Consider the following 72,089-nt stretch of genomic DNA (forward strand, 5'->3'; position numbering starts at 1 on the left):
AGTCTGTAAGTTATTATTCTAGAAATGTCTTTACCTAGTTTTGGTACCAGAATTAGAATAATTTCCTAAAAGGAATTTGGAAGTTTGACATCTTCTTCTATATTCTGGAAATTTTTATGTAGAAATTGGTGTCAATTCTTCCCTGAATGCTTGGTAGAATCCACCATGAGGTATTTGCTAAATATAATAGTAGTATCACTAATCTAATCAATAATTTAGATTGTAAAGTAAAATTGGAAAAATAATATATATAAAAGGATTTTTACACCGTGTGGTCACACAGACTGGTGTGCTTCGTCCATGTGGGCTTTGTTGCTTCTGAACTAGATGGCTGCTTGTTTACTTGCAAGCCTTTAAGACCCTAGATACTACATCTTTTGATAACAAGGCACCATCAGCTTTCTTCACCATGTTTGCTTATGCACACATTTGTCTTCAGTGATCATTTCAGGAAGTTGTGCATCGTGAAATGCCAATTTAATAGAACAAAGTGGTCTTGCATTGAGTAAGTACTTGAGTGGAGGTCCAATGTCTATCTGTTGCCTTAAGACTAAACCTATAAATATATGCATGTAGATCTATTTCCCCACCATCCTATATAAATATATTTACATATGTACATGCCTGTATTTAGACCTCCATAAATACCCCTCACCTCCTAGTGACCATGAAGTGTAGAAGGGACCAGGTATCAGGCATCAAAGAACAAAAAATCATATCAGTGGATTCCCACCTTCCCGATATGATCACTGGAGACAAATGTGTCCTTAGCAAATGTGGTGAAGAAAATTGATGGGGCCTGGCTATCAAAAGGTATAGCATCTGGGGTCTTAAAGGCTTGAAGATAAACAAGAGGCCATCTAGCTCAGAAGCAACAAAGCCCACATGGAAGAAGCACACCAGCCTGTGTGATCATGAGGTGTTGAAGGAATTGGGTATCAGGCATCAAAAAACAAAAAATCATATCATTGTGAATGAGGGAGAGTGCAGAGTGGGGGCCCAAAGCCCATCTTTAGGCAACTGAACATCCCCTTACAGAAGGGTTATGGGGAGGAGAGGAGCCAGTCATGGTGCAGTGTAGCAACAATGAAACATATAACTTTCCTCTACTTTTTAAGTGCTTCCTCCTCCCACTATCATGATCCCAAGCCTACCTTACAAATCTGGCTAGACCAGAGGATGTGCACTGGTGCAGATGGGAACTGGAAACACAGGGAATCCAGGATAGATGATCCCTTCAGTACCAGTGGTGAGAGTGGCGATACCTGGAGGGTGGAGGGAAGGTAGGGGTAGAATGGGGGAACTAATTATAAGGATCTAATTATAACCTCCTCCGTGGGGGATGGACAGCAGAAAAGTGTGTGATGGGAGACATTGGACAGTGTACGATATGACAAAAAAAATTTATAAATTGTCAGGGGTTCATGAAGGAGAGGGGAGCAGGGAAGGAGGTAGAAAAATGAGGAGCTGATATCAAGGATTCAAATAGAAAGAAAATGTTTTGAGAATAATGATGACAACAAATGCACAAATGTGTTTGACCCAATGGATATATGGATGGATTGTGATAAGAATTGTATGAGTCCCAATAAAATGATTTTTAAATAAAAGAGGATTTTTGACTTAAATAAATGGGATGTTCACCTATACAAGTTAAAAACTTTAATAAGTGAATACTATTTTAGCATGGAATGAAAGTTAGATCTGAGGCAAAGATTTCAACAATGCTCATTTACTGGGATACAATTTGTCTGCAGGACTGTGATAGGTAGGTTATTTTTGTGCCAACCTGGACAACAGGAACAGGTAGGATTAATAAGGTCACAGTTTGATTGGAGGGCAAAAAAAATAAAAGGCTTTGCGAGCCCAGCCTATTTCTCTCTTGCTCTCTGGTGACTGGATCAGTGTGCAACTGTTAGTTCTCTGCCTCAACTTGTGATTTGCACACCCTGTGGGACTGCCAACCCTTGAATCATGTCGCTAGAGCTTGAGGTTCCTTCAAGATATGCTTTGCCACACTGCTGGTGTATCCATCACCTGAGCTTGGGTCTGTTGAATCCTGCCATCTTGCTGACTGTTGGTGACTCACCCTACTGTTTGCTGCCTGTGGCAGAACTGCCTACATTGTGCTATGGAAGACTCAGCTATCTGCTTCCTTGACCTTGGACCCAATGGCCCTGATGATTTAAGGACTGCCAGTATATTAACTGTTCCACAGAAGTGAGTTGAACTGAGCCCTCTGTACTTCTGTGTGGACTAATTAGCTGTTATACTCCTTCTTGCTGTATTTATCTATCCATATAATCACAAGTGTCCTGGTTTTGTTTCTCTATAGAACCCAAAAGAGAGTATGAAAATAGTCAATATATAATCATCTTAAATTGCTGCTTATTGGGCAACCTCAAAAGCAAGAGATTTGAACCCAAATCCACTGACTTCCAAATCCAATCTTGGGATAGCAGTGCTCTAGTTTCTCATAGTAGTGTGTTTCGGCTGTAAGTTCAAAGGAGTATTTTAGTTATTTTTATCGCAAAAGTTGTGCTAAAGATAAAGTCTAGGTCCCTTAGTGGGGTTTCCAAATCATATAATATTGAAAATACTCTTATGTTCTATGACTCAAAAGACAGACATATTCCCACTCCTCTTTATTCATGAGTTACTATTAAAATTGACTGCTCACAATAACAGGAGGGTCTGTCAATTTGGAGTAGCCATGGTAAATGCTGCATGGCAGGAGCTATTTGGTCTTGTTGCTCTAGTCACTAAACAGAAAATTTACCCCAGCTGAGGTTAGACAGTCTCAGAAGTATAGTTTTAAGGTAGACAAATAAGGGAGCAATAAATGAATCACAAGTATGAAATAGATCTACCACCACATTGCTTGGGAGACCAGATTGAAAGAGTATATGGCCTTAGAACAGGTTCCTGTCTTTGTCTAGATATGTGTCCTTATAATAACAGCTTTGTATGGTATTTGTCCTTTTGTGATTGACTGACTTCACTGAGCATAAGGGTCTCCCAGCACATGTATGTCACGAGGTGCTTAATAGTTTCATCAATGTTTTTAACCCTACATAGTACAGTGATACCTCATTTGTCAAACTCAATTCCTCCACAAATCATGTGTGAACACCAAAAAGTTCAATAACTGAACATAATTTTCCCATAAGAAATCATGGAAAACTAAATAATAGGTTCTGAGGCCAAAACATACACTTAAAAAGTAAATTCAGTTTTCCAGGACTTTAACACAAAGTTAATAGCCCCAGGTTGTAGAAACACCCTCTAAAACACTTAAACACCATAAATATAGTACATGAAATATCAAAATACAAAACAATAAATAAAAAGTTTTAAAATTTTTTGTGCCTTGCGACTTTACCTTCACGTGGAGGCTTCAAATAATATGGGAAGCTGCAGAGAAAATGGAAGAGAAGAAGTGTTATATTTTGGAAGACAAGTCTGATATTTGTTACATGGTTAAGGATATCACACCTTTCACTACGTTAGACTCTTTGCTCACAATTTTTCTCTCAAAAAATGTTGACATTGCTGACTTTGCCATGTTATATTCAGCCACCAAATCAGACAAGCGGCAACCTGCCTCAAATGTTGCAATCATTTCTTTAACTCCTAGAGTGGTTCTCAGTTTTCCTCTTAGCTTTATTGTTTGTATCCCTAACTTTCTTTGGAGCCATGATGATGACATTTTACACAAATAAAGCTCAAAAAAAAAAAGCACAATGACAAATGTCTCAAGAACTAACACGCGCACTGTGTGTCAGGGTGCAAGGGGCGCTTAGTCTAAATCGTCAACCTGTTGAGTCGGAGGTGAGATGCAATGTGTAAGTCACGCTCAGCCCATACACGTTTTCTCACGTCAGATTCTCAGTTCAACTAGTGAGCAAAAGTATGAGCATGAGCAGGAATTTTTTCAAACTTTGCTGTTGAGTAGTGGAAATTTTGAACTTTGAGCTGTTCCATAATCGAAATTCCATTGTGTGTATGTATCAAACTTTCCTACAAAAAAGGTTTGGAGCTGTTTCTAGCTTCTTGCTATTGAGAGCAGTGCTGCCATGAACATGGGATTGCATACGTCTCATCATGTTATGGCTCTTACTTCTTTAGGGGACATTCCCAGCAGGGGTGTTGCTGGATTGTGTAGGATTCAATTTCCAGTTGTTCTAGGTAGCTTCGATCACTGTACACATATTTGTGCAGATTTCCTGGCCCTCCAGCAGCATATGGAGGTTCCAATACCTCTGCACTCTCTCCAGGGTTTGTTGTTTGCTCTATTTTGGACTGAGCTGCCATTGTCAATGTGACATGATATCTCATGACTATTTCAATTTTCATCTCCTGGATCGATGGGGACAGTGAGCATTTTTTCCCACATGCTTGTTAATCATTTTAATGTAATTTTTGGAGAACTGTTTGTTTATATGCTTGCACTGCTTTTAATTGGATTATTATTTTTGTTGAGTTCTTGGAGTATTCTTTTTTTAATATTAGCATTTTAATTTAAATATTAAACATTACAACAGTATGACAATGATTTGTAATAACAAACGAGTGCTACTTTTAGACACACATAAGAACTCTTGTTATTGTAGTCTTATGATAAAGATTTTTAATGTATGGAGTGGTATTAATTAGATTTAAAAAATTTTTTAATTAATAAATCTTTTTATTGGGGCTCATACAACTCTTATCACAATCCGTACATACATCAATTGAGCAAAGCACCCTTATACATTCGCTGCACTCGTCATTCTCAAAATTCACCTTCCACTTGGGTTCCTGGAATCAGCTGTTTCCCTTTCTTTTCCCTTTTTCGCCCCTCCCTCTCTCTCCCTATAGATTTAAGAGACTCGTTCTGTGTCATTTTGTCATTGCGGAACTTTTTTTTCCCCAGACAGTGGACTCTGTTTTTACTCAACAGGTGCTTTCTTAAACAGGAACCTTTGAGACCCACATTGCTCCAGAGCAGATTTTAAGAAGACTCTCTCAAGGACACATTCAGGTAAGCCCCAGAGTGTGGACATCACTCTCCTGGGCTTGTATAGTCAGTCATAAGTCTGACTGCCTCAGAGAAGTCCTTAAACCAATATTGTAAGCTCCTCTAAGGTAACGTACAGGTCCCGACCACGGCCTCAGTTCTGCTTCAGGAGTCCCATGCATATGAGATCATTAACATATGGGAAACAAAGATTTCTTCCAAGTTGTCTCCCCCAAATATATACCAGACTTAGCTGCTTGTGACATATGGTATATGACTATACACTTGGAGGTCCACGAAAGTAGGTCAGAAGTTATTCTCCCTAAGGGTTATCAGCCATCTAGATCAATCATACTATATTGTCTGACCCACCATAGGTAGGGCCACTTCCTTCTGATAAGGATAGTAGATTGTTTCCCTGAAGGAGAGACCAGGGCGGTCAAGCCCACTCAAGGGTGACCAAGGTTAGGCCACCATCATGAGTCTAGGGTCCGCCCACTTATCACATATATACCCCTAGTCCTCCCCTTCCTATTATGTGTACACCCCTAGCTCATCCCTTCCAGTTACTCTTATGCCCATTGTATACTCCCCTCCTACTGCTTGTATTGCCTATTTTAGACCCGTTCCTGTGACGTATGTTTTTACCTGTACAGAGGGGGCATGCACACCCCTAAAGATATATAAGCCTTGGTGGGCAATAAATCTGTCTCTCCTGCCCTCTTCACCAGCGTTGGGCGTGGACCTGGCTGTTGAGATCATGGCCATGTAGGAGGTGAGCATGCTATCAGGAAATGCGTCTGACTTTATTTTACTCTCTCTCCCATTTCTCTATGACTTTACTATACTCTTTATATATCTTAAATGTACAATTGTGCTTACTGAACCCATGATAAGTTGTGGGAAGCTGGCTTCCCCCACATTGAAATACCCTGGCTTGCTTTTAAATGGACACTCTTGGCTTTCTAAGACTTTAAAGATATCTTTTTTTAATAATTTTATTGGGGGCTCATACAAATCTTATCACAATCCATCCATCCATCCATGTGTCAAGCACATTTGTACACCTGTTTCCATCATCATTCTCAAAGCATTTGCTTTCTGCTTGAGCCCTTGGTATCAGCTCCTCATTTTTCCCCTCCCTCCCCACTCCCCCTCCCTCATGAATCCTTAATCATTCATAAATTATTGTTATTTTGTCATATCTTACACCATCTGATGTCTCCCTTCACCCATTTCTCCACTATCCATCTCCTAGGGAGGAGGTTATATGTAGATCCTTGTAATCGGTTCCCCCTTTCTCCCTCACCTCCCTCCACCCTCCTGGTATCGCCACTCTCACTCACGGTCCTGAAAGGTTCATCTGTCCTGGATTCCCTGTGTTTCCAGTTCCCAACTGTACCAGTGTACATCCTCCGGTCTAGCAGGATTTGTAAGGTAGAATTGGCATCATGATAGTGGGGGGTAGGGAGGAAGCATTCAAGAACTATCGGAAAATTGTATGTTTCATCGTTGTTACACTGCAGCCTGACTGGCTTGTCTCCTCCCCGCAGCCTTTCTGCAAGGGGATGTCCAATTGCCCACAGATGGGCCCTGGGTACCCACTCTGCACTCCCCTCATTCACAATACTATGAATTTTTGGGGGGGGGGGGTCTTTGATGCCTTATACCTGATCCCTTAATGCAGCAGATTTGGCTGTGATTTCTTGGCAGCTGCTTTCATTGTGTTGATTATGCAACAAATAAATGAAATCCTTGTTAAATCTAACTGTCCCCTTTGCCATAATAGTGTCTGTTGCTATCCTTGTGAGGATTTTGTTTTTATTGTATTGATGTGTATGCCACAGTGAAGATTGCAGTCAAATTCTCTTCACCCTGAGCAATATTTTTTTCCTGACAATTCTTCCAAAGTTGATGCTGGATTTTTCTACATATAGTCCAACTTTTCTGATTATTTATCAGAGTGTATATTGAACAAATTATGGTGAAAGGAAATAACTTATCCACATCTTTCTGGATTTAAAACCACCTGATACCCCCTTGTTCTATTAGAGAATTTGCCTCTTGTTCTGTGCACAGGGTCTGCATGAAAACAAATATTCTGGAATTCTTACTCTGAATGCCACCCAGCTTCTTATGTTACAGAGTTTAATACCTTTGTGCAGAAAATAAAACACATCATACATCTTTCTGGTATTCTCTGCTTTCAGCCAAGAGTTAACTCATATCAGTAATGATATCCAGTGATCCATGTCATCTTCTGATCAGGACTTACATCCTGCGTGCTGCTAACTCACTCTCCATGTACTGCTGACACTAATTTCTACTTATCTCCAGCAAAATTTTGCTTTCATGTGATATTGATATTTTCCCATTATTTCCACATTCTTTTGGGTCACTTTTCTTTGGAATAGGTAAAACTGTAGATTTCTTCTAGTTGGTTGTCCAGGTAGTTGTCTTCCAAATTTCTTGAGAGACAAATGAGTGTCTCTGCTACTTCATTAATTTATTGAGACATGTCAAACGGAGTCTATAAATGACTAGAGCCCTATTTCTCATCAATGCTTTTAGCATAGCTTGGATTCCTCCTGCAGTACTCTTTTTTTGTCATATGATCTTAAAATAGTTAAATATAGATAAGTCCTTTTTGTTACAGTGACTATATATTATTTCCATTTTTATTTAATGCTTTCTGTATCATTCAATATTGTGCCCATATAATCCTTCAATATTGAAACTCACGGCTTTATTTTTTTCCCCTTATGCTCTCTCAACTTAAAAAAGCTGCATGCATTCTTCCTTTTTGAAGGTAGTACCGACGAAGAGCACAGCTTTCCCCCAGATCCTGGATGCTTCCTCCCCCCAACTACCATGATCCGAATTCTACCTTGCAGGGCTGAATAGGGCAGAGGTTGTACACTGGTACATATGAGGGCTGGAGGCACAGGGAATCCAGGGTGAATGATACCTTCAGGACCAAGGGTGTGAGGGGCGATGCTGGGAGAGTGGAGGGTGAGTGGTCTGGAAAGGGGGAACTGATTACAGGGATCCACATGTGACCTCCTCCCTGGGAGAGGGACAGCAGAGAAGGGGGGGGGGGGAGACTCCGGATAGAGCAAGATATGACAAAATAACGATGTATAAATTACCAAGGGCACATGAGGGAGTGGGGAGCGGGGAGGGAGGGGAAAAATAAGAGGACCTGATGCAAAGGGCTTAAGTGGAGAGCAAATGCTTTGAGAATGATTGGGTCGGGGAATGTATGGATGTGCTTTATACAATTGATGTATGTATATGCATGGACTGTGATAAGAGTTGTATGAGCCCCTAATAAAACGTTTAAAACAAAAAAATGCTTTCTTTTGTCGTCTTGAGTTAGCCTTTGGCATTTTCTATTCAACTCTCTCACCCATCCTTTCTCCCAGTGACTAGAGATTCTCAATATCTAGAGCAAGTTTCAAAGTCTCTTCTAACATCTACTTCGGTCTTTCCTTTTTTCTCGTCTTTTTAGGTCACTTTTATTTTCTTTATCTCTGATGCCTTTGATGTCATCCCACAACTTCTTTGGTCTTGGTAATTAAGATTAACTCTATGAAATTTATTCTTGAGAGGTTTTCTAAATAGAGATGAAAAGCCCTAAGTTCAAAATCTGACGCTCAAGAATTTGTTTTAGTTTTCTTCAGATTCACCTTGAACTTGCATCTGAGCAATTAATGTTCTCGTCACCAGCCTGCCCCATGCCTTATTTAGGTGATAATAGCTAGTTTCTCCATTCTCTTTCCACTGTGGCAGTCCATTTAATTGTTGTACATTCAATCTGATGAGGTCCCATGTGTAGGCTTTGTTTACATTTCTGGAGGAAAAAAAGTTATTTGCAATAAATAAAAAGCTAGTCATGAAAAAGTATATCATGCGATTTCCAGCATCACTTCTCTTACCAAGGCCATACTTTCCAATTACTGATCCTTACCCTTTTTTGCCAGCTTTCATGTTCTGAACACCAGTGACAATGTATCTTGATTGAGTATTTGATCAATTTTAGATTACAGAAAGGGCAAATGCCTCCAATTTCTTGATTATGGGCTCATGTGTTTGGCACACCATCTTGAACTATAATTGCGTTGCCGGGTTTACCTTGTATGCAGCTGTTCTTATTTTCACTTCGAGTGACGCCACCCCATCAGCAAACAGAGGCCTCAAAGGCTCTGCTCGATCCACATTCGTGTAGTCAACTTCACTCGGGAGGGAGCTCATCCACAGTCGCACTTTCAGTGGCTTCTATCCTAGAAATTCATCTTCATGCACTATCTTAGACATTGTTCACCTGTTATTCATGAGGTTTTCAGTTCCTAATTATTCCGAATTGCTCTGCCTGTTCCTTCTTCCTAGTCTGTCCTAGTCGGTGCACTCTATGAAGCCCCGTTCGTCATCGGCAACCCTGGAAGCCTTTGACATTCTGATGACATAGCCTCAAGCAGCCCAGCAGCACACAAGTCGCCACAGTACCACAAACTAGCATAAGAGTGGTGGAACTGACTACATATCACTATTGTTAGGACCCTTCAGTCAGTACTCTCTCATAGCAACCCTCTGTCCAGCAGAAGGACCATGCCTAGTCCTGTGCCATCCTCACTAGTGTAGGCTGGAGCTCACTGTTGCGGAAGGCCGTCCATCTGAGGAGGTGCCTCCTTTTCTTCAATGAGCTCCACTTTACCAACCTTGATGTCCTTCTTCAGAGACTGGTCTCTTCCAACAACATGTCCAAGTAGGAGACAAGAGTCTCACCATCCTCCATTCTAAGAGAATTCTGACTGTACACCTTTCTAGAAAGGTTTGTCTGGGCTTCTGAAAGTCCATGGTAATTTCAACGTCAACCCCATCACTCAAATGGATCCATTCTTCTAAGGTTTGCCTTATTCTTCAGGTGGTGGTTATCTACATACGAAGAAACAGAAGTAGCCTGGCTTGGGGCAGGTGCTCTATAACACTTAAAAAAATATCTTATGCAGCAGATTTGCCCTTTGCAAGACATCCTTTGATTTCTGCACTGCTATTTTCAGGAACTTTGGGGATCCAAGACAAAATAAATGCTTCGTAACTTCAATGTTTCCTTCCTATGTCATGATGTTGCCCAGTGGTCAAATTGTGAGGAAGTTCATCTTCTTACATTGAGTTGCAAGTCCTATTGAAGTGTGCACTCTGTTATTTTCAGCAGGCAGCGTTTCCACTCATCCGAGATTTCAGCAAGCAAGGAGTGGCGCTTGCATATCAGAGGTCATTAAGCTTCTTCAATCCTGTTGCCGCATTATTTGCTCACTATCCAGATGGAATAAATACGGTGAAGTGCTACAACTCTGATGCACATCTTTCCTGACTTTAAACTGCTCCGCATTCTCTTGTTCTGCTCACATCCCTGCTCCTGGGTCTGTAGATAACTTCCACATGAGCACAGGTAAGTGTTCTCAATTCCTGTTCTTCTCAATAATATCCATGTATCATGGTTTCATTATCTTGTGACTCTTGCTATTTGAACAACCAAATGGTTCATCTTGGCTTTGTCGCTCTAATCTTTTCCCTTGGCTCATACCTGGAAGAATTAGTAGATGAGTAGATGCATGATAGGATTTATAATAAACGTCCAAACTTCAAATGTTAACTAATTTACCGCTTCCAGCGGGAAGGCCCCTTCTCAAAGCTTGTTTGCCCCCACATCTTTATTTCAATAGTTTTATCAGAAATAGTTTAACTCTATATTTGTACCTCAAAGGGAACTAGAAGATGTTGTGGCACATGTCAAAGTTCTGACTAAATACACCCAGAATATTTTAAATAACTCTTCCAGGGACACCAAGAAAGAACACTGAATGACTGTGAGGAGCGAGAGGACTGGTCGGCAATGTCCTCCTCCTTCGCAGAGGCACCTCTGTCATTACAAAGACGGATCGTTGTGTCTCTGTCCCTGACAGTGGGGTGATCACTGCTCACCACGTTTCCCATATGCATTGTATAGTGCCGAATCTCAATAATACTGTTTTCACTTGAAATTATATTTTAAATAATTGCTTTATTTAGGGGTGGATAATTGAAGAAAATACTAATTTACTATTTCTTACTTATGATCTTTTCTTTTTTTCAGGGGAGAGCACAAGCGCAGTCCCCCACTACCACAAATTATGCAGTTGAGTTTCCCACATTTGGGGAAATCGCAAGGGTCAGCACATCTGAGTGCAATGGATAAGCCTCGACCTGGGAAAACCACCTTCGAGAGCATGGTATCTCCCCTGCCAGGTAAGTATATGATTATCTTTTTAATATATCTTTATAACTATAAAATATTTTTCCTAATTATTATATTTGTATGCAGTGTTGTGTACTCAAATTAATCACTCTGCAAATAAGCTGATATTAATCACTCATGCATGCCAATAATAATAAAGTACCGTGTAACTCTTTGACAGTTGATATACAGGTCTTCCAGCTTTCTAAAGCATTTCTAAAATTTAGCCTAAGCTTTCTATTAGTAAAACCCCAAATTTGTCATCCTAAAAATGAGCCATAAAATATGGCATGATAAAGAAAAGTAATATGAAGAAAATTACACTGGACTAGAGTAAACGAGCAGTCAACAATAAAAAGTCCTCACAAATGAAAAATTGTTTCATTTCTAGGTGATCAGAGTCTCTAAGTGAAGGCTTGATTAAAAGAGGAGGTTTGGGGGGCTAAATTCAAGTTGGAAGAGACTGGTAACTAATTTGGTTCCACAGGGCAAATTTTAAGATGATTAGTAACCTAATTTTTACAGTTTGTAATTAGCTTGTTTCTGTAGATGTGCGCTCATCAATAGCTCTTTGTCTTCAACTCCTGCATTTCAGAAGCAGAAACCTAGTTATCTGCCTCCACTGCACAGGCATAGACCTCAGACCCCTAAAGAACTACATCTGCTCTCTTAGCAAAATAGCAGCTCAGAGAAGAAAGTATTTCAAAGGTTATCTTAATGTACCTCTGAAAAACAGGCTGTCACTGCCAGACTCCTCAGACTCTGTTCTACTCTGTCTGTATTCACCTAGATACTGCACATTCCTTTAGAGCACACAGCGTATTCTTCAACCCGTGAGTTGTTGATCAAAGAACAAATCGTGCTTCTTGTTTTAACTTTATTTACCATCTCATAATGTCTTTTACAATGTTTGCCATGAAAGATTGGAAAGTATTCACTCTCTGGAAGCAAATCAAAATATTTCCAGCAGAGTTGACAGTCTAAGCAAAGACACAGAGCCCTGAAGCAATGGAGAGGACAGAGAAGTGAGTCTGAAATGTAAATTATATGCAGAAGTGGGATGAATTACAGAGAGATAAATCCACTAAAATAGATAAGGAACCAATGGTTGGCTAACCAGGATCCTTTAACATTTCAATTGTTAGAGAGTTACTGAATCATGTGTGACAAAGCATCATGACTTGCTTTAAATATATTTAAAGAAAATCAGTCAGCAAAACGATTGAGAACTACAAGATTAAAAGCAAATAGACTAAGGAGGACACATCTGCAGTTGTTCAGACAGCACAAGTCCTAATATTATGGGATAACTAAGTTTCATTTAAAAAAATACTGGTGAAATGTAATGACCAGGATGTGGTTGCTAGTTAGGTTTAGAGGCTAAGGGAATGGGACCTCAGAGGGGAAAAACTTGCCAATGTCCTTGTTCAGAGGACAGAATGAGGAGTGAGGCGTACTGCACTAGCTACGTGACGCATGCAGGGGCCAGGTTAGAGGGGCCCGTGACTTCCCTTTGCACTTGTTGAGTGAGACTTCTGTTATTCACTTGAAACTTGTACACAGATACCTTAATACACAATTGGAACTGAGCTGAGAGACTTGAGCTTGGGGTGAGATTGTCAGGGAAATATAAAGAATACAACTGATGTTTTCCAGGGACAAAAGTATTGAAAGATCACATTAAAATATAGGCAGGAGATATCATAATAGAAAAGACTTTGAAAGAATTGTCAAAGAAAAAGGACTGAATTCAAAAGATTACTATAAAATTTATTTTTTAAACTGAAAGAAGGAAATATCAAATAATGAATAATCAACAATGTAGATGTGGCAGAAATAAAGGAATAAGAGATACATGGTTTCCAACAGTCCACTTAATATTGAGATTAAATCACTCAGAAAAAATGAAAATGTTTACAAGGCACTTTTTACCAACTGAAAGGTGAAAATACTTTCGTAGAGACCTGTCCCTGGAGCAGCAAGATGAAGACGCTGTTCTTACAATTTAGAGAGCCTACTTTATTGAATAGAAGAATATCAATAAGAAATGTGACACTGTTTTAGCTACTAAAATATTATTATCTGGGAATATTTGAAAAAAGAAACAATTATCTGATTTTTTAATTTCTTGTGCTTATAATACATTTTAGAGAACAGATGCATGTATTACTTCACTTCATCCTCAAAATATCCTGCAATGCAGGTAATACTCCTAGCCACGTTTTACAAATTAGAAAACAAAGTAATTTTCCCAAATCTATTTAGTATATACAAATAAAGCACTGAGCCCAAAGTAGGTCATTTTATTATACACAATTTTGACAAAACGCCTACTATATGTAAACTGGCAGCTTCTGGAGACCAAGCTGGACACCGTAAGCTGCCCTGTCCTTCTCCAACCACTTCGCTATGCTCTTCCAGGACTCGGGACATCATCTAATACATAGATCTCTTCCTGTCCATTTAAGGAGTGTTAGCTATGACACCAAAAAGAATCGTAACTGAAACGGTTTTCTTTATGCATCACTAAAGGAGACAGTTTGTGCAGGAGAAGTTAAGAGGTGAAGGTGATATATATATATACATATATACACATACATATATACCTATACACATATATACACATACATACACACACTTATATCTTTTTTTTTTTGCATGATGCCTTATACCTGGTCCTTTGGGCACCTTGTGATGGCACTGGCCGGTGTGCTTCTTCCATGTGGGCTTATTTGCTTCTGAGCTAGATGGCCACTTGTTCACCTTCAAGCCTTTAAGACCCCAGACACTATCTCTTTTGATAGCCGGGCACCATCAGCTTTCTTCACCACATTTGCTTATGCACCCATTTGTCTTCAGCGATCCTATCATGGAGGTGTGCAGTCAATGATATGACTTTTTGTTCTTTGATGCCTGGTAACTGATCCCTTTGGGACCACTCAATCACACAGGCTGGTGTGTTCTTCCATGTGGACAAGGGGGAAGTGCAGAGTGGAGACCCAAGGCCCAAGTGTCGACCAGTGGAGATCCCCCCATATAGGGGTTTAGGAGAGGAGATGGGTTAATTAGGGTGTAAGGTAGTATCGATGAAGAACACAGCTTTCCCCCAGATCCTGGATGCTTCCTCCCCCCAACTACCATGATCTGAATTCTACCTTGCAGGGCTGGATAGGACAGAGGCTGTACACTGGTGCATATGAGGGTTGGAGGTACAGGGAATCCAGGGTGGATGATACCTTCAGGACCAAGGGTGTGAGGGACGATGCTGGGAGAGTGGAGGGTGAGTGGGTTGGAAAGGGGGAACTGATTACAAGGATCCACATGTGACCTCTTCCCTGGTAGAGGGACAGCAGAGAAGGGGGGAAGGGAGACTCCGGATAGGGCAAGATATGACAAAATAACGATGTATAAATTACCAAGGGCATATGAGGGAGGGGGGAATGAGGAGGGAGGGTGAAAAAAAAAAGGACCTGATGCAAGGGGCTTAAGTGGAGAGCAAATGCCTTGAGAATGATTGGGGCAGGGAATGTATGGATGTGCTTTATACAATTGATGTATGTATATGTATGGATTGTGGTAAGAGGTGTATGAGTCCCTAATAAAATGTAAAAGAAGAAAAGAGAAAAAAATGATTAGGGCAAAGACTGTACAGATGTGCTTTATACAATTGATGTATGTATATGTATGAACTGTGAAAAGAATTGTATGAGCCCCAATAAATTGTTAAAATAAATTAAAAAAAAATAAAATAAAAGAGGTGAAGGTGATCGTACCAAGGGAACGACCCCATCGATAATTTCTTCCTGTTCCTGTGTCCAGGGATGAATAATTTTAAGATAATGTTTCATATTTACTTATGAGATTCCCTGATTCATGATAGTTTATTTGGAATACCATATATGTTCAAATATAAGCCAACCTGATTATAAGCCGAGGTACCTAATTATTACCTGGGAAACCAGAAAAACTGATTGACTCGAGTATAAGCCTAGGGTGGGAAATTCAGAAGCTATTGGTGAGTTTCAATCTTCAAAATAAATGAAAATAAAATTACTCAAAATTGAGACATCAGTAGGGTAATGTATTTAAATATTTATTTTAAATAGAAAACATACATGAAAGGACAGCAAGTCATTTAACATTAGTAAACCAGCACAGTAAGTGGAAAATAGGTTTAACAAAAACAATAAGGTATCAACAATGATACCTTAAGAGTACTAGTCCCTAAGCTCAATCAGCAACCAAGCTAAAATGTAAAGAGTTAAAATCCTTCAAAACTGGATTCCTCCTCATCACCCATATCCCAATGCCGAGCTTCAGCAGGTGTGAGGTCATCATAGACGCTGTCCTCACTGAGATCGCCGTCATCACCATCACTGCTGTCATTTTCATACAAAGCGCAGTCTTCACTGCCATCCATAGCATTACTAATGCAACATTTCTGGAAGGCACGTCACACCATGTCTTCTGGAATGTCTTCCCATGCATCTTGAACCCACTTTGCTATTAACTTCAGAGATTTCCTCCTTTTGTTAGTTGGGCTTGAGCAGATGACATCCATTCATGCCATATCCTTCGCACATGGTCTTTAAAAGGCTTATTCAAAGATACACGTCATAGGACGGCTCTGATTGGTTAGATGTTAGTAAACAAAAATTCAAAGCCCTGCAGTGTCAGCGGGGCTCTGAATGAACAGCAGAGAAACAGCAATCACCCCCGAGATAAAGGGCGCTCATCCAGTTACCTGGGGGTGAGGGGCAGCGGGATGTTACACCTCGCTGGGGCACCACTGACCCGTGTATAAGCCGAACCCCAGTTTTTCAGCACATTAAACTCGGCTTATACACGAGTATATACGGTGCTTTTAAAATTAGAATAGTAACAATATATTGTAACTAGTTAGGGCTTATAATTCATGTTTCCTTCATTACCTGTGTATAGGCATTTGAATGAACTACAGGGGGAAAACAGTTTTTAAAAATCTTGTCAATGAGTCTATTCTGACTCACAGTGATCACATAGAACAGGATATAACTGCCTCTGAGATGGGAGTATAAAGTCTCATCTTTTTCCCAGGGAGCTACTGGCAGTTTTGAACTGCTAACCTTGGTATTACTATCTTGATGCATAACCACTATACCACCAGGACTTCATGGAATGGATTATAGAAAGCAATTCTAAAAGTGGGGATTCAGAAGCAGCTAGATCACTGTCAAAAACTCTGAGACGGGGCCCATCGATATATGTTTTAAGAGCTCTCAGGAGATACTGATGCATGTTCAAGTTTAAGAACCACTGTCACAATGCTCTGTTGTTATTTTCCCCTATTATTTGAACAGGAAGGAGGTTGTAAATATTCCCAGCAAAAACAGAATCGATACATTAATGTAATGGTTAACCAAAGCACATAATTATTCACATTATCAGCACCCAATTTTTATGAATTTTCACCTTTGTCCATGGGAACATTTAAAATTCTTAATTGAATGTCAAAGCAAGCTCTTAAGACAGGTTAGTCACATGAGAGTAAATATGAGTTTACTATAATGCTTAAGATTATCCAAAAATATAAACAGACAGGTGTTGTATTAGTCTGGGTACTTTAGAGAAACAAATCCACAGAAATTCATGTAAAAGAGAGAGTTTTATATAAAGGTTAACTGTGCAACAAGAAAATATCCCAACCCGGTGATGCCCAAGCCCACAAGTACAACATTAACCGATATGTCCAACACCAGTCCACAAAGTTCTCCTCCATCTCACAAAACCGACAAAACAATGCTGACTGCAGGAGGAAAGCTGAGTCACTGAAAGTGTAAACATTTCAACACTGGCAGGGATCTCCACAAGGGTGCTTCAGCACCCAGAGCTGCATTGGGGTAGGTCCATGCGGCTTTTCCTCAGGGATGTTTTGCAGGCAGTCAGCCTTGTAAGCTGAAGCAGGGAACTGGCTAAGGCAGTTGCCCCCTGGTGCGGCCATCACAAAGCAAGGGCCCCAAGAACTAGAAAGGGGAGGCTCACTGAGTCATTTATCCCTCCGCTGTTCACTTAACCCCACATGTGTTTATCGGCCAGGCTGGCACAATAAACTACCTCAAATGTTTATTTTCTTTCATTGACTATGTAAAGGCATTCAAAAGTGTGGGCAATAATAAAGTGTGAATAACGTAGAGAAGAATGGAAATTCTGGAACAGTTCATTGTGTTCATTCAGAACGTATACTTAGATCAAGAGGCAGTTGTGCAAATGGAGCAAAGGAATACTGCATGGTTTAAAAGCAGGAGAGGCGAATGTCTGGGTTGTGTCCTCTCACCATATTTGTTCAATCTGTATGCTGAGAAAATCATCAGAGAAGCTGGATTATATTAAGAAGAATGCAGCAGCATCACGATTGGATGAAGGTTCAGCCTGTGGTGTGCAGATGATACATCCTTGTTTGCTGAGAGTGAGGAGGAGTTGAAGCACTTGCTGATGAAGAACAGGACTGTAATCATGATAAACAGAGAAAAGGTTGAAATTGTCAAGGATTTTGTCTTATTTGAATCCACAGCCAATGGAAGCAGTAACCAAGAAATCAAAAGATGTATTGGTTTAGATAAGTCTGCTGCACAAGACCACTTCAGAATACTGAACAGTAATGATGGCCCCTGGAGGACTAAGGTGAGCATTGGTATTCTCCATTGCATGGCATGCATGTGAACGTTGGGCACTGGATAAGAAAGACCATACAACAGTGGTTCTCAAACTTCCTGATGCAGCGACCTTTTAATACAGTTCCTCGTGTTGTGGAACGAGCCCCAACCATAAAGAACAGTTACTTCATAACTGTAATTTTGCTACTTGTACGAATTGGGCAACCCCTGTGAAAGGGTCCTTCGACCCCCAAAGGGGTTGCAATCCACAGGTTGAGAACCGCTGTGACAGAAGAATCGATGCATTTGAATTGGGGTGTTGGGGAAGCATATTAAAAGTACCATGGACTGCTAAAAGGACAAACCTAACTCCATTGAAGAAGTATGGCCAGAATGCTCCTTACAGGCAACGACGGCAAGACTTCATCTTATTTTGAAGATATTTTCCCGGAGAAGGACACCTTGTTTGGTAAAGAGCATGGCCCTCATTGAGACGGACTGACACAGTGGCTGCATCAGTGGATGTAAGCAAGGAGCAATTGTGAGGACGGTACAGGACCATGCAGTGTTTTGTTCTGTTGTGCATATGATTGTGATGGTTCAGAGCTGATGTGATGGTGCCTAAAAACAACATTAGTAAATAACATAGAAACTTGAACTATATGACACTTTTTCCCTCTCATCTTTGGCTCTTTCCAAAGGCATTAATATTGTTACTGTCTCTTCAAAGTTAGATTACAAAAAAAAAATAACAAAATGGTTGTATTTTTCCTATGAAAAATCAAATAGTGAAGCTTTTATTAAGTTCAAAATTATAACTTTGAACATCTATAAGAAGAATTAATTCATGCCTCTCAATATATTCCTAAGTATATATATTAAGAACAGAAAAAATACTGTGGTAATATATTTTGATGGTTATTATAATCTTTTGCCAGATACTTCTTTTATCCAAAATGACAAAAATCGCAGAAGCCATTGTGTACTGCAGGCCTAAAATATGGATTTAAAGTGAAGATAGAGAAATTTGGCAAGATTTTTAACTTACACAGTCAGGGGATTACAAATGGTGCTGGCATGGGTCAAGCTCTTTGTCTTTACAGGTTGTAACTTGGCAAAGAAATCTTTCTCTCTCTCACTCATTACTCTTCAATACTGTACAAGTATATTAGTGTATTGTCAGAGGGGAAAACACTCAGAACTTAAATGGTTATTCAGCAACTAGCAAAATCGAAAGATACCGATTCATAGGTTTGCCCATTCCAAAGAATGGTGGCCCAAGAGAACGTGGACATTATTGAACATTATTACTATCACATACAGGTAAACTTTGATGAAAGTAATTGTAAAATGGTTGAGGCAGTACATTGACAGGAAACTTCCAGAAATTCTGGCTGAATTCAAAATAGGTTATGAAAGAAAGGAAACCATTGCTGATACCAGATAGATCTTGGCTGAAGGAAGAGAATCTCAGGGAAAAAATGTTCACTTCTGTTTAATTGACTGTGCAAAGGCATTGTACTCTATGTATTAAAGCAAGCTCTAGATAGCATCTCCAAGAGTGGGAATTCTAAAGCACTGCCTTGTGCTAATGTGGAAACTGGACATAGACTAAGAGGCAGTTGTTTGAACACAATAACGGAATACTGCATGGTTTAAAATTAGGAAAGATATCCATCAGGACTGTATTCTTTCAACATAGTTATTCAGGTTATGAACTGAATAAAATATCCATAATCTGATAAACTGAGCTATATGAAGAACAATGTAGCATAAGGATTAGAAAAATGCTAATTAACAACTCTTGATATGCAGACGACACAACTTTGCTTATTGAAAGTGACGAGGACTGGACCAACCTACTGATGAAGATAAAATAATACAGCCTTCTGTATGGATCACAATGTAGTATTAAGAAAAATCAATCCTCTCATCTAGACCAGAAGAGGGCCAGGTCAGGATGATGCGCACCTGCATGGGGCAATTGAAAACACCGTGGGTTGGGTGAAGTGCACCTCAACTAACAAGGCATGCCTTTGCCCTTGTCAACTTTTTAATGAGGTCTTTTGCAGCAGATTTTCCAAATGCAATGCATTGTTCGATTTCTTGACAGCTGCTTCCATGAGCATTAATTGAGGATCCAAGTAAAGTGAAATAATTCACAACTTCAGTCATCTGTTTAAAATGACACCCTCTATTGATTCAATGCAATGGTTACTTATTGGGCTACAATCCAAATGGATAGCAGTTTACTAGCAGCAACTCAGGAAAAAGACTGAGTTTTATACTCCCATAAAAACTCACATGTGTCATCCCTTCCCTGTGACCCCCTCAGTGAGGGAATGTCCAATTGTCTACAGATGGGCATTGGGTCTCCACTCCATGCCTCCCACCCCCATTCACCTTGGGTATGGTTTTGTTCTGGGTCTTAGGTGCCCGATACCTGATCCCATCAACACCTCATGATCACCCAGGCTGCTGTACTTCTTCCATATGAGCTTTGTTACTTCTCAGCTAGGTGGCTGCTTTTTATCTTCAAGACTTTAAGACCCCAGATGCTATATCTTTTGATATCCAGGTACCATTAGCTTTCTTCACCACATTTGCTATGCACCCATTTTGTCTTTGGTGATTATGTCGGGAAGGTAAGCATCATAAAATGCTGTATTGTTAGAACAAAGTGTTCTTGGGTTAAGGAAGTACTTGATTCAAGGCCCAATTTCCATTTGCAACCTTAATTCTTAGCATATAGATATGAGTACATAATTATATTTCCTTCTCATAATATATATATTTACATATGCACATGCTTGTATTTACACCTCTATAAGTGTCCTTTGCCTCCTACTTCTTTGCTCTCTATTTTTTTAACTTTCCTCTTGTCCCACCATCATGTTCAAACTTCATTCAGGTTTAATAATTCCTTGCTGATACATTACCCTTGATTAAGCACCACTAGGCATCCTACGACCTTCCTTCCATTGATTTAGTTCACTTGTTCCCTTGTCCCTGGGTTGGTCACTTCTTCCTTTTGCCCTTCTCCCGTTCTCCCATAGCCCCTCCACCCTCCCCCCCCCCCAACCCAGAACCATTGGTCCCATTCTTTTGATCTCCAAATGAAACATACAACTTTCCTCTTGTTCTTTGGTGCTTCCTTCACTCAACTATCATGTCCTCAGTTCTACCTTACAAATCAGATTAGACCAGAGCATGCACACTGCTACAAATAAGACCTCCAACACAGAGTATCCAGGGTAGATAAACTCCTCGGGGCTAACAAGGAGAGTAGAGATACCAGGAGGATTAGGGGAGGGTGGGGGTGAGAAAGGGGAAATTGATCACAAGGATCAACCTGGGACCTCCTCCCAGGGATACAAATAATGGAAAAGTGAGTGAGGGCTGATGGAGGATGATGTAAATATGGAAATAACAATCTATAACTTATCAAGATTTTGTAAGGAAGGGTTGGGGGGGGTGGAAGAGGAGGAAGAAATGGGGAACTGATATCAGGGGATCAAATGGGAAGAGAATGCTTTGAAAATGATGATGGCAACATATGTGCAAATGTGCTTGACACACTGGATGAAAGTATGGATTATGATAAGAGACATAGAGCCCCCAATAAAATATTTTTTAAAAACCAACAGGAGGGTCACTAGGAGTCAGCATGTATGTTAGTCTGGGTATATTAGAGAAACAAATCCACAGAAATTCATGTAAAAGAGAGAGTTCTATATAAAGGTTGACTGTGCATCAAGAAAAGATCCCAACCCAGTGCTGCCCAAGGCCACAAGTCCAATATTAACCCATTAACTCATATGTCTAACACCAATCCAAAAAGTTCTCCTCCATCTCACAAAACAGATGCAATAATGCTGACTGCAGGAGGAAAGTCGAGTTAGTGAGCATGTAAGGTTCTCGGTGCTGGCAGGGGTCTCCACATGGGTGCTCCAGCACCCAGGGCTACATTGGGGTGGGTCCATGTGGTTTCTCCTCTGGGATGTCTTGCAGTGAGCCTTGCAAGCTGAAGCAGGGAACTGCTAAGGCAGCTGCACCCTGGTGTGACCATCACAAAGCAAGAGACCTGAGCCTGAGAACTAGAAAGAGTCTCACTGAGCCATCTATTCCTCTGCCCTTCAATTAACTCCACATGTCATCTTGCCCCTAGGCAAGTCTCATGGAATGCAAATGTCCTCCTCAGTCCTTCAAAGCACTGAGTGGGGCATATCTTCTCAAAGCCTTCTTTGCAGGCCTGGCCTAAACCCCCTAAAGGTCACATTTTGATGGTTGTGAGCAAGTGGGCTTACAAGCTTTCTATTTTCATACTTCCCAATAAACATTTCTATAAGTCATATCAATATTAAGCAGGAGAAATCAGTATAAACAAAAATAGAATCAGATACTAAATTAAATTCTTAAAACAATCGTGTTCAATTCTCATATAGCTTGTCTAAATCCTTATCTAAACTATTGTATTTATACAAAACTATGGGATTAGGTCTCTGAGAGCATTCTGGCAGGCATTTTGACCTTCTGTCAGGCATTTATTTTCCTTAAGCAGCACGGTTCCTGGGAAATTCAAATGGCGATTTCTCCCTCTGAGCTCAGAATATATATTAATCATATTCATTTTCACTATTTTAAACAGGAATAACCAAAGACTACGACCAAACAGAATAATCAAACTTTAACTTCCCGTATTCTTTCCAGAAAACAACTACATAAACAGTGTAGCTATGTGACCACTGCTGGCCAAAAAAGGAAAACTACCATGAGGGAGCGGTCAAACAAACATCTACTCTGCATCTCATGCTTTGCTTCTCCAGTATCCTGCACCCAAGGTACTATAATATGTTAGACTGGACAGACTAGAGAAACAAATCCACAGAAACTCATGTATGTATATATATATATAAGAGACAGTTTTATATAAAAGGTAAGTGTACATTAAGAAAGCATCCCAACCTAGTACTGTCCAAGACCATAAGTCTGACATTAAAACATATGTCTGACATCAATCTACAAAGTCTTCCTCCATCTCACAAAACACACTCAATGATGCTGACTGCAGGAGGAAAGCTGAATCGGTGAGCGTGTAAGCATCTCAGTGCTGTCAGGGGACTCCACACAGCTGCTCCAGCACCCAGGGCTCCATCGGGGTAGGTCCATGTGGCTTCTCCTTAAGGATGGCTCACAGGAAGTGAGCCTTGCCTGCTGAGGCAAAGAAGTAGCTAAGGTAACTGTATCCTGGTCTGACCATCAGAGAACAAGAGAACAGAGAACCAGAAAGGCGAGACTCACCAAGCTATTATTCCTCCACCCTTCAATTAATCCCACATGTGTTTATTGGCCAGGCTGGCACAATAAGCTTTAACTATCGCACATGTTGTCAGGCAAGATCAGTCCCTGGAAGAAGGCATCATACTTGATTTAAAAGAAAAAGGGCACCAGCCAGCAAATGGAAACCCTCGACAAGATGGATTGCTACATTGGCTGCAACAAAGGACCCAGCATGAGAGCAATTGTGAGGCTGGCATAGAGCCAGGCAGTATTTCCTTCTGTGTTCTGTTGTACATAAGGTCTCTGGGGGTTGGAACTGATTGGAACAACTACAACACACACACACACACACACACACACACACACACACACACACACACACACACACACACACACACTGAGAGACATCGGAATAGAAAGCCTCCAGTTTACCAATTTATGTGGATTTCAGGTAGTTAATCTTTAGTGGGATGAGCATAGAAAAATAAGTAGATTGGGAAGTTCTGGGAAGCGTCCGGGTTGGGTTTGGTTGCGGGCTGTGGGGCCTTGAAGAGACTCCTGTCTAGGCCCGGAGCAGACAAAGTCAGCGTTGTGTCTCCTTGATCGGACTGCGACCCGATGCCTGTTGCGCGCTGGAGCCCCGGAGCGGGGCGGCACCATGAGCTTGCTCTCCAGCCTCCCGTCCGCCGCTCGGGCGCCGCTGCAGTGCGGCCAAACCAGCATGAAAAGGCCTCCCCTGAGGAGCCAGAGCCAGAAGTATCAGCTGAAGTACCTGCGGCTGCGCAAGGCGGCCAAAGCCACGGTGTTTGAAAATGCTGCTATTTGCGATGAAATCGCTCGTCTTGAGGAAAAATTTCTTAAAGCAAACGAAGAAAGAAGGTACTTGCTAAGGAAGCTCCTCCACCTTCAGGCCCTCACTGAAGGGGAAGCACAGGCTGCTGCTCCTGCACTCGGCTCCAGTTTGTCCCTGCCATACAGTGTGGCCAGCTCTGGGGGATCGGTACAGGGGGCTGGACCCAGCACTGTGGCTGAGGAACACTTTGGGAAGAAATCCAAGAAGGACAAAAAGGAAAAAGGCAAAGAGAACAACAAACTGGAAGATCATCACCGACCGCCCTGGCTTCCATGATGAACGTGCCATCTACCCTGTGGGCTATTGCAGTACTCGAGTGTATGCCAGCATGAAGTGCCCAAACCAGAAGTGTCTGTATACCTGTCAGATCAAGGACGGTGGGGTGCAGCCACAGTTTGAAATTGTTCCTGAAGATGATCCGCAGAATGCCATTGTCAGCTCTTCTGCGGATGCTTGTCACGTGGAACTGCTGCAGACCATAAGTGTTTATATAGGGAAGGTAATGCCCAACCTCCTTCCATCTGGACCTGACTTTTTTGGGTTTTCTCATCCAACCATCCACAACCTAATCCAGAGTTGTCCAGGGGCTCAGAAATGTGTCAAGTAAGTGTCATCAAACACAGTCCTTTTAGAAAAGCTCAGTGATGGGCTGGCTGGGACCCAGAGTTAGGCGTGACTGCTCTTCTCATTCATACATTTGTTGACCAGCTTGTGGTTGTTGAGCACCTTGGTGCCTGCCGCACACCCTCCGGACAGATAAATAGGAGCTCATACCCCACTGTTTTCTCATTATTTTCTTTTCACACCTTGATAGCAAGAGGGTTGGGAAATCCTATGGAATCATGTGTCACTAAAGAAACCTGCCTATTGTATTTTAGGGTCTTTTTAAAAATATATGTTTTAAGACATATGGGAAAGACATGAATCCTTTTGAAGTAGGAATGGGTTATTATAGCTATCAGACACATCTTGAGGATTCCGTGTGATTCTGCAGTTACCAGTGGGTGAAATTTGATGTGTGCAAACCTGGAGATGGGCGTCTACCTCAAGGATGGCTGGAGAATGATGCCGCTATGAACTTTGAGGCCTTGCAGAAACAGACTTTTGATGTGGATCAGAATGACCCCACTATTCCAGGTATCTTTTAACTTGACTCTCATCAGATTACTCTCCCTTCGCTTCTGAGCGGTACCCAAAATATCTGGGCAATATGTGATGGCAGCTTTGATTGAGTTGATCGTGGAGAGTCCCGAGTCAGCGGAGGATCTTCTGACCTGCATCACTCACAGAAGCCACAGGAAGTACCTGTCAGCAGCAGGGGAGGGCGTCTCATTCTTTAGCCTAAGACCAAAGTGGAATTGCATAGAAAAGTGTACTCTTCAAGTGAAGTTAACACTCTCAGGTGTTGCAGGTCCTGCCTATGTCCCATAAATTCCCTCCCACAAGTGGGTGAAATAAATGATCAAGGGATCGGGCATTGGGGTCAAATGGGGAGAACACTGATGGGACAAAAGGGAATGTAATTAGAATTGTCACTCTGCAAGTCACTTAACCAGTTTTCTTCATTGTAAACATCTAAACCGGTGGTCCTCAACCTTCCTAATGCCACAACCCTTTAATACAGTGCCACATTTTGTGGTGACCCCCCCACCATAAAACTATTTTCACTGCTACTTCATAACTGTAATTTTGCTACTGTTAGGAATCCAGCAACCCCTGTGAAAGGGTCATTCGACCCCCAAAGGGGTCTCAATTCCCACAGGTTCGGAATTGCTGATCTAACCCAAAAAAGAGCCAATTTGAGCTGACAGATACAAAGGTATTAAGGAATTAAAGCAACATGTGTATCAGCTCAAAACAGTCTCCTGAGTGATTACCAAGCAGCGGTAAAACTTATTTCTTTTTCTCCTCCTTGATCCTTGGACCTCCCAGAGCTTCCTTTCCAACCCATGTTCCTGACACACGAGCCCTTGGTGGATACACACCTGCAGCATTTGACGTCTCCAGCCCAGTGTAGCCCAACGGAGTCGTCAGAGTGAACAAGAATGAAGTAGCTATATCATTTTTATCCTGATGAGTTTTTTTTTAACTTAAACTGAAACTACAAATGTATGAAAGAAGACGACTTGGGATATAAGAAGACATGTAAATTAACATGTCATGGAGGTTCCTGGGGTGGGGGGCGGGTGGCAGGGGGACTAGCTGCTTTATTTTTAGTAATAAATTTCTCTTGTAGTTCTGCATTTAAAAAGTAGATTACAATAAAACAATTATTTAGTTAGTTTTGATTGAGGTTATAAATGGGAGGATTAAAATGTTGGTAAAAAAAGTTCTAATGATACAAATGTTTAAATGTGTTTATGAAAGATTTCATAGCATTACCATCATAATCACACAAGTCTTAAATTGTATATATTTCATGACAAGTTATATAAATGTCTAAATTAATGCAAACACTTTTGAGGCTTGAGCTGCTAATAAGAACACTAAATTTATTTCCTTAGAAATTGCTTGCTTAAGCAAACCCTCCTAAGAAACTTTAGATAAAAGCCCACTACAATCCACTTTAGGTAAAGGCTTTTTGTGGAAATTTTGTTTCTATATCCCTATTATAATAGTAGAACCCAGGTTATTTTATTTAGCATAGAGAGAAAAACTCCCCTCTCCTAGAGATAATCTCCATGGTATTTTTATACATTGATGCATTGCTCAAAGACAAGCAGGCTAGATGGGAATCTCACCTAGATGGACTAGATGACTCTGAGAATCTTCTCTTATTTACTTGACTGTTAGTAATTAAAAGCTAGATCCTATTATCTAGTTAGTCAACAAAGATACCATGAAGCTGGCCTAAAACTAAAAGAACCTTAGGTTTTCTTACTGGAGGATGTGCTTTTCGCTGTGTGCTGCTCATGCCATAAACTGTGCTCTCTCCTACTCACTGCCCACTCAGAGCTCCTCTTCAGGACAGGGGAGAACTGCCCCACTGAGTTCCCAGATTGTAACCGATAATGAGAGTACCATGCCCTGCCTTTCTCCCCAGGGGCCGCTGGTGGTTTCCAACTGCTGACCTTGTAGTTCACAGCCAAGTTCTTCACCACCACACCATCAGTGCTCCTAGAAAGTACAGTTGTGATCCTAAGGTTATAATAAGATGTTTTAGAATTATTGGGTGTAAAACCTAGGTTACATCTAAGCTGGATGGTATAGTCTAAGAAAGTTCTAGAACAGTCTGTCAACTGAGAGTTTATTCAAACGATTTGAATTCAAATAAGGAACTAGAACTGCCTTTGTGGGAATATAGACTTGAATAAGTAACATTGTCATTGTATAGTACAGTGATTATTTATGGTTCTTTTAGCCATAGTTCGTCTTCGTTACTCCTACCAAATTATTTTTCCCTGATGGATCTAGATACGAAGGTAAAGGAAGATACTAATTGGGTTATATAATTAACCTATGAGTAATTGTTATCAGGGTAAGTTGTGATTGCCATTCTGCTGGGTATAAAATGAGCCATCCCAGAAGCAGTAGCGGGGTTGTGAAATCTCAGTAATGGCAAGAGAAGGGAGCCATGAGTAGAGAGTGTCCTTCAGACTCTGCATCTGGTGCTCTCTGCCTCACCTCTGGTTCTTGGACTTCAGTTCCAGGCTCTCACCTAATCTGACCTGATTTCACAGCCATGTGAATGACAAGGATCGCTCAGATGGATGTTTGAACTTCAGATTTGGGACTTACCAGCACCCCCTACTAGGTGAGCCATTTTCCTTAATACTCTGAGTTCTGTATGGTCATTTCAGTGAGTTGCAAAATAATTGAATCTAAGGGACTATAGCAAGGGGAAGAGTGATGGTTGTCAGGGATAGGGGATGGCATCTTTGAAGAGTTGTACATTTGGGACGTCTGTAATCTCCACTTGCTTGGAACTAGTTTTGTATTGATTTTTCTAACAGAAATTATTTCCACACATAATAAGCCACATAGTATTCACTCAGTGACGCAGCCTCTCTCACAGAGGTGAAATCTAAATTAAATCCATTTCATTCTGATGAACAGTAAGCACTATTGCCGAGGAAAGATCGAGAATGGAGTTGCTGCAAAGGAAACATAAATCAATTGTGAATTAAAAGTGGAAAAATTATAGTAGGGAACGTCATTGAAAATGGACATTTTAGGGAAATGATTCCTCATGAAAGTATCTTGTGTAAGTTTTCCTTGTCACAAATAAGGACAGTGAGTGCAATAGAAGGGATGGGAGGACTCAGGATTATGAGGCGTACATGGGGCCGTGACAAAACCTGGAGCAGCCCTTCTTCGATATCCATATCGTCAGTCACTTCCACTATGCCACTCCTATGATGCTGAGGTTTCATACTCAGGTAAAGAATGTGCAAAAAAGTGGGAGACCTCAAGAAACATAAAGAAGGCTTTGGGGGGGATTGAACGAGGGGGAGGGATAGAACTGAGAAAACACTGACAGTATCGTGGAGCGCATCAGAGAACCAACGGCTTAAAGGTTTCTGGATATTTTAAGTAAGCAGAAATCATAATGGTGCATCACAGATATATATTGTTTTCTTTATCTATTTAAATATCTCCTCCTTTTCCCTGTGTGCAGGGAAAAGTAAGAGGTCATCTTAATGGAGATCAAGGTTCTGGGTCTGTGGAAGCTAGAACAGCTAACAGAAAGCAGTCTGTATAGTGCAGAGAAGGCACACAACATGCTCTGACTGTGGGAACAGAGAAAAGTGGATGGTTACCAAGAACTAATTTCATTTCTAGCAGCCTACACAATTGTCTAAATGAAAGCCATACTCACTGTTATTGAATCGGAGTCATGTGGATTCATGTGTGTGTCAAGAATAAAGATGCTCTGAGGGCTGTGTTGACTCTCATATTTCTGGGAGATTTCTCATGCTGGAATCTCTCGATGGGTTTGAATGGCTGACTTTTTGGTTAGTTGAGCGTAAACTGATTGTGCACCCAGGGCGACTTTAAAGGAAGGGAGAAACAACAAAGCCCACATGGAGGAAGCACACCAACCTGTGAGATCATGAGGCATCAAAGGGATCAGGTATCAGACATCAAAGACCAAAACAATCATAGCATTGTGAATGAGGGAGAGTGCAGAGTGGGGACCCAGGGCCCATCTCTGGGCAATTGCACATCCCCTTGCAAAGGGGTCTCGGGGAGGAGGTGAGTTAGTCAGGGTGCAGTGTAGCAATGATGAAACATACAACTTTCCTCTAGGTCTTGAATGTTTTCTTCCCCCTCCCCCACTATCGTGATCCCAATTCTACCTTACATATCTGGCTGGACCAGAGATGTACACTGGTACACAAAGGCACTGGAAGCACAGGGAGTCCAGGACAGATGAACCCCTCAGGACCAGTGGGGAGAGTAGCGATACCGGGAGGGTGGAGGGAAGGTGAAGGAGAAAGGGGGAACAGATTACAAGGATCTACATATAAACTCCTCCCTGGGAGGTGGACAGCAGAGAGGTGAGTGAAGGGAGATGTTGGACAGTGTAAGAGATGACAAAATTATAATTTACAAATTATCAAGGGTTCATGGGGAGGGAGGAGTAGATAGGGAAGGGAAAAATAAGGAGCCAATACCAAGAGTTCAAGTAAAAAGCAAATGTTTTGAGAATGATGAGGGAAACATTGTGATAAGAGTTGTACAAGCCCCCCCAAAATGATTTAATTATTTTTAAAAAGGAAGTGAAAGAGAAGGAATTGAATAGGGACAGTACAGATAAATTTAAGTATATCGTATATTCTACTTGAGTACTACCAAGGTGCAGCCTCTGAGCAAACCCATTCTCTGAGGGCCCTGGCATGCATTTTAAAATATGCTACAATAATTCAGGTGAGAACGCCAAGGCTCTCTTTATAAGAAGCTAGGGGTTTGTATATGAGTTTTCTAACTCTCAATTAGCCAGAATTTGAGTTGATCATTTTTTGCTCATATCCACAATACTTATTAGGACAGAACGCTTTAACTTGGTACATTCATATGTGTGCATAGCAATAGAAAATATTCAAGCTAAGGACTCTTACAAGAGATCAAAATAAACCAGTCAATCAAAAAGTTATAAATGAGGTGTCACCTTTAAATGTTACTCTAACCAGTTTTACTTTTCCAGAAAATAGAGACGGGAATTTTGAATTACTATCAAAGATTCCATAAGGCATCCAAATTGACCGACTGCATATCTCCACACATATGTATCATTGGTTAGCTCCTGCAAAGCAAAATAAACATGTTAGTTAAACTCATAGCTGTTTTTTTCTGGTAGCAATTAAATTTGCAGAGTCCAAAGGACTGGCTATCCAGAGTAGAGGGATACAAAGCTCAGCTAGATGAAATACGCTACTTCCTTTCAACTAGTATGATTATAACAACGAGTTTATGAGCTACTTATTTATACCGGCACTTTTATAGGCACTGTGCAAAAAGTAATCCTCTTGGAGAGCACACATAATCACAACCAAATAATTTGGATGACTTTGAGTTATTTTAAATTTTCTTTTAAATTCTCCTCTGTCATGTTCTTTCTTCTTTTCTTGTCCTGTTTCCCTCAGACACATGGGCGGGAGATTATGAGCCGAGCGCTGTCTGGTCAGCAGACCTGTGTCTCAGTCTTATCTCCAGGATAAGCAAAGGACTTGGATGAATGCGAGCAATGGTGCAGCTCTTCCAGCCGGTTTCCAATGAACTGAAACCGAGCACATTAACTTCCCCTCAGTTGTATACTTGGATACATGTTGTTTGTGGTGTTAATGATGTTAATTCTCAGATGTCACCAAGAGGATCCTTAAAGTTAAATATCACCTTTAAGAGGTTACAGGGGAAGCAAGATTCCATTTTAAGTTCTGCAAGATTGCTTATTTTCTGGTTAAAAGTATTTTTTTTCTGCTGGTTGGCTTAAGTCTACAGCATTTATGGTACAGTGAGCAACAAGAGTCACAGAGATTAGAAGAATGATTTCTTATCTTCAGCCAGGTTCATACTAGCTTTTAGGTCACAGAACTATTTGGAAAGCTCCAAGAAACTTTTGGAAGGAACCGCTTTCAAGTTGCACAGTAACTAAAGAAAAGGCCCAAGACAATCAAAGATTGTAGCCTCTCATTCCCCTGCTGATACAGCATGAAAGAAAATTCAAAAACCAGCTCTTCATTTGTTGTTGTGTGGTGGTGGTGGTTGGAGGTCATCTAGATGGTTCCACCCACAGTGATGTTACGCACAACAGAAGGAAACACTGCTGGCCCTGAGCCATCCTCACCATTGTTCCTGTGCCCGAGCCCAGTGACGCAGCCACTCTTCTCAATCTCTTCTCAATCCTTCTCATGGAGGGGCCTTCTCTTTTGTTTCTTTACCAATGACTAACTCTTCCTGGCCAAGTATTTCTTTCTTCTTCTCCTTTCCGTCCTCTACTTCTGCTTCCTGCTCGCTTCCATCCATCTCTTCTCATGATAAAGATTTAATAAAGTTAAATATGGTTATTTATTCATTGCTTCATAGAAAGTAAAACAATACGGTAATAAGTCTTCCTGACATTGCCATCATAACATGATCTGAATTACACTCTTATTAAAATTTTACCCAAATAGTACTCTTATAGATAGGATAGATTAGAAAATCTCTTTGTTCTTCTCAATCAAAACTAATGGTAGACAATTAAATCTCCATCAAAGATATTTATAATGTAGTAGCTAGAAAAATTTTGCAGTGACCCACTGATACATTTTCAGTCTTCTCTATTCAAATAAAATACTAATAAAACCCCCAAAAAAACATAATAGAGAAGTGGAAAGAAAAATAACTTTTAGCAGGAAAATATCATAACATTTTAACAAGGATATAGAAAACTAAAGTTGGGGAAAACAGGCTGAAAACTCTAAGTCTTTGAGTTAAAACATTATTGGAGATCAAAATATATAAAAATGATCCCTCAGTTGTACACTGATGCAAACAAAGGGACAAAGATTTCCAGGTAGTAGAATTTTCTCATCTATTTTAAGACCATTTCACTCAAGACTTGAATGCTATTACTTACTCCCTAAGTATTTACTGAGAATTCTTTCAAGGTTTTCTTGTTTTACAGAGTACAATTTTGGAAATTTGTTCTGCAGCAAAGAACTATCTGCAGACCTTGAGTTTTATGTGAGACACGTGTCTCATCTTCTCCGTGTGCTCTTTCTTTTACAAATGTGTAAACCATATAATTAGAAAAAGAACTTCAAGTAGTTTAAGTCTAGACTGTAGGTAGAAGTGACTTGCAGATATATTTTTTTAAAACACAACCAGGTCATGACAAAAATTCTGTAAGACATAAGCAATGAGTATACCCAAAGAGTAATAGTTATGACAGGGTTGCAGAGTCAAGAAACTTTGGGGCATCAAGGTCCTGTCTGTGATGGTTGGAGTCTGTTGGCTTAGTGGTAACAATTTGGGTTGTTCAAATTTGCCAACCACTTCAAAGTAGAAAGACAGGATTTCCATTCCCTTAAAGATTTACAGTCTTGAAAACCCACAGTGGCAGTTCTACCCTGTCCTCTAGGGTCACTATGAGTCACCACTGACTGGATGGCAGGGAAGGAGAGACACTACTGGGTGAAGGTAAGGGTGTACCCCAACCTATCAATCATGCCACAGTCTGATGACAGTTCCTTGGGGCAGAGGGATGACCTTTTAACATGACCTGAGCAGAGCTGGGTGCTCTTGATGCTACGTCTTCAGCTGAATCTGGATCCTCCATCTGGGTTGTCAATCTCCTGCTCTGTTGCTTGCCAATTCCAGGAGTTGTCAGCTGACTTCAACCTCAAATGCATTGACCTCTGCATCCACTGGCCTGTGGTCCTCCTGATTTTCCACCCTGTTCCTATGAAACAGCTTTCACAACTATGAGTCAGGAGCTTACATCTGAACTATAAACTCAAAGTGAATTGGTCTTACCCTCTTCTATAGATTTGTGAGGCAGTTCTTGATATAAATCTCTTCCTATACACATACACATATAAGTGTCACTGGTTGGCTTCTATAGAGACCCAAACCTAACACCACCCAGAATGAGACAAGACAGTACAAGAACATCTAGACAGTCAAGAATGGGTTGTTTCGATTACTCCTCTAGGAGCATTGCTTTGCTTGGTTTTCTCCCATAAGGAGCTGTGAACCTTTTGAGATTAAGGACTTTGACATATTTATATGTGTACTCCTAAAATATACTTTATGCTTGTCAACGAGTAAACTGGTGTTCCTGTCAAAATTAAAGTAAATAATTTATTGCAAGGGGGAAATCTAGAATCAAGCAGCTAGTGCGACGATTCACCAACTACTGCAGCAAAATATAACTTTTCACAGAGTTTAAATACAGTAGTTCCAAGAACTTGCAAGGAAAATATCAAATTGGTTGGCATTTACAAAATCATGCTCTACAGACACAAGACTCCATTAATGTTGTCTCACAACCTAAAGACTTTAAATACTTTAAAAGCTTAATCTATGGATATTAGCAGAATCTGCTGAGTGAACTGTCTTCCTGGGAGCATGCTGCCGGAGAAATCGGGAAGAAGGGTGCTTACAGACTTGCTTAGGCACGCTGGAAATCTCACTGCAAAAATTGAGTCCAGCCTTCAGCTTTGGCAGATGATCATGCCCATTACCTGGCCTTTTGAGCAACGGGTTTGTTGAGTCCGTTCACATTATACTGGACAAAATATAACTCAATACACAATGAATGAGTGAATGAGGCAGGAGTCACCTCTACGTATGGCCTATCAAAACATTAAAAGGCAACAACCACAAAACAAAATAAAACATTTTACTAAACAGACACACATCTATTTATGACAAAAGCATTCTAAAGAATAAATTCCAGAAGGCTTAAAACTCAACAGTGAGGAATCTCTAACTCTTTTATTTCTAGCCCATCAACATTCAGATAGACGCAGTTGAACATGGTGAAAACCCTTTCCCAGTGGCTTCATTTATGGTGGCACAAGAATAAATGGCTGATACTTTTTAGAAATGCATGTTAAGGTACATAATTATAAAATTAAATAATGTAAGATTTGTTTTTAAAAAAAACAGAAAAAATGTATAAAGAGTAGTGAGAGGGTTAAGGTTTTGTGCCAACATGACTGACCGGATTCTTAGTGGTTGAACAGATTCTTAGTGGTTGGACTCAGCACCTGACATAACACAATGTACCAGCCAATCATCTGTAAGCTTCCCTAATGGGATAAAATTAGGGTAAAATGCTATACTCTGAGTCAGGTCACAGGCCTGATGTAGCTGCTCAGGGGTTTATATCTGGCTCATTGACTTCTGGTTCTTTAAATTTGAGTCAATAGCCTGCGATGCTGCCTGATGATCTTGGGAGTCATCAGTGCCCTAACAACTGATCTGCAGACTTTGGACTTATCATGGCTGCAGCCAAAAGCTGGTCTGATTGAAATTGAACTTATCCTCTGCAACTGATAGCTAGTGATCTTCCTGCTGATCATCAGCTCCCACATCTATGAGTCAGAAGAAGCCTCCAATTTAATATCTGACACACAGATTTTTACCTACCTGGAAATGATCATGCCTGCTTCTATAATTGTGTGAGTCTTTTCTTAATAAAAATTTTACATTCTTGCTCTCTTCCTCTCTCTTTCTCTCTCTCTCTCTCTAGCTGTATGTGTGTGTATGTGCGTGCGCACACACGCACACACGTGGGCACATGCATCATTGGTTTTGCTTCTCTAGAGAATTGAGCCTTAGATAAGAAATAAGCTATGTGTGAAAATATATTTATAAAAATATTGAATAAGTTTGATGTGTTTATATGGATTTATGACATACTTCTCTTCACTTTTGTTTATTTTTTTTTAAAAAGCAGTCTTTTAAAATTCTTTAGTGACCTCAGTAATAAACTTTGTGAATCTAATAAAACTCATTTCCTTAGTGAAACCTAGGGTGTATGTAACACAAAATTAATATTTCATCCTTGTGCATGGAATAAAGTAATGAAAGATTGACTTTTTCTAACTATAGCATATCCCAATTCAAGATAATATTTTTAAAATATTTCCCATTTTTAGCTTACTGAATGTACATAATTCATTGTCTCTTTCAGTTTTTAAAAACATGTATTTGAAATAAAAATGCATAACCATCTTCTCATTCAGTAAAATATTAGAACATTAGGTAGTGTAGTGGGTTATGTGTTGGGTTGTTCACCACAAGGCCAGGAGTTAGAATCCACCAGCTGCTCTGAGGGGGAAAGATGAGGATTTCTGCTCCTGTGAAGATTTGCAGCCTCTGAAACCCCCTATAGCTGGGCTCTTTGAATAAGAACTGACTCCATGGCAGTGAGGTTTTTAGTTTTTCTCACTGACTTTGGGCAAATATTTTAGATAAGTATGAAAGATGGTCAGGGGCAGGAACAGACAAATTTTCAAACATGAAGATACTTATCTCAGGACAAGAATTTTAAGATCAATATCTATTCCAAGGAATCGAAAGGTTAGATTGTGAATAATTTGCTCATAGGAAAAATGTGTCCAGATGCAAGTGTGTTCCTAAAAAGGGTATAATTAAACCAGTCTGCACCACTGACCCAGGTGATAGCTAACCCCTTCCTAGTCAAGCGGCCAACCTTTACATTTAAACGACTTCACATTGGTGCTGATCATATTGTCACTAACTCACTACCTTTCCTTTATTCTCTGTGTGTAGAGAGCCCTCTCTCTGATTGAATGATGGAGTAATTTGCATTTTTAAATTTTGTTCTACCCAGCTTGAGCTGTATTATTACTCAGGAAAATGGTTCTCTTTCAGTCATAATAGAGTACAAGATTTTCTTTGCTGATAAAAAAGTTCTAATTAGATGGCAGGGTTAGACTACTAGTATAGCTTCTCTCAGATGTATTGTGAATTCCTATAATATGAAATATGTAAAAATGCAAATATAAATGAAAAAATTCAAAACTTGCATATGATGCTTCAACTAAACTTTGTCATGCTTGCTTTTCACATACTAAGATGTTTGATTTTAACGAGCAATATAAATATTTATTAACAAACTTCCTTAAATATTTTCTGGGAAAAGTGAGAAAAAGCAAACACTAACAATAAGTGTTGTTCTCCAGTAAGTTACATTTGGTAAGTAGTAAGCAATTATTCCAGAGGCATAACCCTCCCCCTGCCCCCCTGTTTTAATGATTCCCAAACGATGGCGTTTTATTGCAGCACCTTTACTTATGTTTGTACAATATATGACATAATTCTCTATTAAAGGCAGATTCTAATATATACTTTATAGCTCTTTGCCTATAAGCTTTTTTCGAATGTTTTGACAGGCATAGCCCCATTTCTGGAATGCTTTTGCCCCTAGGGTCTTGTTCTCAGGCACTTTAGCAACTCCTCTGCCCTGTAGTTGGCAGGAAGAAAACACTTCCTCTCTGGAGGTGACCTCTGTCCTGCTCAGTGGATTAGATGATTACATGGTTACGGTCCATTGGCTTTGATCCTGGGATTCGAATATCCTCTTCAGCTCTACACAATCCTGCTCTGTGTTGGAGTCTGGTCCTTTGTTAATAGAAAACACCCTCACTATGGACTTGTCACAATGATTTAGTAAAGGCATATTTTACCAAAATAAGACGCCCAGTGGTATAGTTGGAACAGATCAAAAGCTATCAGCAAGCTAACAGATTGCTGTTTATGCAAAATTGGGATTCAGTCTGTTGGAAGAAGAAACTTCTGCATATACATCATGAAAATCAATGCTTCGTCATAAAACTGTGATATCTAATAGGAAGGAAAAATGTTTCTCCCAGTTGAAAGGTATGTTAGTATTAAATGAATGAATGACCCATGAAATTCATCAATCAAATACCCCAAAAGATGAAAAATAGAAATCACAGGCTCAACAATTATCGTAGGTGACTTTAATAGACAGCTCTGAGCGAGATCACAGGGAAAGAAGCTTAACAAGGAGGCTACAGATTTCAGTATTACGATTAGATGACTTGACCTGATAGATATTTTCAGAGCTCTCTACCCAGATGCAAAATAAAATCACATTAATTTCAACCCCACATGGCACCTACTTGAAGATCAACCACATGCTGGGACACAAGCATGAATCTGTAAATTCAAGCACATACAAATCCTACAGTGTTTATAACAAACTCAACAATTCAAACCTACCAGCTGCTCGACAGGAGGAAGATGAGGCTATCTGCTCCCAGGTTTACATCCTCAGAAACTCCATATAGGGTCATTATGCATTAGAATTAACTGGATGGCGATTAGTCTGAATTGGTTTTGGTATATGAGCATTGGAATAGTAAAAACACATTTAACCCACCACCCGATCCATGCAGAATCGTTTATAGGCAAATTATATATTTGGAAGTAAATAATAATTATAATAAATAATGTTAATATGTGTCCTATAAATTTTTATTGTTTTTGCCAAATTAAGTCTCAGGAAAATCTGTATAAAGGATATAATATGTAATGCAGCAATATTTCATGTGACATAAGAAAATGTTGCTTGAGTGAGAGAAACAGGGTGGAGGAAGTTAGATAGAAACAACACATCATTGGAAGCCTATATTTATTCTGGTTGTACCACTTTTTTCTTTATGGCTTTACCCTAGTAACTTAACATGTCTGATCCACAATGACCTTATTTGTAAATCCTGAGAATTGCTTGCAACACAAATAATATATGTGCAATATTATGAGAAATTAAATCAAAAGTTATAGAGGGCTTCAGTAGGATGGAAAACATTTGAAGAATTGGGTGAATGAATTTGAGGTGCTAAGTTGCTAGTCTAGACAGCCAGTGTTAAAGAGGAAACCCTCAATGAGGAGGATTGATACACTGACTGTAATAGTGAGCTCAAAAGTAGCAAACATTGTGAGAATAGCACTGGATTGAGTAGCCTTTGTTTTGATCCTATTGTACATAAGGTCTCTATGACACAACCGCACCTAACAACAAAAACAGTGTCTGCTACCTGGACTTTTGTCTTCATTTTTCAGTTAATTTGTTCTTATTTGCCAAATTAAAGGAAAAAGAATTTGGGGGAAGGCTCCTGGTTATATCATTTAGGTTGTAGGTGTGAGGGTGTGTAGAGCCTGGTACCAGACATCTGAATAAAGTAGTTTAACTTCCTCAAACATAAAGGCATGGTGGGTTGGCAGCCACATCAGCAGACAGGGCAGTGTGAACACCTCCTGAGACTCTTCCCTTCATAGTGATCTCACAGCTCACCTGTGGTGAGATAAACACTGCAGAAAGCTACACAGGGATAGGAGAGCCTCCGCGGAACAGAGCCACCCCCGTTTGGTTCACTTCCTGAAGGAGAGAAGAAAACCAGGGTAGTGCAGGAAATGTAAAATTATTTTCCTTCTGACCTTGCTTTTTATTCTTTCAGAGATGATAATAAGATAATCCATTCACATTTGTATGCCCTGTCCGTATTTATATAGACACAAACTGTGTCTGCCAATTATGTTTTGCTTAAAAGGCCAGAATGCCAAGAGCAACACATTCCCACAGATTCCTATCTTGTTAGAGATGCAGGAGCTGACACAAAAGAGCACAAAAGCTTTCAGCTTCCACTTGAGTTGGCCAGGTACTGAAGCGCTGACCATTGCAGGACGGGCCATGCTTTCCTGGGATGTTAGAACACATTTCCCAAGACTGCAAAGCAGCGTCTGTTACTCCATTCCCAGCTACATGCCAACTACTCTAGAATAGATTTCTGCCTGGGCCAGATATAATCCTTATGATTAAATTCAACTGTGCATTCCTTGTGTGATGCCCACTGCAGAGTGCTCTCAGCCAACTCTGAATGCAACTCTCTCCTGTAACGATAACATTCGTCAGTTAGCTAAATCTTGTTCACACACACATACACACTCACAGTTTCTTAGCAATTTAAGCCATTTCCCCCCCTTAATCACACCAAATTAGAGGTAGCCATCCTGTGAACTTACACCGACATCACTTTTCTTCATTGCAGGCCTTCAGGGCAGGGTTAACACAATCTCGTTCTCAAAGGAGGGCTCCCCAAGAAGAGACCAGAAAACTAAACAAAGACTTAAAGTATGCTGAGAATTCCAGGGCTGCTTCGTGTAGGTAAATAAAATCTTTAAAAACAGAAAATTATATTATACTTATCCTTGAAACATATACCTCTAGAATCACATTTTCATGGCAATGTGTTGAAAAGAACAAAAAATTGATTTTACTATGTATTAATTTGAGAATTCATATTTTCTTGTTATATGGATTCTATTTTGAACTTCATATTTCAATTTTCATTTTTTAATCAATTTGTTTTACCTAATTGGTGCCAGGCAAGGTGGAACTAAAAGTGAAAAAAAATCCTGTTCTCAAGGAGTTCCCATTTTATTTATACTAAATAATTGCTGCATATTAGACTATGATAGAAAAATGGACAGCATCCTATGGTAAATGAGAGAAGAAAATGACATTGATGAAAGTCATTGGTTACATGTTCTATTGCATTGATATAAAGAGTCCCAAACAAATTACCTCTAACAGCTCTTGAAAACGCCTCAATTGTGAACGAATCATCTCCCAAGCTGTGAAAATCAGACCTATCCAACAAACTGTATATGTGAAAAAGAGTAAGACTGAAATATATGAGAGAATAGACTATCTCAAAATTGCTTTGGTTCAAGAAGAGTTTAAGATAATTTTAGAATTGACCAGATACTGTTTGTAAGGGAGTTGAGACACCCCGTGTTTAATGGTTTGACAAGCACACTCTTGCCTTCATTCTATAAGCAAGAAATGGGGTTGTGTTAATTGATTGAGGAAGAGTCATTGTAAGAATCCTCAGGTTGAGAATGGCCAGGGAAGGTTTAGAAATTGTTTAAATATAATCATTCTTTAAACACTGCTGATTTTGGAAAAAATCACATTATTCACTAGTTCCTAAACTAAACGGGAAAATGAACAAAATGAGGGAGTTATCTATATGCTACAAAGATTACCAGTTTAATTTTATGAGTCAAGTTTCATGAATGATGTTGTGAGAGAATCTTCTAACCTTGATCATCTTGAGGGATTTATGTTTGGGTCTTTATTAAGCACTAGAGAATCAGATAGGAGTCTTTGTTAAGAATGGCCACTGGTTTATTTTCCAACCAACTAAGATCCTGTGGAAAACATTTGAACACCAGCTTGCAAATAGAAAACTTCATGTCCAATATGAGATTCTTGCTGTTCGGTTTGAATCATCTCTGTCTGATAGTTTTAGTAATATCTCTAGCTTAAACTGTGTTTATTTTACAGATCACTATGTTATTCCTTTTGGGGATAGATTTGAATGTATAACAGAACAGATGGAAAGTTAGTATCTCTTTCTCTCTCTCTCACCACACACATGCGCGCATGCACACATGTTTTCTAATCTTTTTAAACCTATTCTAAAATAAAATTATAAATCAAAGAGTATATATTATGTCATGTGGAAAAAAGAGGAGAAAAGTGCTCATTTTAACTAGCCAACCTCCCAATGATAGGCCCAAATGTTTGGAATGGCTTCAAAGTGCCCCCTGCATCCTCTGAGAAAAGCCTGGCAGCTCCAAAGAGGCCGGCGGTAATGGGGATAAAGACTGCCAAATGTGCAGTGTGCCGATGCCAGCAGAAGTGAGCTGGCAGAAAGATCAGCCAGCAAGCTGACAGTGCCAAGATAATAAAGGCCAGTGTGGCAGGAGGTGGGGCTGGTTTCCAAACAATCAGGATTATCTTAAATGATTTGCTGTAGTGTTCGCCTCAGTCTTGCTATTTGAGGTTGTACATGGATTGTTTCAACTCCACATCCATCATTTCCTCTGCTTGGTGGAGGAGCGGGGAAGAGGGATTAAACCAAAGGATGTAAAGCAACTTATTTCCAAATAGGGTGGGGACAGACATTGACAAGATAGTAAGACAAACTTCTGACTACAAAGAATAGATCCCAATGGAAATGTTTTGGCTGCTCTGAAGTCTAGCAACTAGTAAGGGGCCATAGGCAACTTGTCTATTTATTCCTGTCAATTTCTTCTTTCCTCATCCTTTTCTTTCTGTTCCCAACCATTTTTTCATTAAGTTGGTCTGACGGAACAGTCTTTGGGTTGACAGTGGCCAGATAAGATATAAAAATGCACTGGTGAGAATGAGGGGGGCTGGAGTGGAGACCCAAAGCCCATCTATGGACAATGGAACATGCCCCCACAGAGGAGTCATAGGCAGGGGTGAGTCAATCAGGGTGCAGTAGAGCACTAATGGGTCACGCAATATACCTTTGATCCCTCCTCACACCCACCTATCCTGACCTCAGTGCCGCTTCCCAATCTAGACTAGACAGGAGCATGTACATAGGTATAGGCAAGAGATAAAACTCACAACACATGAGACCCAGGCACAGGAATGGCAATCGAGATAATAAAAGGGGAGGGGGAAGGTGAGAAGAGGTGGGGAGGGAGGGGGGACTGATTGCAATGAATGGCACATAACCACACACCCCATCCAGGGGAAGAACAACAGGAACCAGAGGGGAAGGGAGACAGCAGTTGTTGTGAGATTTGAAAATAATTAACAATCTAAAATCTATCAAGGGAACATGATGGTTGGGGTGGGTGGGGAGAGGAGGGAGGGAAAAAAGGAGGAGCTGACCCCAAGGACTCAATGGAAAGTAAATGTCTACAAAAGAGCGATGGAATATATGTACTAATATGCTGGATACAACTGATGTATGCATTGTAACAAGAGTTGTAAGGGCCCCCAATAAAAAGAGTTTAAAGATATATCTTATCATAGTAGTGATGGGTGTCATGGTACTGGCTATCATTAACCAAGCAGCTTCCACAGCCCAGTTTGTGCATCATTCTTGGTAACGTGAAGGGCAGTGAAAGGAGGAAGGCCACAGACAGATGAACTGATGCAGCGGCCGCACAATGGGTTGAAACATAGAGCAATTGTGAGGATGGCAGAGGACCTGGCATTGTTTTGTTCTATGAGTTGGAACTGACTTGATGGGACCTTACAACCCCAAAATCCAGGTCCTGCGTCAGGCATTTAATCCTTGTAAGACCTGTGCAAAGCAGATATTACCCTCAGAATAACATCTGTTGGAGATTAGAAAGTAAAGGCTATGCAGAGACATTGACTGGCAAATTCTATCTACTTCAGAGGTAAGTGCTTTGATAGCAGAGTACAGCAAGCTATGGGATTAGCTAGAAGGGATGCCTCTCCACTTTACTGGGAAGGAGAGATTAGCTGAAAGAGATTTGGATGGAGAAAGTAACATAAAACGGAATGACGAAGAAGTAAGACTTGCGCAGGTAAGGGAGAAGGGAATGCATTCAGAACAAGTCATCCTCTGTGCAGAAATCTTGAATCAAGAAAGACTATTCCAACTCAAAAGAGTGGCTAGAACACGGTGCATGCAAGGGAGAGGTGGACTGGGAACGAAGCCAGAGAAATAAAGGCAGACACAGAGGAGAAATCTATCTAAGCCGCACTGATAGAGTCAAATTGATTCTGAGGGAAATGAAAATGTGTAAAGGATGCAAAATAGTGGAGAGATAAGATCAGATCTGCAATAGGAAGTACAGATGGCAAAGAAGACAAAGGGAAGACAGGTGTAATCATAATGGGAAATTTCAGTAAGCTAGGTAAATACTGGTGAATGAGAATAGAACCCTCATGAGGAAAGATTCTTCAGCTTGGCAAATGAATGAATGCAAATGGCGAAGTGGAGGCATCTGGCACTTAAAATTCTCCCCACACTTCAGTCTTGAAAAACTGTGGCCAGAGATACTGTTCACTAAAATATGGGCCACAAAAAAGGAGGGTGTGTGTGTGTGCATGTGTGTGTGCTGGTTTGAGGGGTGGTTGCGTGGTAAATCCTGGTTTGGATACATCGATATGGAGTGGCTGGAGGTTGTTCAGGTAAAAATTTGCAGTAGGGAACTGGACACATACATTGGTGAGTACACACGCAGAGTGGCTTCATAAAGTTTGTGGGGGAATCCTATCTCTTTTAATTCAATTTTTCCATGAACTTTTGATATATATAAAATAAGGAGACCAGGAGGGACCTGCTCCTGGAAAAGGAAATTGTGCTTGGTGAAATATAAGAGTAATAAAATAGAAAAGGACCAAAGACAAGGGAACAACAAGTGATCCTAAATCAGTGGCAAGGAGGGTGTGAGAGGCCTGGTAGGGCTTGATCAAGGGCAACGTAACCGAGAGAAGGCTGAACATGACAGTGGGACAAAAGGAAACTGAGGAAAGAACTAGGAGGCCAAGGCCATTTATAGAGGTCTAAAGACAGGCATGCACATATGTAAATATATATGATGATGGGGAAATAGATCTATGTGCATATATTAATCAGTTTAGTGTTAAGGTAGCAGCTGGGACCTTGGGCCTCCACTCCAGTACTCCCTCATTGCAAGAACATTTTGTTCTATTAAACTGGCATTCTGTGATGCTCACCTTCCTGATTTGATCGCTTAAGACAAATCAGGTGCATAAGCAATGTGGTGAAGAAAGCTGATGGTGCCTGGCTATCAAAAGATATAGCATCTGGGGTCTTAAAGGCTTGAAGATAAACAAGTGGCCATCTAGCTCAGAAGCAACAAAGCCCACATGGAAGAAGCACACCAGCCTGTGTGATCACGGGGTGTCTAAGGGATCAGGTATCAAGCATCAAAGACCAAAAATATCATATCAGTATGAGTGAGTCAGAGTGCAGAGTGGGGACCCAAGGCCCATATTTAGGGAGCTGGACATCTCTTACAGAAGTCCTATGGGGAGGAGACAAGCCAGTTAGGGTGCAGTGTAGCAACAATGAAACACAACTTTCCTCTAGTTCATAAATGTTTCCTCCCCCACAACTATCATGATCCCAATTCTACCTTACAAATCTGGCTAAACAGATAGGAACTGGAAACACAGGGACTCCAGGGCAGATTAACCCCTCAAGATCAGTGGTGAGAGTGGTGATACTGGGAGGGTGGAAATGGGGAACGGATCACAAGGCTCTACATATAACCCCCTCCCTGGGGGATGTAACAACAAAAAAAGTGGGTGAAGGGAGACTCCAGACAGTGTAAGACATGAAAAAATAATAATTTATTAATTTCAAGAGTTTCTGAGGGAGGAGGCAGGAAGGGAGGGGAAAGTGACTCAAGTAGAATTTGAGAATGATGGTGGCAACAAATGTACAAAAGTGCTTGACACAATGGGTGTATGTACAGATTGTGATAAGAATTTTATGAGCCCCCAATAAAATTATTTTTTAAAGTAAAGGACCCTTAACAAGATGGATTCACAGTGACTATCACAAGGGGCTCAAACATAAAGCGTATTGGGGCTTAAAGGCTCTCCCTCTCCCCCATTTTGTTAGGTGCTCTTGTAGAGGTGCACTGCTGGCATTGTGTGTTAGGTGTTCGCTTGCTACCTCAAAGCAGCACTTAGAAACCACTAACTGCTCCACAATAGTAAGACAGGGCTTTCTACTCCCTTAAATAATTGTAGTTATTAGATGCCACTGAGCTGATTCTGACTCATAGCAACAGAACTAAACACTAAAGGAAACACTCCTTTCCTGTGCCATCTTCACACTTGTTCTCATTTGAGTCAGTGATAGGATTCTAATAATTTGACAAAAGGTTCACTCCCTTAATGATCATTTTAAGTATTAAAAATGTTCACTGAATGGTAGTTTATTATTTCAGAATTAGTACTTACATGTGAACAATAAAAGAGGTATACAAAACTAGATTAAGTTATAAGAAAGAGTTTTAAAATGAATGAACAGGTATTCTGGCATGAGCCAAACCAAACCCAATGATTCGTACATCATCAAAAACAGATACAGATAGCACCTGTGCTGAAAGGCATCTCCCCCTGCCTCGCTTGCCCCTCCCCCTATGTCTTTAAGGCCCACAGAAGTGGGGGGCGGCAGCATTGAGGGGGTGAGGGCACTAACCAATCCAAGGGGGAGACTATTGTTTATAGCGCCACAGGAAAGGAAGAATGAGAATCGATCTCTCATTCTGTTGTGCCAGTCTTTGAGGGTGATGTTCCCGCTCCAAGCAGCTCCTTCCCAGAGATGACTGCAGGCTGGCCTCAGGTCGAGATGTGAAGTCCTCTCCCTCGATGACAGATCTGCAGAAGAGAACCCTGAAGATGCAGCTCAAGGAAAATGGCCTCTGACCAGCACCCATGAAGGCACATCAGAGAGGAGTGCAACATACTAGTGATGGGAGCGAAGCCACGAACTCCCCGAAGTACCCCAATCAGAGACCTCTGACTCAGCGGGCAACTCTTGGCACCCCATCTGAATGTCTAAAGGCATAACTGGGGGTGGGGGGGGGTTGCACTAGACCTCTCCATCCCTGACTACAGGAGTAGCAATGGGGACTTTTAGGATGCCTGCCTGTCAGACATGATTACTGAAGACTAAAAGTGGGTAAGTGTTGTTAGGTAAGAGGACCTGGCATTCACAGCTCTGGAAGAAAGGGGGGCTAGACTGATGGTTTATTACAGGTCCTTCTCCCTATTTAGCAGAGAGATGTTCATCTGCCTTCTCAGGATTCCTGCTAGTCTTGTTACTATCTGTATGTTGATTGATTGATATTTTTGTTTCTTATAGGTATTCATCTAGACAAGATAGGTAGGATAGGCAATCTTACTGAGACAATGATTGGACCAACAGTTCCTGGGGACCATAGGAAGTGGGGGTGGTGGTGATTGGGGAGCCAACAATGATGGGTATAGGGCAACAGTAAGTGTTCTAAAATTGTTGGAGAGGAGGGTGTAGCTTTTCTGGTGGAGTTTAATCAATCAAATAGTATCTGAGAAGAATTACTGAGAGGTGAAAAACAAGTAAACATAATAGTGGAGTAGGAGGAAAGGAAAAAAGAAAAGTTGTATTGTTTACAATAAAACTGTTTACTATATATACATAAGCACATATGTATTTATGTATGTATATGTATGCAAACGCACCAAGGAAGCTGATGGACTTTGACCTTTACTTAAATCTTACCACAGTTCAAGAACAGTCTGTTCTAATCATGCAGCACTGTATGATACTCATCTTCCTGACACCATTGATCACTGAAGATAATATGGGTGCATAAACAAATGTGGTAAAGAAAGCTGATGGTGCCGGGCTATTTAAAGATATAGTATCTGAGGTCTTAAAGGCTTGTAGACAAACATGTGTCCATCTAGCGGGGAAGCAATAAAGCCCACATGGAAGAAGCACATCAGCCTGTGTGATCATGAAGTGTCCACTAGAAGAGATATCAGAAGTTCAAACATAAGTAACCAAACTGATGTGAAGGGGTGTGGATGTAGTAGAGACCCCAAACCCACCTGTAAGATAATTGGACAGTCGCTTTCAGAAGGGCCATACAGAAAGGATGAGAATCCAGGGTGGAATATAGCACTGATGAACAACATATCTATCCTCTTGTTCTTTAATATTCCCTCCCCTTACGAGTATGGTTTTATTTGTTTTACCTCACTAATCATGTTACATTGTGTATGTTCATTTGTATATTTCAAATTGCTCAGTACATGAAAGCCAAGATAGATAACCCCTCAGAAACAGTAACAGTAATAATGGTTCCCTGTGGGTATGGGAAGAGGCGGGGAAGGGAAGAATAGAGATCAGATAGCATCAATGACGGTATAAACCCACTCGATGGCACCAAGCAACATACTACATAATTTTATGGGAATGGATATATTGGATCATGTAAGATATGGCAGGGGAAAAAAACTATCATAGGGGAAAAAAACTAATAAGGGTTCCTGAGGGGTGGGTAGAGGAGGATAAAGTGGAGCTGATACCAAGGAGTTCAAGAAAGGAAATGTATTGAAACTAATTCTGGTAGCAATTGAATAATACTGCTTGATGTGACTGAACTGTGGAGTGTTATGACATCTGTAAGAGCTCCCAATAAAATGAATAATTAAAAATACAAATGGATAATTAAAAATATGAATGAACAAATATTAAATAACATCTGACAAAACAATAAAACATATTTAAGATATTTCCATATTGCTTTTTGAATGGTGACCTCAATTGCAATATTCTTCTTTCATATCCCAGCATTATTGACTATGTGATTTATTCGTAAGCTTCTTTTCACCTACTTTAGTGGTAGGCCAATTGTTTGATGTATTAGAAACATGCGACATCTCTTCTCGGAACATATGTTCATCTTGGATAAACCCCTTTTCACCTCTGCTGAACTTACAGAAATTCTTCTGACAATATTTTTAGCTCTTTGAAAACTTGTAGGAATTGTATAATTCATCTCATGAAAATTTGGGGTGTAACACATCTGAAACGAATGAAAGCACATCACCCTCTGATTGGCATATCACCCTTTTGGCAGTATATGTTTACTTACTGAAGTAAGAAATGCAAAGGCAAATGTAATATTTCTTCAAAAGTAAAATGAGTTTTATGAAATGAATAAGTAAATATTTCAAGCATAGTTCCATCTAGTTTTTTATACTTATGGGCAGAATGAAAATTAGTATTGGCACTTAGAACCTGCTGCTACACAGATGAACATTATAAAAGAGTAAGGAATGTAAATTTGTGATTCCCAAATTGGGTCGCTGCTCCTTCACCCACATTATGCAGAACCCTGATTACAAGGGACATTTCAACAACTGGTTTACCGAACTCAACAAAAAAAAATTAGTTATTGGTTCTGCTTGACAAAGAATGGAAAGCTGCCTTACGGGTCTAACTGGAGTCACCACCTATCAGAAATGGGAAGGCTGGAGGCCATGAGCCTCACACCAAGCACTTTGCCAAGTGTGGTAGTGACACAGTTTCATCTCAACTTCACAAATAAAAATGAATGGGTGAAGTCTAGCCTGTGGCTCATGTCACAGCCTGGTGATCCTTCCTTGTGGGTGTGGCCTTCTCAGGAGGATATGGGACTTCCTCTCTTCCTCCCTGCAGGCAGGACAAACAGCGCTCTTTCTCTGCTTCCCCTTCCCCTTGACAAGCCACCTGGAGCCAGGGTGATGTTAGCAGAGCCCTGGAGAGCACTGGTACAGGATCCACGAGAGTTTCCACCCACTGGCCTACGATCTTCTTGCATTCAGCATCATTGCATGTGCTCAGTGATTCTGAAGAAGAATTTATGAACTAGTATTGGACATGTGGAGTAACATTGGACTGATGGACTAGATCTGGGCTGGGCTAGGATGTTTCTTTAATATACAATTTCTATTTGATATAAAAACTCTCTTACACACATATTAGTGTCTCTGAATTTGTTTCTTCAATCTACCTAGCCTAATACACCAAGTGAGAACATAGTTGGGTTCCAGACAACCAGGAACCAGAGCTTTGAGTCCAGTCAACCAGGGAAAAGCCATTTTGTATGTGTGTGAAAGTTGCCAGTCCTGAGCCCATCGGCCCCTGCCAGACATATAAACAGGGCTTGCCAGCTCTCTTTAGGTTGTATCTCAGGTAATGGAGACCCGCTGTGGGGGTCTGCCCCTATTGTCTCCTGATTTTACTGCTCAACAAACCTACTGTGCTGTCTCCTCCTACTGGCTGATCCGGTGTCTGCTTTGTAGCCACAGCACCGCTCCTTTTGAGAAGCCAGAGGCACCAGGAAAAGGGTCACCATACCCTGACATTGCTGAACTGCTGCAAGCGAGTTGAATCCTAACACTGTTCTTGGTTTCATGTTGCAAACATTGTGCCAATCCTTATTCGCAAAGGTCTTCCTCTTTCTTACTACCTTTACACTTAATCAAGCATTGTTCAGAGTTGGAAAACCCACAAGGTCGTTTCTACCCTGTCCTATGATCCACCCAGTCACTATGAGTCAGAATCTGCTTGATGGCAGCGAATTTTTTGAAAGGTGACATCTAGTTGGTTCTGACTCACGGTAAATGTATGTATAACAGAACAAAACACTCCCAGGCCCTGTGCCATTTTCACATTGTAGTTACGTTTCAATCATTATTGCAATCGCTGTCTCAATCCATTTTGTCTGGGGTCTTTTTTGGTAGGTGTGTTAGGCCAGGTAGACTAGAGAAACAACTTCACGTGTGTATAAGAAAATTTTTTATATACAAGAGCAATTGAATATTGAGAAAGCATCCCAGCCCAGTCCAGATCAAACCCATAAGTCCAGGATTAGCACATATGTCTGATACCTGTGGGAGGAGGTCAGATGCTCACAGGCATCCTCCCAGAGGGTGATCAGTTGCCAGACTGCAGTAGGCCCAACTCCCTGCTGTTAAGGACAATGGTCTGCAGTCATGGTTCTTGTAGGTGGGGTTTACACCCTACTGATAATGGATCCTATGGAGACCCAGAAAACAGGTCAAAGTTAAGCTGCTATCCTAAACCTAGGATCTGCCTACCTTCTCACATGTATATCCCCAATCCCTCCTCTTCCTATTCCATGTATGTCCCTAGACCACCCCTCTCATTACTGTATTACCTATAGCACAGCCCCTTCCTGTGATGTATGTCCTCACCAGCAATTAGGAGGCTTGCATGTCCCCAGAGAAGATAAAAAGCCTGGGCTAGCATAAAAATCTCTCTCTCCCACCATGTGGACCACCAAGAGAGCTGAGGTGAACATGCTACCATGAATTGTGTCTGACTCCATTTATTTCAATACTTCTCTTCTATCTCTCATGCTCTCTGTAACTTTATTATGATCTTTGCTTATTTTTGCTGTACAATTATGCCTACCAGACTCGTAATGATGTGTTAGGGGCTGGCTTCCCCTGACAGATACCAATCTATAAATTCCTCTTCAGACTCACACAACACATGCAATGATGCCAAATATAGGATGATCACAGGCCGTGGGTGGAAAGTCTTGTGGATCCAGTGGAGGTGTAAGCATCTCAATGCTGACAGGGGTCTCCAGGAGGCTTCTCCAGCTCAGGGCATGAACATGGTTCCATATGTCTTGTCAGTTGCAATGTCTTCCAGGGAGTAAGCTGAAAGAGTGTGTCCTGCTTCCAAGGAGGAAGACAGGAGTTCCCAGAATCCTCAGGAGAAGGCCATGCCCACACAGAGGCCTCATGGGGTATGACCTGATTGACAGGTAAACTCCACCCCTTCACTTGTAGTCCTTTCAAATTGACAACATTATATAACTACCACAGTTGGCATAGTGGACATATTTTGGCCTGCTAACCACAAGATTACCAGTTTGAAACTACCAGCTAGTTCCGCAGGAAAAAGACAGGAGCTTTCTACTCGTGTAAAAGGGTCATAGACTCACAAACTCACAAAGGGAATTTTGCCCTGTCCAATAGGGTCACAATGGGTCAGCATGGACTTGATGTAGCGAGTTTGTGTTTTGAGTTTTGGTTTTATTTGCCAAGGATGATCGTCCTCTTCAAGAGACTTGTCTCTACTAATAACATGTCCTAAACACCTGAGATGAAATCTTGCCATCAGAATTTCTAAGGAGAATTCTGTCTATACTTCTTCCAAGACAGATTTATTTGTTCTACTGGTAGTCCATGAGAATTTCAATGTTCTTTGCCAGCAGCATCATTTAAATGCATGGCTTCTTCTCCCATCTTCCTTACTTAGTGCCCAGCTTTCACAGATAATGGTGATTGAAAACAGCGTGCGTGGGCCAGGCGCCCTTTGGTCTTCAAAGTGACACTTTAGTCATAGCACTTCAAGTATGTGCGTCTTGTGCGGAAGATCTGCCCCGTACATGTTTCTTGTTTTCTTGACTGCTGCTTCTGTGAGCGTTGCCTGTGGATCCTAGTAAACTGAAATCGATAAAGATGATAGTTTTGGAAAGCGTGTAGGGGTTGTTCAACTTTTCCAACTCCTAATGTTGGAAGGGAAAAGGGCATAGATTTACCTCACAGCTTGCTGCATTAGAACAAAAACCAGACACCTGTGAATCTTTGGAAGGCATCAATCCAGCTTTCCGGCCAAGCTCTCCAGTGTGGAAGCACCTCTCGATCCCTCTAGAGATAGTGTGCAGTGATAGAATCTGATAGCAAGAGTTCCTTTTTGCCAGGGGGATTAAGAAGGAATGCAATTCTCTGGGCATTTTCTAATAAAAGAGAAATAAGCAATAAATAAGAAAAATTTTGGCAGGTGTTTTAGAGCAACTCCTAATTAGAACAGAGTATCCATATGCCTTTTTAGTTTTTCAAGTCTTAATGACTCATTAAAATCATTATTCTCTTTCTTTAATATCAGCACAAAATTATTGGAAGCAACATACCATCTGTATTACCTATGATTGTTGCTATAGTAACAAAACAGATACTATCTCCAAACTCCAGAGGTTCTGCTAAAAAGGAGTATTTTTTATTACTGACTTTTTACATTACCTCTCAAAGATATTTATAAGCAAAAGGTATTTATATATTTATAACTATCTATCTGGCTAACTATCATTTTTGGTATACAGACTCATAGACAAACATAACAATAAATGTCAATTCTTAGATAAATGGCTCTCACATGCTCTTTACAAATATATAAATCAGTACATAAAATTTTAGAGTGTTAATAAAAGCTTAGTAGCTTGCTGACATGCATATTTTCTTACTGTGGCAAATTTCCAGAATATTTGAGCATATGTGAAAACTGTGCCCTTTAAGCATTGCCAAATTTTTATGCCACAACACATAACTTGTCTGAGCCTATTATTTAGGGGAAAATCCCATAAATCAAGATGACATGAATGAAAAATAATTAACTTTGTAAAATAATCTGTCCTTCCTACCAAATTAACCAACAAAAATCTAAAGAAGTACTTTTAAAAGATACAAATATTGTTTGAGTTTACCTATTTGAAATAAAGTTACTTGAACCAATTTCCCAAAAATGATATTTTACTAGTGTGACATTTGCCCAAAAACTCAGTTCTTTATACTTAAAACCTTAAGCTTTTGAATATTCTTATTAAACTCAATTGAAATAGCCTACTTGTTTGGAGGTCAAAGTAAAAGTGAGTAAACTTTTATTTATCTGGCTTTCCCTCTACAATTAAGCACACTACTCAAATGGGGTTATGATCGCCCTGTGCAAATCAACCCAGGGAAGTGATCCTCTTGGAGTATATCTAATTCTATATATAATTTGAAGCAATAAGCTTAAGTGAGTCAAAATATGGATAACATAGAGATAACAGAAGCACATTTCTATAAAAACTATTTCCAGGTTGAAACTTAAAGCCTTATTAAAACACAACAAACAAAAGTGGATGCTGTATCTCAGACAGCGAAAAACAACCTGGAAAGAAAACTTGAGCTCTGCTGAGCCTATGGTACATTGTAATTTCCCCACATTTTGGAAAAATTTCAAAATCCCATATGAAGATACAATGAATAGATTTGTAAAAAAAAATCTAACTATAAGTAGTGGCAATTATGTATACAAATAGTTTTGGGAAGTCATTGGATTTTTTTCCCCACCATCAATAATAGTTCATTAAAGGCAATGTTATTTTTATTAAATAAACACAATAGAGGCAAGTCAGATAGGTGTCATAGCTATCTGTACACACAAACACACAACAGACCAAAATTCACGCTTGAGGTAACTTTGTAGACAATTTGAATAATATTTTTACTTCATTTTGAATAATATTTATCGCTATTTGAATAATATTTATTGCTTCATAATAACTTAATATGCATGTTGAGAGCTTAAATTATCTTGTTGCATTCAAAGTAGTTTCTCTTATTGGTGCTGTGTATGCTAGCGTAGTTTCCCAGCCCTGTCAGTAGCTAATGATCCATATTGATAACCAGTATACTGATCCAACACCAAAACTATGAGAAGTAAATGATCTTAAGTGAACTAGATTATCTGTTTGTCAAATAGTTCGTCTTGTTTAGATCATTAAATTGAGTCACTATGAGAAACAAGAACTTTTTTTAAAGTGTTGAAAAGCAAGGTGTTTTTAAGGAATAAGAGATTTCTAACACAAAATCTTGGTGTTTTCAATCATCTAATATGCAATCAAATATTGCACATGGAGAACTGGTTTGTTTGAATTATGGTGCTGACAAAGAGTATTGAAAGTGCCCTGGGCTGCCAACATAGCAAACGTCTGTCTTGGAAGAAATGCAACCAGAATGCTCCTAGTTTGCATATGTTGTCAGGAGAATGAGTCGCTGGAGAAGAGCATCCTGCTTCGTAAAACTGAGGAGCAGTGAAAAAAGAGGCCCTTGACGAGCCGGAGTGACAGAGTTGCTGCAATAATGGCCTCCATCAGAAGAACCATTGTGAGGGTGGCTGAAGACAGGCCAGTGCTTCATTCCATTGTTCATAAGGCCCCTATGGGCCAGAATCGACTCAATGGGACCTCGTTTCCAGTTTGTGTGCATCAGGCATTGATCTTGCATAATATTAAAGTATTATCTCCCTGGCCTACGTGCAAAATATGGAAATCAAATGGTTATATTACATAGTATTTCTTTGCTTTTCATAGTTTATACTTATTAGGTATTGAATTAAAAAAGCAATAAAGTAATTAGTTGGTGCATGTAATGACTTTTGAATTATATGACCTAGGTTCAAAAGAGATATGTCTGGGTGTCAATAAAAGTTCAAGAAGAAATCCGCAGTTCAGAGAAATCATGATTGTATCTACTTGTGTTTGTGCATGTGCATAGGTAAGATTATCATTTATCAGAAAGCCAATGTGCTTACTGTATTTTGAGTCCACAGTTATCTTTACAGGTTTATACTTAATTTATGAACATCCAAGTTTATATTTCACTAATTTCTGTGAAATCTGGGGAGAAGGAAAAGAAAAGCAAGATTTCACCCCGAGTCCCAGCAAAGGATTTGACTCTTCAGTGGAACAATGGGGACGGGGAGGTGGGGGCCTGGAAACTCCTTATCGTCACCGGGCTTAAAAATACCCAGAAAATCTTCGAGGAAGAGCTGAACCCTGCAACTGTATCAGATATCTAATTTATGCAAGTTCAAGAATTTAAAATAATCTCTCCTTCCTGAGCCTTTCCTCTTGTGATTTGAAGACAATACACAGCGATTCCATGAGCGTGTAAGTCACGCGTTTCTTCAGAGCTGTGTCTTTCATAGGGTGCTCAAGTGTTGGCAGAATAAAGCGCATCCTGCTGGTTCCTCCTGCTTCTCTCTGCTGATTGACTGTAATTGATGGACCAGTGGGGGGTGAGCAGCAGGGGTGTGAATCACACAGCAAAGAGAAAGCACTTCAGACATTTTTCAAGATACTGCGTTGTCTACTGTTTATTTTCTTCCAAAAGCACACTTTCTACTGCTCAATACAAGCAATAAGAAGAGCAATTTACTTTGGAAAGCAGAATTCTTGCAACCATATATGGCTAATCAAAATCACACGTATTACTACATCTTCCTTCTGTTTTAATTCTCTCCATACTTCAATGCAAGTGTCTTCCATTGTGAACCTGCTGCCTGGCTGGATTATCTTTCACTGATTCAATAATAGATTAGCTGCCCCCAACTTCAACACAGCACTTTCATAATCATGAAATATGTAATTTAAAAGATATAGGGTCTGTTATTCATAGAAGATTCTCATGAGTGGGCAAAGCACAGAATCATTTGCTTTTTAAAAGAGACAGGATGGCAAAATAGAGGCAATGTTCATTTTTTGAACACTGACTTATGAGAGTAGGGCTTAGGCAGACATTGACTTTAATTTTCATGATGGTACTGAGGAATATCCAATAGCATAGGTTTTACAGCAATGATCTAAGTCTATTTATTGCTTATGGGTGGATTCTGACTCCTATCAATCTTTCGAAGAGGATCAGAAATGTCTCATTTTTTTCTTTCCCTATAATGCTTATAGAAACAGATTGCCACCTCGCTTTCCCATGGAAAGTTGATAGGATGAAGCCAACGGATTAGGAGGTGCGTGTACAATGAATGCTTCACCAGGGTTCTGTGATCTAACTATGTATAATTGTAATTAATCATCACTAATGTTTGAACCTCAGATTTTATTTTACCGTCCTTAAAAACTAACGATTTTACCTACTACTGTTTCATGGGTTCTGATAGTGAAGACACTGTTTCAGAGGAAACAGTTGGTTTCCGATTTTGTTGGTTTCCCCTTACCCTCACTCCTATAGGAATGATGCAGAGATCAAGACAGATGCCACCTAACAGTGGGTTGTGCTGTAACTGAGGGACATTACATTTGGAGAACCTGCTGTTTGGAAGACTTACTTTATCTCTCAAGGTTGCTCATAGGAAATATGTCACTGAGGGATGGCTTAGTTTAAAAAGTATCAGATCTTAGCATTCTAGCATTTTTACATACCATGCCATAAATGAACGCATGGTCAGCGGCTGTGGTCAATTACATCTCAGAAAATCCATCCCAGGGCCAAACATCACTTGTCTAAATATGAAAGATTTACATGGGTTTACTATGAGATCAGCCCACCTAATCCACTAACTCGTAGAGGCTAGGATTAAAGTAATGGAATGTTCCTCGTGTTGCTGCAGTTGCTGCTAGGTTCTGCTGTGTTGTTTTCCAGACATGTGATAGTCAATATTCTTCACCAATTTAAGCCCATTGTACTAATTCTCCTTTGATCTTCATTCTTTATTGACCAATTTCCACATGCATATGAGGTGATTGAAAATACAATGACTTAATTACAATTGCACCTTAAAGACAAATGCACCTTAATACTCAAAATTGTGGTAATAATCTTTTTGAAGAATTAATACCAGATTAGTCCCAAGGAGCTGGGGATTGATGATGTCCCAAATATCCAACTGTTCCATGATGCTATCTGGCTTAATTTTCCCCTGCTCCTCACCTGAGGAGCATTTCCTCACATTCCTTGGTTTTGCGAATCTATGTAATGTCCCACTGAAACTCAGGAAAGTTTGAGGAAATGTCTGACATGGTGGCAAGTCCAAAATCTGAAAAATGTGGCAGGGGTCAGTCAGATGCTGGGTTCAGAGGATGCATTCCACTCCTGGTTCTTGCTGTCGATGAGATTATGTCCCCTCTTACTCCGAGGGCTCACTTTGTACAAAGAAGCATGGCATTCTAACGAATCATCTTCACAATATCTCCTCCCACCTGCCAAATCTGTTTAGCAGACCCATGAAGAGAAAGGTAGTTTGGTGAGGGTTATATTTAATATGAATAATATGATCAAATTAACACATAATGTTTTACCTTTTTAATGATATCCAAATATAATAATCTATTTCACTCCTGGACTGTTATTTATGCACATATGTCCTGGGGCCTCTCAGGATCTTTCCAGTAGGCATTGACCTCCTAATCTTAATCAGCCAGATTTCCCCTCACCTGTAGCGTAACATTCTTTGCATCCCTGACAAGTCAGCAGTAACCAAGATAACCATTAAATAAGGAGTGTGGCCCAATTCAAACCCTCGACTAAAGTCAAGTCTTAATCTCATCCTATTCTTGTTTGTCTGCAAGTTCCTAATAAGGTTTTCATAGCTTCTAAACTTTTCAGACTTTGTCTTACATGCTTTAGTGATATCAGGAGAGACCAGTTTGTAGAGAAAGACAACATGCTTGGTAAAATAGAGAGGGGCAGTGAAAAAGAGGTCAGCCCTCAACAAGGTGGATTAGCACAGTAGCTGCAACAATGGGCTCAAACATAAGAATAACTGTAAGAAGAGCACATGACCAGGCAGTGCTTCATTCTGTTGCGTCACTATGCATTGGAACTCAATGGCACCTAACAACAACAGATTTGTGTTCATTAGCAAATAATGCCCTCCAAAATAGGACTATAGCCATAGTCACATACAATCCAAAATTATTAGACTATCCAATAAAAGATTATGATGGCAGGGCCATGTTAATTGATTATGACTGAAAGATGACATCTTTGTTCATTAATATTTTCTAGAGGCATACTGCAAAACTATTTCATTTCTTATGAATATTGATTTTAGATCCAAATAAAATAAAATAATTTACAACTTCAATCTTTTCTCAGTTTATCATGCTGTTGTCTATTTCCAGTTGTGAGGATTTTGTTTCCTTTACATTGAGCTGCAAAGTATACTGAAGACTTCAGTCTTATTTTAATTATCAAGTGTTTCAAGACCCCCTTCACTGTCTGCAAGCAAAGTTTGTCTCAGAGAGCACTGCAGTAAGATTAATATCAATAGGAATCTAGGCAGCATGGCGACTCCAGCCTGTAGTGTTTATGTCAGCTGTGTCTCTCACAGCCTTTACTGAGCCATCTTTAAATGTATCCTACAGGGGACCAGTAGCTCTTACTTTATGCAACCAAATGCAATTGTTCATTATGACCCATGCAAAGGGTTTCACTGGACCTATAATATTTGGTGTCATACAGTATTTACGGGGTCAATCTATGGGCCACAAAATACTCTCTTTCCCCAATGGAAGAGCTCTGGTGGTGTAGTGAACTATGAATTGGACTACTAATTGCAAATTAAGCAGTTTGAAACCACCAGCTGCTCTGCAGGAGAAAGATAAGACTTTCAATCTGGTAAAGAGTTTCAATCTCAAAACCCACATGAGCAGGTTAACCTTGTCCTATAAGGCCACTATGAATTGGAACTGACTCAATGACATTGAGTTTCCCCAATGGCTATACATCTTCTAGCCATTCCAGTATATTATAATTGGCATTTGTATGTATTGGTAAACATTATTTGGATCACTTTACATTGTTTTGATTAAGTTATATAGTCAACAGAACTGAATGGTATCAGCCTTGATCACCAAGAATGGCATATTCCAAAGCCACTTGAATGTTAGAAGTTTATGTATTGCATATGTTGCATTCATATGAAGTTCTGAAAGTCTGTGTGCTTACATGAGGAGGCTCCAGCTTTGAGAGATGCTATTGAAAGCATTAATAACAAAAGGAGAGTTTAACATCAGTCATTTCTAATGGAGTTTTTCTGTATAACCCAGCTCTTAATTTATATCCTTATTATTGTTCAGCTTATTGTTGCCATTGTGTTCAGTGCAATTGAGTCAGCTGTAACTTATAGTAACCCTACATACAACATTAAAAAAGAAAGAAAACAACGAAAGGCTTCTGAAGCCAAAAACATCCCGTGGCTGAACTGCCTTACTATGACGTATAGAGCGGAGGGTGGGGAGTCAAAAATGCTTTCCAACTGATTTTTGAGATCTTTCTAGCACTGAACTATATCAGAGATCTGGACATGGTAAATAGTAGGCTGTGGAACAAATATATTAACAATCAGTCCATTTTTAGGTAGGCCTTTTCAATATAATGAAAGCTTTTTTAAAAAATTCTAAGTGTAACCAGAAAATTGAAAATATAATAAAACTTAACATTAAAACACAGTGGTGTGACAAAAGTCGGCTAATATGCTGACTAATTGCTGTTGACCAGGACACCAATACCACAACCTTAAAAGTGTTGTTATTGCTAATGCACTGACAGTGTACCTGAAAGAAAGCCAAAGTCAAATGTATTCAATATGTCAGGAGCAAATATGGTCAATACATTCTAAAATGTGGCATTCTTCTCTGAAATACATGATTCAGCTTCTGGTACATATAACATAAGCAACATAGATTCTGTGTGTGCTCAGTCTGTGCTGGTGACCTCAGAGCTGTGTCCAATGAAATAGCAGATCTAAGTAGTGGTGGAGGTGACCTGGGTGGCTTAGTCTTCATCAGCCTCTTGGTTCCATTTGGCCTCTTTACAGGTGCCACTTGGTCATCATCATCATAGACATTTACATGAACAACTCAGACTGCCCTATCAGCAGCCAAGATTTATTGCCACAGTTCATATTTAAAGAAACGCATCCTTCATCTCCTATTTACAGTTTTCTGTGTGCCAGATTAGATGACTAGACCACTGACAACTTCCCTAGAGTCAGTAACAGGTAACAAGATTCCTCAAGGGAGGACTCGTTTCAAATATGAAGACATGTAAAGTCCCTCCCCCAAGATGATTGACCACATTGCTTTCAGTTTCATATAAATGATTTTGATGCCGAACAGTGGTAGCAGCTCTGAGGATACCATCAAGTCTCAATTTAAGTGATTTATCAGATCATCAGACCCAACCGTTTTGAGAAGCATCTGTGAATCAAAAGCTCCATTGCTTCAGCAGCTTTCTTCCAGCTGATCTAGTGTGAATGCTTTTCTAGGAAAGGAGACATTTAGAGGACAAAAGCTACAATGACACAACCAGACTAGGTTAGGTGCAGTGAGGACTATACCATTTCTATTTAAATAGCTGTATTAGTTCCTTCTCATCTTGTTAAATCTCAAGTTCAAGTGGACCCATTCCAAAATAGAGATGCCATATAGGAAAGTTACAAGGTTTCCATGAGCACAGCACTTGATTCTGATAAGAAATTGATAGTGGATCCTGCTTTCCACTCCCAGAGAGAGCTACCATCTTTTAAATTCTCTATCCTATCTCTAGGGTTGCTATGAGCTTGCTTTTGATTTTCAGCTATTAACACATTAAAGATTGGATTTTATTTTTACCAATTTACCCAAGTGGCCAGGTATTTTTTCAGCTGTTAGGGTTTTTTTGCATTAAACACAAATGGGTTTACATCTCATCAATTTTTTATCATATTTATTTATAGCTTTCAGTTTTTTAATATAAAACATCTCACATTATGAAAAATATTTTATAATGTATGTGGAACATTATTACTTTTATGAACTAAAATCTTCATGAAATTATAAACTTATTGTAAAAATAATCAACAATCCATATTACTTTGAAAAATTAAAAGAATTAGGGCTAAGAATTTCTTCCTGTCTTTCTGTGTAACGGGAGACCACTTGAGCAATTTAGGTGATGTTTTACATTTCACTGAGGTTTGATCCTGTTAAGTGCACAACTCCTTGCAAAACAATTCAAACAAATAGTAACTATTTGATTTAACCAATATGCACTAAAATGCTAACTAAATGAGAACATGAAAACAATCAAGTTTGATACATTCACTACTGGTGTAAACACCTAAATAGAGGAAGTAGTTAAAATATATCCAAGCAGATGGCATCTGAAGACAGTGTGTAGAAATCACCAGTTATCTGGTGATCCATCTGTAACAGATGGCGCGCAAAACAGGAGTAAACTTGGGATCGTCCGCAATGTGTTTTAACTGCCTTTCCAAAAGGGTGTTTTGGGGTGGCTGCACCAGGCAGGTGGAGCCCTTGTACTGTGGGAAATCACCTCCTTAACTACTCCTGCAGCCTCAGAGCTTGTAATGCTGTGCTGACCCTTTCTTCTCTTGGGATTTTCATTGTTGCCGCTAGAGTACCTTAGAGGAAAGAGTGGGTGCAGTGGTCCTTGAATGACACTGGGATAGGGAAGCGCAGCATTCTAATATTCAATTGTATATGAACGCCGTGAAAAAGATAGTACATTGAATTACCCCAGTGAGCCCTTCTCACAGATTACTTTAACTTCCTTTGAGTGAGCGTGCACCCCATCAAAACTCTGTACGTTGAAACCTTAAGTTTACTCACAGAGAAAGAAGAAATACACATCTACCTTGTAAAATTGAGATCATTAATATAAAGGGTGGAGTGCACCTGTGGAAAATCGTAGATGTGAAAAAACAACAGCCATGCCTACCTGTACATACATTTCTTTGAATAATTAAACTGAATATTTTATAGATTATTTTCATCCTTTATGTTTCTTCTTCTGTGCCCATTTTTTTCATTTTCCTTGGATATTTTAATTGAAATTGTGATAGTGAATAAGGTTAGTATTTTAATGATTATTTTGGTCTTTTTATATTTTGTGTTGATTTGTGTTGTTAATGAGAATGTACATGGCAACAGATGCATGGAGTCAACTGTTTATCCAAGTACAATTTCATGACATTGGTTGCATCCTTCAAATTGGACAGCCATCCACACTCTCCTTTTCTGAACCGTTCCCCACGCGCACCAACATAACCTCGCCATCCCCAAAGATTCCTATTTAATCTTTCAAGTTGCTGTTGACACTTTGAACCCATACAAATAAAAGAGCATAAACATTTAGACATTTTCCACTAGCTAATTTATACTATTGTTTGGTTTTAAAAATACATTAGAGACTATATTTGAGTTAAAATTTAAAGACTACTTTAGAGGTATAGTTTCAGAGGTTCATCTAGGAGGTCTAGATATTAAATCTTCTTTGTTATTTTTCTTTTTGATGTCTAACTTTTAATCAGAATTCTTCTATAGAATTTTTTATCAAAATGTTCAGTTATGGTAGCCAGACCCCACTCAGCTTTTCTGATCTCATGACAAAGAGGTTAATTGTTCGTAGAGGCAATGAGCCACTCATTCCATATCCTGCCATACCTTATTTTCTTTCATCCGCTGTTGCTCCAGGCAATGAGAACCCTTTGTCATGCTTTGCTTGAATGGCCACTTACAAGCTTTTAAGACCCAGACACTATTCATGTAGTTGGAGGTAGAACTAAACACATTATTAGCCCTATTAATTGGGGTGTCCCAGGAAAGCAGGATCCTAAATATCCAAATCAAATTTATATACACATAGCAGCCTTAGTAAGTAGTACTCTATTTCTTGTCTTTCTTGGACATATATCTATTACACAACTTTTGCAAATTCAACTGTTATAGGCATTACCATCTTGGAAAACCACAGGGCCAGTTCTGCCCTGTCCCCTAGGGTCACTGAGTTAGCACTGGCTTGATGGTAGGGAGTTGGGTATAACGTATGGACAGAAATAACCACAGTCAACTGTGTCACCTCTATTCCTTTTAAAGCAACAAGAAGCATTGTCGCTGTGACTTCAGTGAAGCAGTTTTCCATTCAACAATGCATACATACTTTATTTGATGGTGTTGATTGCAATCCTCACAATGTACTATCTCTTATCCCACTCTCTCCCTGTGTTTCCATTTCTCCTTATTTCCATAACGTTCTGAACTTTATCTTGTCCAAGCCTGCTCTTTCAGGAATGATTGTTCTCAGAGGTACGAGCTACCACAGTTCTTGTTCCCTATGCAGTGCCGTCTATGGTTTGGAATGAGCTCATTTCCAGACCTGAAGGGTTACTGAGGGCCATGATCCCAGGGATTCCATCTGTCACTATCTGATCAGTAGTCTGCTGATTTTAATGATTTGGAGTTTTGCTCCTTATTTTCTCAGGCAGGAAAATGTAACATTATCCAGTTGCCTGGGTAAATTGATTCAATCCTCTCCTGTTTTGGTTTGATAAGTAAGGGAGTTTTTCCTCTACCTTTCTGAAAAAAGGACTTTGTGAAACTAATTTCATTTCTTTCTCTGTTGTCAAGGGAAATGAAATTCTGATCTCATGCTATGGCCAGAGCAAATCTTGAAAATAGGATGCTGAGTGAAGTAAGTCAGTCACAAATGGATAATTATTTGATAATCCCACTTTCAGGAAATATCTTAAACAGGCAAACTCGTAGAACAGAAATAAAAGTTTGAGTTATTGCAAGAGGGTAGGAGGGGAGGAATTATTGTTTACAGGATCCAAAGTTTCTGTTTCGGTATGAAGCAAATCATTTGGAAAGGGATTTAGTAAGCAGAAAACATATATACCTCAGTTGTCAAACAGCTCCAAACTAAAACTTTCCACTACTCCAACAACAAATTTCAAAACCAGAAAGAAAGGAAAAAGGTCTATTCTGTGTTTGTAATGTTCCTTGACAGCTGGACCTTGCTGAAGAAACCTGGGGGGAGGGGAAAGGAGCGAGAGTGAGTCAGCCGATGCACAAAGGTGTGGTTTCAGTCTGAACACTATTCTCTCTCAGACAACATCCAGAGCTTGTGTTAAATTGTGAAAATAGTCATCACTGGGCTCTTTTTTTGGAACTTTATTTGCATAAAACTAATAAACGTGGCTCCAAAGAAATCCAGTTATACCAGCAGTGAAGCTGAGAGGAAAACCATGAGAACCGCGATAGAGTTACACAAGAACTAAGTGCCAAATTCTAACCAAGTTCCTGCTAGTCTGATGTAGTGGCTGAATACAACATGGCTAAATTGACATGATCAACAGGACTGAAGACGAAAAGGGAGGGATTAAAACATATAATGTAGTGAAAAGTGCGAAATCATTAACCATTAAAAGAATTCATGCCATTGAAGAGTTACCATTCATTCGGAGAAATCAGGAACAACCCAATGGCAGAAGCTTATCTGAGCCAGTGAAATCGTTAATGCTAAGGAACAAGGTTGCAGGAGTGAGTGCTGAGTAGCCCGGTCTGGTCAAAGTTAGCCGTGGCTGGTCTGAATCACTCCTAAAGGGAACCGATGTGCTCAGTATAGCAAGTCATGTGGAAGGGACAAGTGCACACGAAGACAAAACCAATGAATCTGTGGCTTAATTTGCTGAACATCTAGAAGCAGAGTTTGTTAGTGCAGGTAGACTAGAGAAACAAATTCATAGACACTCATATGTGTATAAGAATGAGATTTATATAAAGAGTGATTGTATATTAAGAAAACATCTTAGCCCAGTGCAGATCAAGTACATAAGTCTGATATTAGCCCATGTGTCCAATACCAGTCTATAAATTCCTCTTCAGACTCATACAACACATTCAATGACGCTGAATACAGGAAGATCACAGGCCAGTGGATGGAATGGCCTGTGCATCCTCTGGCAGTGGAAGCATCATGGCACTGGCATGGGTCTCAACGTGGCTCCTCCAGTTCCAGGGCTTTGGTTCCATCAAGGTGTCTCTATGTGGCTTGAGAATAGGAATGCCAAGCAGAGAGTGTGTCCCACCTCCAGGGAGGAAGACAAGAGTCCCCTGAATCTCAGGAGGACATGCCCACACAGAGGCCTCATTGGCTATGATTTGATTGACAGGCTAGATTCTACCCCTTTACTCAAGTTGACATGAGATTTTGTAACTGCCACACCAAGTAAGTGTTCAACTGCAAGAAAATTGACTTATTTGAAAAAAAAAGATGCCCAATCAGACTCCCATTTCTAAACAGGACAAAGAATGGCCAGGTCACAAGCTTTGACAAGCCAGGCTCTCTCTGTTATGTGGGAATTCTAGTGGAGATTTTAAAGTGAAACCTATGTTAGTGTACCACTCTAAAAACTCACATGTTTTAAAACAGCAAACATAATGAAAAATAACTTAATTTTACTTACTGTGTTGTGCTTTGTGTAATGTATTTATTGTTTTTTTAGATATTTTAAAGAGTTTTTCCAGAACCTGTGCTGTTCATTTTGTGTTAAAAATTAAATTCTACCTGTAATTTTTGGGCCTTCAAACTGTTTATTTGGTTTTCCATTATTTCTTATGGGAAAAGAACAGTCAATTCTCAAAATTTTCCGTGTTTGAATACCAATTTAGAACAAATTGAGTTCAACAACAGAGGTATCACTATTAGCCTGTTGATAGTTGATATACCTAGCAAGAATAACCCAGACATAGTGATCGCCTCTCCCATTTTTAATGCCGGTATATTTTTACTATGCATAATGTATCAGATTATCTAATGAGTATTTATCCTGCCTTAATCACGTTGGAAACTCTGTGAGCCAGGCACCATTACTATCATTCCATTTTATAGATGAAAAAAGTGAACAATCAGCTAATTCAATAGACCAAAATCACAAAGAGGAAACTGGTGTTCAAATCCAATGCTCACACCGAAGCCTGTTTCCCTTATGCTATGATATTTCTAAAGTAGAAGATTCAGGATGTTCCACAGTTTTTCAGACATTCTAACAAATGTCTACCATTATAGAGCTACTGTGAGTTGAAATAGACTCAATGGCATAGAGTGTGTTCTTGGGTCTGGATTTAGGGTTGAGAACTTAGGGTATTTTAATAAATAACCACTTTAAATACAATCATTGTAGGGGGAAAACACACTTCTGGATAAACAATCTTAGACAATGCTTTTAGTGGTTCCCTTCTCTGTGTGACAGCATCTAAATATCCATATACCATCTGGAAGGATAGCCATTGGCCTCAGTTTCCAATGCACTATTTTACTTTAACTGAAGATCACATGATGTTGCAAGACCAGCAGCTTCATCACAAATACCTTTGTCGGCCAACACAATGGTGACTATGCACATGCACTTGTCCAGCTGTGGTACCTAGAACTCAAATTGACTACATTGTGTAAAAAAGACATAGGAGATGCTGGATATCAGCAGCTAAAACCAGGGTAGGGCTGGCTGTGGACTGCACCGATAATTGATGATATGTCAATTCAGGTCGAAGCTGAAGAAAATTAAAATAAATCCATGGCAGCCAAAATAGGACCTTAAATATATTCTACCTGAATTTCAAAATTATATCAAGATTTGCTGCATTGCGCACTGATTTGAAGTCCGGTGATAGGGAGGAACATGGAAAGCACCATGGGAGGCCAAAAGAACAAAGTCTGGAGAACCACGACCAGAATGCTCCTTAGAGGTAAGAATGGCAATGTTTCATCTCATGGACTTTGGACCAGTTTTCAGGAGAGACTCGTCTGAAGACGTGCGCATGTTTGCTAATGTAGAGTGACAGAGAGAGAGGCAGGCCCTTGCCAGGATGGATTGACACACAGCGGCTACAACAGTGGACTGAAATATACGAACGCTTGTGAGAGTGATGCAGGACACTGTCGCACCCAGGGTCACGATGCGCCGGAACTGACTCTGCGGACCTCGCCACAACAAGTCTACTTCAGGACAACGCTAGTATTTTTCCAGCGTGTTCGCCAACTGTATCCCATAGGTGATGATAATTGCGTCTCATTATATTTACAGAAAGAGTAGTTTCAGAACAGCTTTACATGTACAAGGAGCCTTTGCAAAAGTGCTGTCTTTAAAATTTAACCATTCAACAAATGCAATAGCAGCCTCGTTTATATTTTCTGATAATATATCACCACTCTTCTAATCATTCCTACCTTGTTTTCCAATTTCCTCCTAACTCAGTTACTCGAAATCTCCCTCCAGCACATGTATTCTACCCAATTTATACAGACAAAAATGTGTTCAGAAATTAAACCTCTCACTGCCATTGACTTGATTCTAACTCATAGTGACGCTATAGGACAGGATAGAATTGCCTCTAGTGGGTTTCCAAGACTGTAATTCTTTGGGGGATAGAAAACATCTCTCTCTGCTGAGCGCTGGCTGGGAGTTTCCTGGTGCTGATCTAGACCACTAGGGTTCCATAGCACAATAGCTAACACTGACATTTGAAATAACATTTATTAAACAAAAGAGGGTAATGGGACACTATTGGTGTGGTTGTGAGGTACCAGAAAGAGTTGGATCTTGTTCGTAGTGCCTGTATACACAACACAATGAAACACTACTTTGTCCTCCTGACCCTTAGCATTGCTACATTGAGCCCATGGCTGCAACCACTGTGCCAAGTCAACTCGCTGAGGGCCTTCTTCTTTTTCAATCACACTTTCCCAAGCATGATATTTTTCCAGGAATTGGCCTCTCCAATCACCAATAATTATCTCTCTCTTGTCTCTATTTTTAAATTTTTAATTAATTAATTAATTTTAAGTCATTTTACTGGGGGTTCTTACAGCTCTTATAACATCCCATACATCAGTTTTATCAAGCATATTTGTATATATGTTGCCATCATCATTCCTAGAACATTTTCTACTTAAGCCCTTAGTATAAGCTCTTTTTCCCCCTCTCTTCCCCACCCTCCCACCCTTGTGAATCCTTGATCAATTATATATTGTTATTATTCTTTCATATCTTACACTGCCCATTGTCTTCCTTCGCCCACATTATTGTTATTTGTCTCTTCAGGGGGTGGAGTTATTTAGCCAATCTTATGATGGACTCTCCCTTTCTCCCCCTTTCCCTTCCCTGACCATGCCCCTATCCTTAAGATATCACTACTACTGCTATTGCTCCTGAGGGGTTTATCTTTCCTGAATTGCCTGTATTGAGAGCTCTTATCTGTACCAATGTGTGTTCTCTGGTCTAGGAAATTTATAAGGTAGAACTGGGTCATGGTATTGGAGGGGAGGAAGTATTCAGGAACTAGAGGAATGATGTGTTATTTGTCAGTACTATACTACACCTTGGTTGAATCATCCCTTCCTTATAACCTTTCTGTGGGGGTCTATCCAATTGTCTAGAGATGGGCTTTGAGTCTCTACTCCAACCCCCCTCATTCATTTCAATATAGTTGTCTGTTTTGGATCTGTTGATACCTGATCCCATCAACATCTCATGCTCACATAGGCTGGTGTGCTTCTTCCTTGTGGGCATAATTGCTTCCCTGCTAGATGGCCACTTGTTTGACTTCAAGACCCCAGTTGCTATATCTTTTGATAGCCAGGCACCATCTGCTCTCTTTGCCACATTTACTTGTGTGCCCATTTTGTCTTTAGCAATTGTGTCGGGAAGGTAAGTATCAAAGAGTGCCAGGTTATCAGAACAAAATGTTCTGTGTTAAGGGAAGCCTTCAGTAAAGGCCCAAAGTCCATCTGCTATCTTAATACTTAACATATAAATTTATGTGCATTGGCCTCTATCCCTTTCATTGTAAATTAATATATTTACATATATACATGCCTCTAGCTATAACTCTATAAATAGCTTTTGCCTCCTATTTCTTTCCTCTATTTCCTTTCACCTTCCTCCTATCCCACTAGCATGCTCACCCTCTATTTGGTTCATAGTATTTCCTCTCAGATACACTGCTCTTGATCAAAACCCACCCAGCATTAGACACCCGCCCCACCATCAATTTTAGGTCTCTTGTTGTTCCCTTATCTCTGAGTTTCTTCATTCCCCTCTACCCTTCCCTGTCCTCTCCTATCCCATGTACCCCTGGAACCTCTGTTTTCTCCTCAGGATTGTTCATCTTTCCTATCTTATATAGATAGACATAGGGTGGGGAAAAAACATAAGCAAAACAAACAGAACAAGAAGAAAACAAACAAAAACAATAGATAATTTCATGTCTGTCTGCTGATCCTATGTGTGTTGTCCGATCAAGTCTGATGATGTGTCAAACCCTGTGCCCCAAATCAGAAGTCTGTTTTCAGGATTCCTTGGAGACTTGGTTACTTTGCTCCCTTTGCTGCCTTGTTGCATTCCCTTAGCGTTTCACCCCACTGTGCATTGGGCAGACCAAGCATACTTTCAGCAGAATGTTTCCCGTGCCGTCCCTTAGTGTCAGTGCGGAACATTGTGTCTCATGTGGAGGCCGGTCCCACAGTCCTCTCTATGAAATGGCTGCTCCATCAATACATCTTGATTGCATGTGTGATCAATTTCATACTGAAGACCTTGGTTGCATTCTTCAATTTCCTTATCACTAGCATTAGTGATATCACTAAATAATTAAATAAAAGTTGTATCAGAAAATGCTGAACAAATAATCAGAGGAGCTGGATTATATGAAGAGGAGGATGGTATTAAGATCGAAGAAAGGCTCATTAACAACCTCCCATATGCAGATGATACAACCTTGCTTGCTGAAAGTGAGGAAGACTTGAGGCATTTGCTGATGAAGATTGAAGATTGCAGCCTTCAGTATGGATCACAACTCAATTTTAAAAGGATCAAAATCCTTCCAACTAGACCAACATGCAACATAATTATAAATGAAAAAAAGAGTTTGATGTCAAAGATTTTATCTTACTTGAATCCACGATCATTTCTCAGAAATGATGAACATCAGTCAAGAGACCAAAAAATATTTTGTATTCAGTAAATCCGCTGCACAAGACCTCTTTAGAGTTCTGAAGAGCAAGGATGCTACTTTGAGAAATAAAGTGCACCTGATTATGGTATTCTCTGTTGCATTATAAGCATTTGAAAGCCATCTAACTCAGAAGCAACAAAACCCACATGGAAGAAGCACACCAGCCTGTGTGATCACAAGGTGTCGATGGCATCAGGTATCAGGCATCAAATAACAAAAAATCATATCATTGTGAATGAAGGGGAGTGTGGAGTGGGGACCCAAAGCCCATCTGTAGGCAACTGGACATCCCCTTACAGAATGATTACGGGGAGGAGAGGAGCCAGTCAGGGTGAAGTATAGCAATGATGAAACATACAACATTCCTGTAGTTCTTAAATGCTTCCTCTTCACCCACCCACCCCCTAAATATCATGATCCTAATTCTACCTAACAAATCCGGCTAGACAAGAGGATGTACACTGGTACAGATAGGAACTAGAAACACAGGGAGTCCAGGATAGATGAACCATTCAGGACCAGTGGTGAGAGTGGTAATACCAGGAGGGTGGAGGGAAGGTGGGATAAAAAGGGAAAAGCGATCACAAAGATCTACATATAACCCCCTCCCTGGGGATGAACAACAGAAAAATGGGTGAAGGGAGACATCGGACAATGTAAGACATGACAAAATAATAATAGTTTATAAATTATCAAGGGTTCATGAGGGAGGGAGGGTGGGGGCAGGCGGGAAAATGAGAAGGTGATACCAAGGGCTCAAGTAGTAAATGTTTTGAGAATGATGATGGCAACAAATGTAAAAATGTGCTTGACACAATGGATGTATGTATGGATTGTGATAAGAGTTATACGAGCCCCCAATAAAACGATTTTTTTAAATAGAAAAAGAAAGTAGGACACTGCATAAGGAAAACTGTAAAAGAATTGCTGTACTTGAATTGTGGTGCTGGAGAAGAATATTGGAATTTTACCACTTACTGCTAAAAGGACAAACAGATCTGTATTGGAAGAAGAAAATCCAAAATGCTCCTTGGCAGTAAGGATGGTGAGACTTTGTCTTATATACTTTGGACACATGGTCAGGAAAGACCCGTCCCTAGAGAAAGACATCATGTTTGGTACAGGGAAAGGGTGGTGACCAAGGGGATGGGTTGACAGAGAGGCTGCATCAATGGGTGTGGTCACAGGAACAATTGTGAGGCTGGCATGGAACGGTGTGGTGTTTAGCTGAGTCATGCAGAGGGTCGTCCTGGTCAGCGCCGACTCTGTGGCACCTAACAACAGCATCAGGAAAAGTAGTTTAAGTGACTATTTCCAATCATTGCAACCAACAGAGTCCTGCTCTACCGTTTCTTTACACTTTTACCTTGTGTAGAAAAGGAACACAGGCAAGGGTCTAGTGTGAGTAAGCAACTGGAAAGCAGTAATTCCATTCAATCTGTACCGGGGAGTTGTAGCCTCGAGGCTTGATAGTGTACACACAGACCTGCGGGAAGAGTGATGTGGTTTGAAATGGGTTAGCCATCTATTTACACTTTTAGCAGCTCAGGCCCCTGCTCCACAGCAGTCACCTGAGGGCATAGATGGCGGGCAGCAGCTGAGAATTTGATTAAGGAGGATTGAGGAAGAACTGATGCCTTTGAATTGTGATGCTGGAGGAGAAGGTTGAAGTACCATGGGCTGCTGAAAGACATACGGCCAGAGTGTTCTCGAGAGGTAAGTATGGAAAGATTAATCTTCCATACTTTGGACATAGCAGGAGGTATCAGTCCCTGGAGAAGGAAATCATGTTAGGTAAAGTTAAAAAACGACAATCAAAACAACCTCGCTTGCCTTGAGTGGATGGTAACTCAGAGTGACCCTACAGGACAGGGTAGAACTGCCTCTGTGAATTTCAAGTCTATAACTGTTTATACGAGGAGAAATCCTAATCTTTCCTGACAGAGTCCCTGATGGCTTTGAACTGCGGACTTTCCAGCTAGCAGCCCAATGAATGATCGTTAAGCTAGCAGGGTCGTCAGGTAAAGTAGATGGGCAGGGGGAAAAAAAAGAAGAAGGTCCCCAACAAGCAGGATTGACACGGTGCTGCAAGAACGGGTGCGCACACGGGAACGCTGTGAGGACGGTGCAGGTCTGGGCAGGGTTTTGCTCTGCTGTGCGTAGGGGCCCTCGGGGTCAGAACGAACCCAATGGGACATAACCAGTACAGTTTTGATGCGAGGAAGAGTGAAGTGCCTGTATAGGGCATGGGATTCCTAGGGAAGAGTGGACAGGGGATACACATGAAGGTGGGAGATCAGAAAAATAAAGGAAAACTAGACTTCTTAGGCTAAATTTCTGGCTCAGCGTGTCCATATGTCATCCGAAAAATAGAATAAATCTTTCATTTAGTGTCACTGCTTTTTCTTTGTAATCTTTCCGAAATAATCATCGACCAGGCTAACCCAGCTTAATCTCAGAGTAACCTTTTATGAAATGAAGTAAGTATTGCTTCAGTGTCTACATAACTACTAATATACAAGTAGGAGACTGTACAATTTGATATAAAATAGTTAAAATAAGCTATTTAGTGCTTAGACAAGTCACCTGAATTATTTTCCCGAGTTTTCCCTTAAAATGGGGCCAATCATTCTTTCCTAGTGTTTCATGCGAACATAAAATTTTATGTTTTGAAGAACTAGATAGAAGTCCATTATAACACTGAACATGTAGAATCTAGATGAACTTCAAAACATTCCATTATTTTCTTGAAAAGGTGGGAACATAAAACTCCACTTCAATTATCCTTCCTTTGTGCCATCTCTCTAACAATGCTCTTATTGTACATACCCTGAAATTAATAGACATGCTTCCTGCTGATGCACAGATAGGAGAAACAAAAGGGTTATGGACTCCACAAACAACAAAAGCTAACGCTCAAAAGACTGTTTCTCCGAGAGGTGGGAAAATGCAGCCAGGAAGATAGGCGAATACCCAATACATCATTCAACATGCCTGTGTACTACCTGAGTCCACTCTGACAAGCCAAGTAAATTTGCCCTCTGGAGATTAATTCTGTTTCCTTTCATATTTCCTATTGAAGTTTCTCTCTTGATAATACACTTCCAGAACTTCAATTTCCAGGTTACAGACAATATTAAAAGCAGTGAATTCATAGTTTGGAACAGCTGTTTTTCTTCATTCTCATTCTTCTTTTCAGAAAACACAATGACTAGCCAACTAATTCAAACCACCATAGAACTTACAAAGAACTTACAAAGTACTGCCAGCCGGGAAGAATTTTGCCCACTTCTT

At 40.1% G+C, this 72,089-nt stretch overlaps 1 non-coding gene and 1 pseudogene across 1 annotated transcript; one reads left to right on the plus strand and one right to left on the minus strand.

Annotated features, from left to right (window-relative positions):
- Positions 1 to 11,132: 11,132 nt before the first annotated feature.
- LOC142441717 (U1 spliceosomal RNA) lies at positions 11,133 to 11,295 on the minus strand. The gene has a single exon (XR_012783069.1). It is a non-coding gene; the product is annotated as a U1 spliceosomal RNA (small nuclear RNA).
- Positions 11,296 to 23,846: 12,551 nt separating this feature from the next.
- On the plus strand, positions 23,847 to 26,279 carry LOC142440882 (transforming growth factor beta regulator 1-like; annotated as a pseudogene).
- The last annotated feature ends 45,810 nt before the right edge of the window (positions 26,280 to 72,089 follow it).

The sequence above is a fragment of the Tenrec ecaudatus genome, chromosome 2, assembly GCF_050624435.1.
Source record: "Tenrec ecaudatus isolate mTenEca1 chromosome 2, mTenEca1.hap1, whole genome shotgun sequence".
Lineage (NCBI taxonomy): Eukaryota > Metazoa > Chordata > Mammalia > Afrosoricida > Tenrecidae > Tenrec > Tenrec ecaudatus.